General features: G+C 29.4%; 7 protein-coding genes and 2 long non-coding RNA genes across 13 annotated transcripts; 4 read left to right on the top strand and 5 right to left on the bottom strand.

Moving 5' to 3' along the window:
* Window positions 1-2,411: 2,411 nt before the first annotated feature.
* LOC135141105 (X-ray repair cross-complementing protein 5-like) lies at window positions 2,412-6,522 on the bottom strand. 5 transcript variants are annotated; one of them, XM_064071959.1, is made up of 25 exons: window positions 6,384-6,522; window positions 6,213-6,326; window positions 6,083-6,137; window positions 5,883-6,014; window positions 5,666-5,755; window positions 5,528-5,609; window positions 5,291-5,351; window positions 5,165-5,231; window positions 4,952-5,100; window positions 4,854-4,899; window positions 4,731-4,796; window positions 4,571-4,674; window positions 4,429-4,521; window positions 4,317-4,372; window positions 4,172-4,265; window positions 3,995-4,113; window positions 3,860-3,939; window positions 3,670-3,807; window positions 3,491-3,615; window positions 3,336-3,435; window positions 3,173-3,285; window positions 3,050-3,119; window positions 2,899-2,996; window positions 2,781-2,843; window positions 2,412-2,718 (listed from the first exon to the last, which is right to left on the bottom strand). In XM_064071959.1, exons 1-25 carry the CDS (start codon window positions 6,390-6,392, stop codon window positions 2,701-2,703), a joined length of 2,142 nt encoding a protein of 713 aa, XP_063928029.1. In that variant the 5' UTR covers window positions 6,393-6,522; the 3' UTR covers window positions 2,412-2,700. The 5 variants fall into 5 exon arrangements, 4 of the variants coding, with proteins under 4 accessions (XP_063928029.1, XP_063928030.1, XP_063928032.1 ...); XM_064071960.1 differs by having other exon boundaries at window positions 3,050-3,113; XR_010282313.1 differs by lacking the exons at window positions 2,412-2,718; window positions 2,781-2,843; window positions 2,899-2,996 and having other exon boundaries at window positions 3,173-3,274.
* A 3,407-nt stretch (window positions 6,523-9,929) lies between these two features.
* LOC135141114 (membrane-associated tyrosine- and threonine-specific cdc2-inhibitory kinase-like) lies at window positions 9,930-13,279 on the bottom strand. Its single transcript, XM_064071968.1, has 13 exons — window positions 12,700-13,279; window positions 12,531-12,604; window positions 12,245-12,480; window positions 11,944-12,181; window positions 11,795-11,886; window positions 11,670-11,749; window positions 11,343-11,614; window positions 11,231-11,288; window positions 11,048-11,180; window positions 10,905-10,938; window positions 10,765-10,848; window positions 10,146-10,199; window positions 9,930-10,001 (listed from the first exon to the last, which is right to left on the bottom strand). The coding sequence occupies exons 1-12, from the start codon at window positions 12,878-12,880 to the stop codon at window positions 10,179-10,181; spliced, it is 1,503 nt and encodes a 500-aa protein (XP_063928038.1). The 5' UTR covers window positions 12,881-13,279; the 3' UTR covers window positions 9,930-10,001; window positions 10,146-10,178.
* Window positions 13,280-16,440: 3,161 nt separating this feature from the next.
* On the bottom strand, window positions 16,441-17,754 carry LOC135141069 (uncharacterized). Its single transcript, XR_010282305.1, has 3 exons — window positions 17,600-17,754; window positions 16,726-16,798; window positions 16,441-16,659 (listed from the first exon to the last, which is right to left on the bottom strand). It is a non-coding gene; the product is annotated as an uncharacterized LOC135141069 (long non-coding RNA).
* A 4,505-nt stretch (window positions 17,755-22,259) lies between these two features.
* Window positions 22,260-31,861, top strand: LOC135141099 (signal recognition particle subunit SRP54-like). Its single transcript, XM_064071953.1, has 15 exons — window positions 22,260-22,278; window positions 22,458-22,632; window positions 22,717-22,811; window positions 22,870-22,991; window positions 23,116-23,243; window positions 24,705-24,765; window positions 25,623-25,757; window positions 25,994-26,187; window positions 26,709-26,796; window positions 28,186-28,258; window positions 28,417-28,475; window positions 29,096-29,191; window positions 31,340-31,544; window positions 31,665-31,715; window positions 31,770-31,861. Exons 2-15 carry the CDS (start codon window positions 22,493-22,495, stop codon window positions 31,859-31,861), a joined length of 1,539 nt encoding a protein of 512 aa, XP_063928023.1. The 5' UTR covers window positions 22,260-22,278; window positions 22,458-22,492.
* Window positions 31,862-35,312: 3,451 nt separating this feature from the next.
* On the top strand, window positions 35,313-36,922 carry LOC135141140 (uncharacterized). Its single transcript, XM_064071998.1, has 8 exons — window positions 35,313-35,393; window positions 35,458-35,620; window positions 35,685-35,863; window positions 35,929-36,006; window positions 36,071-36,119; window positions 36,181-36,383; window positions 36,495-36,648; window positions 36,707-36,922. Exons 1-8 carry the CDS (start codon window positions 35,345-35,347, stop codon window positions 36,846-36,848), a joined length of 1,017 nt encoding a protein of 338 aa, XP_063928068.1. The 5' UTR covers window positions 35,313-35,344; the 3' UTR covers window positions 36,849-36,922.
* A 99-nt stretch (window positions 36,923-37,021) lies between these two features.
* On the bottom strand, window positions 37,022-38,521 carry LOC135141104 (uncharacterized). Its single transcript, XM_064071958.1, has 9 exons — window positions 38,378-38,521; window positions 38,192-38,328; window positions 38,029-38,140; window positions 37,883-37,966; window positions 37,643-37,831; window positions 37,484-37,589; window positions 37,354-37,432; window positions 37,201-37,299; window positions 37,022-37,144 (listed from the first exon to the last, which is right to left on the bottom strand). Exons 2-9 carry the CDS (start codon window positions 38,303-38,305, stop codon window positions 37,022-37,024), a joined length of 906 nt encoding a protein of 301 aa, XP_063928028.1. The 5' UTR covers window positions 38,306-38,328; window positions 38,378-38,521.
* LOC135141098 (FK506-binding protein 1-like) lies at window positions 38,519-39,002 on the bottom strand. The gene is made up of 2 exons (XM_064071952.1): window positions 38,799-39,002; window positions 38,519-38,728 (listed from the first exon to the last, which is right to left on the bottom strand). The coding sequence occupies exons 1-2, from the start codon at window positions 39,000-39,002 to the stop codon at window positions 38,519-38,521; spliced, it is 414 nt and encodes a 137-aa protein (XP_063928022.1).
* A 5,136-nt stretch (window positions 39,003-44,138) lies between these two features.
* Window positions 44,139-47,931, top strand: LOC135141119 (ATP-binding cassette sub-family B member 10, mitochondrial-like). The gene is made up of 20 exons (XM_064071976.1): window positions 44,139-44,238; window positions 44,336-44,369; window positions 44,424-44,505; window positions 44,571-44,659; window positions 44,710-44,796; window positions 44,853-44,917; window positions 44,992-45,133; window positions 45,183-45,352; window positions 45,405-45,475; window positions 45,529-45,651; window positions 45,854-45,967; window positions 46,029-46,071; window positions 46,147-46,232; window positions 46,647-46,796; window positions 46,850-46,971; window positions 47,025-47,123; window positions 47,341-47,403; window positions 47,462-47,584; window positions 47,638-47,751; window positions 47,822-47,931. Exons 4-20 carry the CDS (start codon window positions 44,657-44,659, stop codon window positions 47,906-47,908), a joined length of 1,662 nt encoding a protein of 553 aa, XP_063928046.1. The 5' UTR covers window positions 44,139-44,238; window positions 44,336-44,369; window positions 44,424-44,505; window positions 44,571-44,656; the 3' UTR covers window positions 47,909-47,931.
* A 4,088-nt stretch (window positions 47,932-52,019) lies between these two features.
* LOC135141101 (uncharacterized) lies at window positions 52,020-52,284 on the top strand. The gene is made up of 3 exons (XR_010282312.1): window positions 52,020-52,091; window positions 52,142-52,196; window positions 52,249-52,284. It is a non-coding gene; the product is annotated as an uncharacterized LOC135141101 (long non-coding RNA).
* The last annotated feature ends 10,685 nt before the right edge of the window (window positions 52,285-62,969 follow it).

Raw genomic sequence — 62,969 nt, 5'->3', positions numbered from 1 at the left:
CAAATTTTACAAGTATATTACTTAAAAGTTAGTAAAATTTAAGCAAATTGCTTGGCTTAGTACAAAACAATTACAAAAAATTGTTAGATCTCTATCGAGTAGTTTCTTAAATAGACTGTAGTGCTTGTAACTAAAAGTGTGATATAGGTCTTAAAAAAAGGTTTATGGAATTGCTTTACGCCTTCAACCAGAATAAGAAACAACACACTTTTCAGTACTAACAACTTACTCTTTACACTTAAGCGGATGCCACGTCTGCATCTTTTACTATTAACGTAAAAATTTTAGTTTTGTGAAACGGCCCACTTTTACAACTTTCTTTCATATCTAGTTATCTTCCCGTAATAACTTGTATCCCTTACGGCCGCGCCTCGAAAAAACTAAGTGATTGCAACTATATATTTATAATAATCGGAGAGCACCTTAGCTACAATATAACAAGTTTTAAAAAAAAGGTTAATATTAATAATTAAAAGTTAAATACAGAAACGCTTTTTTTTAATCAACTAATACTTAAAGTTTTATGGGTAACAGGAAAAAAATTATATATTTTCTTTACTCTCCTACATTTTTTATAAAATAAAAATTATTTTTAAATTTAAAGTACGTACTTCTAACACTTATTAAGATAATTTCATACTTAAAGGAAGGTAGAATATTAAACACCCTAAGTATTAAATAAAACCAAGTTTAAATTGCTTAAGATAACATTCTATTCCAAAGAATTTTTGTTATAGTATTGGTTTATGATTGATCAACTTGTACCTTTTTATTCATTTGCTGGCCAAAAATAGCCATGATTATTTGACGAGTTTGTCAAGTAGCTTGGCTGCAGCCGCGAAGTTTTGAAGTAAAGCGGAGAAAAACAACTTTTCGAGTGTGTTTAGATTGGTATTAAGAGCTTTGGCCAACTTAAATATTTATCAATTTTTTCTTTTGTTTCTATAATAAAATATACATCCTCTATATGCAGTAAGATTTTCTTCACAATTAGCTTAAAAAAGGCTTTTGAAGTCAACGTGCAACAGCATCTTTCGTACTTGAGTGCCACAGAAAAGCAGAGTTCCTAAAAGTTATAGCAATATAACCCATAAATCTTTCGAGCAAAAACGTGGTGACTATTCTAAAGTTTTAAAAAAAAATAAAATATTTATTTATTTATTTATAGCACTGGTTTACTACTAGCGTAATTTATAATCAATTGCTGCCTAATCTATATAAACTCTCTTTTTACTGAGGGTGCGGAAAAAAAAAGAAGTGATAACTTCTCTTACGATTCATTACGCCATCCACGATAAAAATGGTTGACTTTATTATCGCAGCCGAATAGTATATACATTATTAAAAACGTAATAGCAAAGTAATAACAATTTTACATGCAACAAAATAGTTAAGTTTTAATACCATTATATTACTAATGTATATATATATTAATATTAAAATAAACTATCTTAGCAGTACTCCCTTTCTAGTAAATTTGAGTAATGTTTTGGCCACGAGAACTTGGTATACCAACGAAAGTCATATTCGAGATCCTACCCTACTCAGAAGGCGATTTTGTTGTATTTGTAGACGATGAATATGTTTGCTTGAGGAATCATCCCAGACAATAGAGGCATAAACTATCAGCGGGCGCATAACCAATTGGTATAACAGAAGCTTGTTTTCTAAATACAGCTTGCTTTACTTGCATAGTAAGGGATATAAAACGACTATAGCTTGTTTGGTTTTAGAAACTACATAAGGACGGTACGAGGTCCGGATTACTGTCATTAAGCATAACTCCGAAATATTTGGATCTTCCTCCTTCGAGGAATGACAGTTTGGTTTTAGTGAGGGACTAGTGGTTGTTGGTAGTAACTTCCTTGTTATAATCATTAAGCTACTTTTCAACGCATTATTAACCTTCATGTTGAAAACCATGCCTCAAGTATGTTCTTGAACAGAAGCAAGGCATATTTTAAACTATAGTATAAGGCTGCGTTATAAGCGTATTGAGTTAATAATATTTTTGATAATTGTGGCATATCGGACATGTAGATAGAAGAAAGTAAAGTGGTTAATAAGGAGCCTTGTCGGCCCTATTTTTACTTGTCTAATAGTGGACTTCAACGAACTTTCTCTAGCAGAAAAGGTTCTATCTGTTAGGCATGAGTGTACTACCGCAGTTAAGTAAAAAGGGAAGCTAGCGGGCTAGACAATTTTACCATATTTTATCACTATCCTTCTCAATATCTAAAAAGACAAACACCTGTTACTTCACTGTCGTTAAAAGCGGCAGATACTGAGAACAGTAAAACACTTAAAAAATAGAATTTTGGTCGAGAGGCCAGTTCTTGTAAACAAATAATCTTTTTTTAAAGGTTAAATTTTTAATAAATATGAGCAAACTGACTTATTAAAACGCCTCTCGTTGTGCTGCGAACTCGCCGCTCCCGAAACCTACTTCACGCCTTATCAATGCGACTTTTCCCTTTTACGTAAAACAGGCACTTAATTTACAGACTAAAGTGCTCCTTTTAAGTTCATGGTTTACGCTGGACTTCATAGATCGTATTACCAATATTTATTAACAAGTAGAAGTGGCCGTATGTTAACTCAATTTTAAAAGCTTTGCGGGGCTAGGTGAAAAACTTAAATAATAGTCTTTGAGAAGATGCAGGCTGCAATGTTCAGTAATAAGATATGAATCGGAACGCCTCAGTCCATGAGGCCCATCTACAATAACATCGCCATCGTGAACTACTCGGGGGTAAATACCCCCTAAAAGTAGCAAATACCAACTCCTCTTCTGCCAGCCCGCCGGAGTCCAACTGCTCATGCGGCTCTGTGCCCATCAAAAACTAGAACCAATAGCATGCGTAGGCTGATCGCATCAAAAAAAAAATAGTCGGTAACCTCTTCAGCTTCTTCCTTTGAAACGTTCGAATCGCTCGCTTCATCGTTCGTGATAAGAGTCACTCCATCGGCGACAATCTGCTGCCACACGTCGTTATCTGCGCAGGAAGAATAAGAAGAATGTCCTCTGCAAGAGTAACTAATCTATTACATAGCCTATTGGTTAAGAGCTTTTCTTTAAACTTTTTCATCCACGAGTTGAACGATTCGGCTTTCTGTTGCTGGAAAGACAGATGAAAACAGGCAGCATAATGCCATAAAAAAGTTTCAATACCGCAACACATTCTTTTCGAAGAACTGCCAAACAGTCGAACGCTCTTAAGGTAAAGTCTTTATTATACGAATTTTCCACGAACTGCTCGATTAGTTGGCACATCTGCGTAATGGCTAGTTGAAGAAAATTTAATTATTTTGGGTGCGTAAAAAAAATAGAGAACCCTCGGAGACCAGGCCTTCCTCAGGCCAGGAGCACATAGTTCGAAAATCAGCCACTGGGTTAACTGAGCCGACCTTGTAGAAGTAAGCTGAGGAGACCTCCTGTGACGGTCACAGTGACTATGAGGGCATGAAAACGCGTGGCTGTGCGGCATACGGCAATGCTTCGCGGCAGGTCTTCCGTAGTCGGCCTCTTCTTCGAGGGGGGAGGCCCCTCGGTCGCCTCCTTTGAAGTACTCTGGAAGTAAGAGGAAGCGCCCAGTTTATCAGTTTTGCGCTTTTCTAAGGCAAAATAACTTTCGAAATAACTTTAAGATGCCATGCAGTTAAGGTAACCGATTTTTCTTAATCTAAAAAGTTCTTGAATATTTAAAAGTTGGGCCTTTGAAGTTTCCTTTACTAAGTCAAAAGGAGCCATGAAGTCTTTTATAATCGAGCCTACTGCTGGCAGGTTTCTGCTCTTAACGCCTTTCACTAGAAAAAGAGTTGGAATTAACAGGAAAAAACACTGATATTCTAATCAAACAGTCATCCAGCGCCCTCTGGTGTATACATTGCCAGAAATATCGAATAGCTGGATTGAAAACGTGCTCCGGGCTATGACCACTAAGCGGACATCATTCGCCTTTACATTAAAACATTATTCAGCCACAAATCATGCCTGCTATCTTCGCTGCAAGGCTTTGACAAATCCTTGGACGCCATGAGGGCAGCAACAGCCTGCTCTTGTTCAGCACTTGGCTGGAGTTTTTTACTGAAGCTTAGAGAAGGGAATTGGTACTGATAAACGAGAGTGCCGTCATGTGACCAGAGAAAAGTACAACCAATAATATTAAACCTGCCGAATGTCATCAGCATACGGAAGTTCCGTATATAATAAGCTCGAATGGTTCTTTTTTATATGAGGAGAGAGAAAGCCTACTTTAGGGGTGCTGTGGAAGGCTCAGAGGGTCTCAGAAAATTAAAAAAACAAACAAACGCACGCCTTGTCTGCCCGAACAAAACGGACGAGCGCTACTGTGCCTGTCACGTGCAACCCCTGAGAAGAGCCAATCAGCATATCACTCGATACACGGGGCTTAGAAGCCACCCAACCGCAGCTAACGAGGAAAGGGCGGTCTGCGCAGGAACGTCTGATGGGTCAGCCACAAATGCAATCACATGGTTCATCCAGAGACGCCTTGGTACCTTCAGGGTAGATAAGGATCGTTAAAATTTTTGTAAAAACTCAACAAACATTTTCTGATTTTGTAAAAGAGAGGATCTGAAGACTTTTCTCTGTTTCTAACTTCATGCTCTCCTCGTCGATCTTGGCCCACGGAATTCTGGTCGGCCCATACTGTTGTACTAAGTAATAGGAAAACTGCAGTGTCAAGAGGTAGAATGAATGGTTTCCTTATAGCCTTTAGCGCAATCCTCCTTCGGAACTTCAGTGCGGTCTTCATCAAGTAAATGGTATGTCCCTTAAAAGTATTACAAGTAATTAAAAGTAAAAAGTGAACTCAACTTCAAAATTATACGTTGAAGGTAAACTCTAGAGACATCGCTGTTGCCGTCTGTGGAAATCTTTCAACAACACTATGAATATTATTCACAGCCTTCACAAATCACTACCGACCATCTTTAACGAGGGGGGCTTGGCTTCTTTGGTGAGTGCATATGCAAAAACAGGAAAGGAAAAAGCCGGGCCAAGCATTAATGTGCCTCTGAAAACGGGGGACTGCCGGATGTTCTGCTTTCTTTCCTTTGAGAGTAGTTGCAAGGCAGCTACACAAAATCAAAGAGAGCCGTAGAAAAGATCAGACGATTCCGTATAGCAGAAAGGTAGTACTGGAAAAAGAAAACATTTCGCCATTGGTCCCTTCAGCGAGTTGCTTCAGCACACGTGAAAAGGGAGACTAAGAAACTCAAGTAAAAAAATAACCATTGAAGTTTTAAAATAAATTTTTTTAATAACTTTTGATTTTTGGTTAGTTTTTAGCTCGTTTCCTTCTTCCATTTCGTCAAAATCGACGCCTCTTATAGAAAATCATAATATAAGTTTAAATCAATTTTAATTTAGCTAAAGCTACTTAATTTGTACCCGTTGTGTACATATTTATATATAAATTTACAGTAATTTTCAAAAAATTAATTAGTGCACGGTACTATTTAGCTCCTCTAGTGATATATATAGTATTGTATAAGAAAGTACAAGATTTGGACTTCAATGTCGTTCCTATTTAACTCCTCAATAATAAATCCTAGTTGCTCAAGATCTGAAGTTGGGGCATATCCTCATGATGACTACATTAAAAAAAAAAGGGGGCTAATAAGTTTTAAAGATCCTCACCATTAGTCACAAGTAAAATTTTTTTTTCAAACTTTAACTTTTTAATTCTGGCTTTCAGCATCTCAAGAGCTACCACCACAACATCGAGAACTAAAATTTAAAATTAATTATTGCAAAAGAGCATTTTAAAGTAAAGAGATGAACTTTCAAATTTTATAACTTATAATTCTCAACACAAATTTCCATTATAATATATAAAATTATATTAATTTATGACTGTCTGCTTTCAAGGAATTAAGGTGAAGTTCATGTTCGACTGTAAGCAGGAGCTCCAGATCCAAAGTTGTTAAGTTTCTTAAAACCTTAATGTTTTGGTATTGGTCGTCTTCAGCAAGTGGATTGCTTGTTTCTTAGAAAAGTAAAAGATTTGGTAAACACAAAATGATAACCTTCGATAATCCCTAATAAAGAACATACCTCTGGTGCCGCAAATTACAAAACCTGTGAGATCGTTCTTCTTTAAGCTTCTTAACTGTGTTATAAAAAAGCTTTAAAGGAGCTACAACAGGATAAAGTTCCAAATCTAAAAAGAAATCTATACTGATACTTTTTGCTCGAGAAGTAAAACAAGAGCTTTAATAGATAATTCAAAGTGGTTAGTCCCATCCTTTTCCCTAATATCCATAGTGGAACCCACATCAAGACATATTACCTCTGCTCTCTTTATGAAGAGAATAACTTTTTCATAAATTTTGAGGTAAATGAAAAAGGTTACAACCTTTGACATGCTTTTAACGTTTTGTAATGAGTAACAGTTCTATCACTCGTTAATTTCTTGAAAAAGGAGGAACTGTTTAGGATGAACAGTCTCTAATAATGCGCCGACGGGATGGAGTAATATCCTGGAAACACCTAAGCGTCTATGGCGGACGACGGCGAACATGAGCCCTGTGTCTGCGCTCAGTAACGGCTGGCCGTACACCTTCTTGGCAGTGATCGTAAAATCGGTAGAGATTACTGGTCCGCTTAAAAGATGTTGATTCACGCTCTACCTAACCAAAGTTTTAGCAAAGACGCACAACGACAGGGGCACTACCCTTGAGTCGCCCCTACAACTAATTGCGGGGATGCCAGAAGCTTCCCCTTCTCATTAACTATTTGCATTTTATTAGTAAGACTAACTTCATCAGCAAACCCCTCCAGGTGATTTATGCCGCCAATACGATTGATTGTCAGAAACATTGCTTAACACTTTCTTCAACACAATTACTTTAATGTTGTTGTTAGTTCGGACCTTAACCTCACCGGAAGAGCGAAGCGTTATTTATTACGAAAAAAATATTCTATTGGCCCCGGTTGACTTATTGTGGCGAGTATAATCCTTGTTATTTAAAATCATATATCTAAGGAGTACCCTTGAGTATAAACTGTGGCGGTGGACGCACCAAAATGACTAGCTAAGAACACTAACCATCTTCTAACAGGGGGAACTTAGCTACAATATATATAAAACGGAGTACTACACCGTTGTTTACGTGACGCCCTGTAAGGGATGGTTGTTGACCCACTACTTAGTTGAATGGTTAAAAAAGAGGTTAGAAAGTTGACTATTGTATAAATATTTAAAAATACATTAACTAAAAAGCTTAAAACAAAAAATAAGAAAAACATACGAGCAAGGTGAAGAAGCAAAACAACATGGATTGTTTTTATTAAGCATCACCAGATAAATATATAAATATTGCACCCAACTCAGGGTCCATGGTAGTTATTATCTAACAAATTTCGTGTTAGTCACCCTTCGAATGAAAAGTTATGTTCAAAGTAGCCAGCGGGCTGCGATGTGGAAATTTTTTTTTCCCTTACCCGGTGTTATGGTCGTGGCTTGAGTTCTTTCTCGGGATGCCTCCTAGGACTAGTCAACTTAACAAACAAATATTCCGTAAATACTTAGTATTTATATTACGCTTTTTAGTCGTTAACTTAAATCATTTATAATAATGAACTTATTAAACTTAGTGATTACCTTTAGCTTCTCTTGTCGTTATTCCCTTCTCCCATACCCGATTTTTTTCTGCTTACACCTTTTAGTTTGGAGTTTTTAGGATCTCATTAGACTGGCTGACGTTTTAAGGTAGTTAAAGCGTTAATGCTAAACCCACCAATGAAATATAGCAATTTTATTTTCGGACCTATATTTTTGCAGTAACTAGTATTGCAAACTGAAGAAAGTGAATGAAGAAATGAGATCTTTCATAACGCTCGTTAAAGCTGTTTTTAATATATATTTAAGATTTACTGTCGCTATACACAAAATTTGTGACATGTCATATCCTTAATCGCGGCTAGGGATGGATAGTACTCAATTCTTAATAAATGTTAAGTCTGCAAAAGGTTTTGTGTATATGGTTCTAATGTCTTTTCTTAACCTCAGTGGAAGTTTCTTTTAGCGATAAAGGTTTCTTTCGCATAAAAAACTGAGTTCAATAAAAATTTTTTAAATAACTTTTATATAGTTTTTACTGTACCTTTTTTATTTTTTTTTCATCCTTATTTTTGACACCCAAAAGTTATTTAGTCGTTAACCAAATAGGTTTTCCTTTTCAAGCTGTTAAAGTCTTTCATTATGACGTTATCAGACAAGATATTAAGTCCTAACAAACACAAGTAGATTTTTATATGCTACCATAAGTCTTGACTTATAATTTCCTTCTCTTTTTTTGCACAAAGGATATAGAGTAGAATTCTCTAGCTTAAATATGTTAAATTTCTACTATAACAATATTAATTATCAATTAAAAAATCCTCAAGCAGTTTATTTTCTAGTTAAAACAGTTAATATTATTAAAGTTTATTTGAATTAAATAATATCAAGCTACTTATTAACTATTATAAACTGTAATATTTAGTGCTTTAAGTGAATTGGTTTTTCAAATTAGATGCACTCATATAAAATAAAGAAACTCAAAAATTTTACCAATTATTATAAACTTTAAAGCTGAAACGTAATGTTAAATGTCTTTTAGTTCGTTCAAAAGTATTCTATAATTATCGTGACGCTTATCAATTATTTTAATTCGTGTTAATCAATATGGCAAAACTATTGAGGTCTTCTGGTTACTCAATATTTCCTTTGTAATGAATATATCAGTACGCTTATTGGCTGCTTTAAACTGTGATAATCATTATTGTTACTAGCTATCCAACATTTTTTACGTGATAATATAATGGTCATGACGCTAATCGGTTAATTTAATATCTGATAATCAATTGACATTGTGAAAAAGCCTACTGGTTAATTTTTGGTATAAATATCATATCTATTATGGAATGAAAAAATTATCTAGAAGCTTATTGGTTAATTTAGACATTATTAAGCGGTGTACCATCATTAATAACAAAAGGGCCGCTGAATTTATAATAAATTTATTAAACAGCTTGTTCGTTATTTAATAACCGTTAGTATTTTCATGAAACTATCTATTTATTAACTTGTATGTATATTAAAGTAGCTTACTGGCTATATTAAACTACAGTAATAAATTGCTATATGTTGTAATAATAATTATAGTAGGTGTTGTTTATTAATAATAATAACAGAATTTCTTCAGTTATTATTTAAAAAGTAGCAGAAGTCGTCTAAACTAAAACAATAATAAAATTCCTTGTTCCCTTTATAATGAAATTCGTTATATTTAATTTTTTTTAAAAATCAAAATGTATCTGTTATTTTATGACTTTCTAAATGCCTTAATGATACAATTACAAAGCAGGTATTAATGATATAACTATCTTTTTAGTATCAAAACGTTAAATATTAATATTTTAACAAAATTAATAAGAAGCTTATTAAAGATAATAAAATGGGACATTTAAAGAATTTATTGTTTTCATAATTTTTATTAAGCAGCTTATTGGTTACTGTAAAAATGTAGTAACCAACAATTCAATCATATTAAGTAAATTTTATTATTTTTTTAATTAAATTTTTAAGTACCTCATTGGTTTGGCTTTTAATCGCAAAAGTCTTATTGGTTCTTTAACACTATAATAATCAAGTATACATATTAATTCGTTCACAGGTTTAAATTTATCACTTTAAGGGTCATTTTCAGATTGTCGAAAAAAAAAAATAATTAACTTTTTTATAATAGTTTTATATATTCAATTATAATGTATAATTTTCCAATTCAAAATTTATATTTCAAGAGTTTGCTATTTATTATAATAATTTTAATAAAAATAATGTTAAACAAAATAAGTGCATCGTTTATTTTCCAATATTTAAAATTTCAAACATCCTATTGGCTATTTTTAACTTAACAGAGAACTAGCCATATCCTTATTAGGTTATTTTAAAAAATTTATCTTAAAGCTTATTGGTTATTTATCCCTCCTAGAGATTATTATATTAGTTTTATAAAACTATTGCCCGTTTTTAATAAAATTTTAGGATAATTTTATTAAGTCGCTAGCAAAATAAATATACAAAACGTACTATTCATAAAAATATTATTACTATTTTTTTATATAATAAAACCTTCTGTTCAACTCAACAGTATAATAAGTTTAACTACTGGACATTATTAAATTCCTATGACATTATTTATATAAATGTACATTATAAGAATATAAAATATTAAATTAGCAACAAAAAAAGGTTATTAAGAACTACAGTATATACGATTGAACAAATAAAGCAAGTGAAGATATAATGATGAACAATCAGAAGTGTGTATTACTCACAACGAGCCTATCGCAATATTTAAATTTTTTTTATCATCAATAATTTAATCTGTTAACGGCAACAAAAAATACAGGACAGTACAAAAACAGTTATAACCAGACGCCAATAAAGATAGTCATTTACCCTACAGTAGTCGCATAGGTCTCTCAGACCCCTTGAGTTTTAAGATTTACTTTTTAATTAAATAAAAAATACCGTAAGTTTTTACACGCCTGTTGTTTTTTGAGGTATTTGGATTAGGATACAGGTCACACTAAACTTTAACTCCTATCTAATTTGAAAATATAAAAAACAAGATCTGCAAGGCCCCTTGCAACTACTGTAGGAAGAAATAAGAGTATGTTAAACTGGCAACTGGAAGAAAAGGCTTATTTATTGGAGCAAAAATATTATGTTGCGATATTATAGGTACCTTTAGTAAATTTTTAGGGTTAATACAAGTAGACCCGCCAAATGTCGAAGTTGAGCTATCCGTTGACTTCGCTGAACAGGAAGACTAAAATAATAATAATACACAATATTAATTATAAATTATTTTTGAATTAGTTATACTCCATTCAGATTTGAAAAGTCCGCAAAGCAATTTCTATAATATTAACATATATTAAAGGAAAAAAAGACAACAATAATAAAATATATAGAAACTTTTATAAAAAAAAACATATAGACGTTAAATAGTAAAAAATAATAAAGACTTGCAGAGGGGGGTCAAACAGTGTGAACCAGCACACGTGGGGGTTGAAACTTCGAAGGATTGTTGGGGTGTTTGTGGAGAGCTCTCAGGCTGAAAATTTAATGAAACGAAAGGGCGCGAAACACGCAAGTTGTCTATAAATATAGTTAGCATTTGGCGCGCAACCTTAATAAAGCGTAGTTACCTCTATTTAAAAGTTTGCAGCGCTCAAATACACCTGGTCTTTTGAAATTAACAACTTTCTTTAGATAAAAAAATTACAACTTAATCTATATATTACAAAAAAAGTCAAGTACGCTCAGACGGAACAAACTTTTCGCTAGGAACAAGGAAGAACAGTAAAAGGCTACAGGAAGTTTCCTAACGATCTCGGCCAAGCACATATATGCACTGGAAATCGCTTGGAAGGTAGATGACCGCCGGCAGCGGCAGCGTAGTGCTCGACGAACACATGGATGGCGGAGAATCGCTTCGACAGTGGGCCGCTTTAAAGGATCTCTTCGCATCATTTCAGCAATCAAATTTTTCAGGGAATCCGAATACTGCGAGGGTAATTCAGGTTGCCATTCTAGTGACGATAAATCCAATTAAAAGTAGATTACTTTAATAATAATAAATAAAACCGTTCCGAAGTTTGCTCCAATTAAGACCTGCACTCGGAAGTTCATAATCACCAACTATCTCCAAAATGGTAATCCCCAAACTTATAAAATTAAAATTTAAAACTAGAAAAGGGCAGAGTATAAACCTGAATATATCGGCTGGCGTTCCGAACTGACCAGCAAGTAGCTCGGGAGCCATATATTTATTATCTCCTTCCTGATAATCGAAGCGACTTTTCTAAAAATTAATAAAGTTTAAAGATTTTATATAAAAATTTATAATAAAATCAATAACTTGCGTGATATCGAAGGCAATTCCATAATCGCCGATTTTTAAATTAAAAAACTCAGAAGAATTAGAAGAGTTTAATTTTTTATCATGTTCGAAAGAAAGAAATATATTAGCGGGTTTAATATCAAGATGAACAATATTATTGTCGTGAATGTGCTTCAGTCCCAAGGTCAGATCGGTAATAAAGTGCCATATTTGATCTTCTGAAATATTTATATTCTCTTCCAAAAATTTTTGTAAGCTTTACAAAAATATGTGAGTTAGCATAAAGTTTAAAAGTTTCTATAAATAATAGTCTTAATACGTTCCTCCCTGACAAAGTTCTGTTTGGATGTAAAGTACACCGTTTTCCTCCCAAGCGCGGTCATACCGAACGCAATGCGGATGGTTCCCCAAAGTCCTTAAAAAATTTACTTCATTCATTTGTAACTGACGATCTCCAGGGCCGCCAAAAGGTTTATTCGAACGTTTTATGGCAAACCATTGTTGGTTTTCTTTATAACGTGCTTTAAAAACATGACCAAACGAGCCTTTCCCAATCTATATGGTAAGGATTAGGTATACAGATCAAAAGGTAAAAATTAAATAACCAAGGCAATATCGTAAAAAGCCTGCTCGAAAAAAGTTCCTGGTTTTGATTTATCATAGAAAGGACTTGTCAACTCTTAATTAATTAAATATAGGTTTTATAGTTATGATTCACCTTAAAAAAAAACGAGTATAACTTTATTAAGTAAGTAAAAGGATTTATAGCAAAACCTTGATCCGATTCAATTTGATCCAATTCAATTCTATGCGGACCGGAAGCATCGCTTTCTAAAGCTCTGAATACCCGACTTACTGGTGTGCTTAATTTGTGAGGCGATTTCGGAATAGTAGATAAATGCAGACTACAACTTCTTACTTCAGAATTATATCGTCGACGTTTTGGTGAGACCATATTTTTTGGAAAAGGAGTTTTCAAACTAAAAGGTAAAAAGGTTGACTGGAACACTGAACTTAAAAAAGCCGAGTTTTCACTAATTGCTTTTCTCGGACAAGTAGTCCGTACGTCTTTCAGAATAACATCTTGGTTATTAAGCGTTATAACTTTCTCACTTGTAAGCTGTGAGGAGCATTCTATAATGTTTCGAGGATATTGAGGAGCTAATTTTTCATTTTTGTTACCTCCAACAGTAGAAAGATCAGTAGTTTGCACGAATTGTGTATTTTTATGATTGTAAAGAGAAAACTTTTCAGTAGTGTTTAACGAAGTTTCGTTGGAAGCTTTCTTGCTAAACTTCTCAACGCCAAATATAGGCTTTGGTAAGTTTTTTAAGCCGCTCAACTGTTTACAACGCTTGGGCACCCGAAACTCGTCAAGCTTTGCATCTGACATTCCAAGCAAGAATTTTGTATAAACCTTTAAAGGCTTAAATTAATCTACAAGTAACCGATATCTCCGGCCTTTGGGCAGCACGCGTTCAATCGCTTGTATCCTATTGACTAATCGTTCCCTTTTCTCACGCTTTTATTTAATCTTTCTTTTGCTGAGAGTTTTATGTAGTCCAAGCATTTTTCCTAAAAAGATGGTATGCGTTTTCTTAAATTTAAACTCAGTTTTTTATAATTTTTTATTAGTCTAAACAAACTGCGTTAACCCTTTTGCACTTAATGAGACGATAAACTTAATTCAACTTCCAGCTATTCATTAGCTTTTATTTTAAAGATAAATTTGTTTTTAAAGTTACACCGAAGATAACAAATCATTTCAGTTTTTTCTCTACTTGACTACTTAACAGTTATAAAGGCTACGTGTCGTAAGTCAATTTAAATTGGGCGTAAGATATTAAACAAAAAACAACACCTTTAAAAAAGTTCCAGTTGTGTTAGGTAATTCAACTAGGTTTTCCAGGGCATAAAAGTCAGCTATTTTTTTCGTGCCTATAATAATTGATTAGAATAAAATTTCCAACTTGAGATTATATAAAAAGAGAGGCAGTACTGTGCAAACTTTAATATGCATTACAAAAATATTTTCTCAAAAAGGGGAGGTGGGGGGTTCAGTTGTTATGTACTTATCAATCGTTTTTATATTTTCTATAAACCCCTTCATGCATAACTTTTTAAATTTTAAGGTTTTAAAACGCAAAGTACCTAAATCCTTTGAAGGCGGGACGATATTCATCTTTATATTAAATTTTTAAATTTATTTAGTTCTTTCCGGTTGGGGGCCTAAACTTAAATCATTTAGGTGGTCTAAAATCTAACCACTAACAATTTATGTAATATATATGATTTTGTAAAAAGTTGTTCAGATTTTTATTAAAAAATTATTAGAAAATGATTGGAAACTTGTAACATAAAAACAGAAGATAGAAGAAAGAGCTGTAATGAATTGCACATCTGTTTTGGATTAAATAAATTTTTGTTAATTCTTAAATAATTTTTTCTTTGCTTCGATTTATGACTTCATGTCTGTTTACCTTCGCATTATATATACGGTACAGAGAAAAGTATGTATTAAGGCACAAAATTAGGACTTGTTCATGTGCGATAAAGTTAAAAAGAAGACACGTATAATAATTGCTTTAGGTCGGCACAGTAATGTTATTATGTGTAGGATTTACCGAGAAATTTTAAAACATGTATATTACATTAAAATGGCTCTTTTATTTTATAAAATTTATAACAATTCCTGAGAACTTCTTCCAATTTCAATATTAGCGCCTATCCTTCGATACTTTATTGTACTTTTCCTCTGATACATAAAATGGTATGGAGAAGCAATATAATAGAGACATAAGTTTAGGATTAAACGAGAACCCTATTAACTATAATGCAGCTTTAATAGGAGCTTCAAAGGTTAAGTTACGTGATAACTATGATTTTTTTTTTGTATACTATAATTACCCAATAAAATCTAATTAACTTAACAAATGAGATTAAAGATGTATTAACTTGAATCACCGATTATCATAAATAAATTGTATTATTTACAAATACTAGTGTGCTGCAAAAATAAGATATTTTAAGAATAATATTATTTTGCTGTAATAGCTATCTGAATCACAAATAAATATATGTCATAAACGAAAAGTTTATAATCCCCTCCCTATTCTTATTAACGTTTCAAAATTAATTCACAGGTTACTAAACAAGTGTGCTTTTTAATATCGCAAAATTTTGATATTTTAGTTGAAGTGAACAATATTTAAGGACCATATTTTTGGTGATCTTTTTTTAGATAAAATTTGACTTGTTAAGCGGTACCTTGACTTAAAGACTGAAACTATTTAGAAGCATTATATCATATTTTATTATAAGCATGGCGTACTACACTCGGTATTAAAAATGCTTAGCCTTATTTACCTCTTTTACAAAAATGGTGAGCGTTTCTTCCTTCTTAAACAATTTAGCACAATTGATAATAAAATAAAAACCCCATTATAATCTTTTTTTGTTAGTGACTATGATCATCCATTAAAATAGTACTGTTATATAGTACATTTTAAACATTCCTTATAATGTTAAATAGCGCACTAAAAAGCAAAATAAAAATAAAAGAGCTAAAATTTTATCCTGTTTACAAGTATAAAGGTTAGTATTACTACGTAGTAGAGATACGAAAAGAGTTTTTAATAACAAAAATTTAATGGCATCAGTAGTTTCAAATAATTCTTAAAATCAGTATAAATACCATATATATTTTTATACTTCAATTTTAAGTTAGTTTTTAATACATTAAATAACTAGGCAAAACGAGTGAAAAAAAAGTTATAAAAAGTTTTTTTATTAGCGTTACTTCTCTAAATACCTATAACTCGAATTCCACTCTCCCGAGAGATCGGTGTATTGAAATTACATTAACTTGTTAGTACAATTTTTTGGTATAGTATAGTTAATTGAAAACAGGTCTCTTTGCTGTTTTGTTTTATATCGAATTTTTTTTTGTCTTTTTTTGTGTGTTTTTTGATATATATGAGGCGATGTAACTATATTATGGTAATAATCATTTAACTTTTTATGATTTATCATTGCGTGGCGTGTGCGTTAGTGTCTCACATTGTTAAAACGCGCGTGCGCATAAAATTTAATGTCTGTAATGTTATTTTTATTAATGTATTTCGGTTATGCTTTATATAATTTTTATTTATGTTATTTTTTAATAGAAGAAAAGGATTAAAAAGAACTGAACTTTACTGAAAACTATCCTATACACCACATGAAGAACTTTTACCGAAAGAAGAGGAGGTTATAGTATTTAGAGCGATCTTAGCATTTTTAACAATACTATTTGCTTCCTTGCCTAAATTACTAAAACACACATATAATTATGCTAATTATTATGTATGTATAAGTGTGTGCTTCTTTGAATTCTAAAAGAAAGCACCATAATGTACATTACTTATTTGTGAAGATAGCACATCTAAATGATCGAGTAGTATGAATTGATGTACCAGTATAGTAATTAATTGGTCGGACTTAAATAAGTAAGAAATTTTTATGAGTTCCGAGCAGTTTTTGAATTAATTTTCTATAACCCAAAAGATATGATGCTGATTATCAATTTGACCCAATTAAAAATCCCCCTCGCATTCGGTGGTTTATCGGGACGCGGTGGGCATTCGATCTCTCTTCATATGTTTCAAGGCAAAGTAAAACTTCTGAACCATTTCTGCGCCAAGTCAGGTGCGTATCGGTTTATGTGCTTTTGGTTTTTGGCGGAGGTATGAAAAACTGCAGCAATTATGGTGAATAATAATAAAAATATTATAATATATAATAGAATCTTTAAGATAGTACCACGGTCCAAACATCGATGAACGGAAATCTTCTCACGCGACTCAGAGTCATAAACTTTTTAAACTTTATTATACTGTAAAAAGTAATACCGAAATGAATAATATAGTAATTGTTTATTATAATAATAGTATATTGAGTGGGTGGGCAATTATTTTATCATTTAAGTTGTTATCATATTCAAAGTACTGATAACTTTACTATTTTTTTAAATATTTTTTATATTTTTATTTTTTAATTTTTTTTAATTTTTGTTTAATAATTATAATGCTTACATATACAAATATATTATACCAGTTTGTAATTTATTTTAAATATATTATAATGAGAAATTTTATTTCATAATTTTCTTTGTTAATATGAACTTTTTCTTTTTAACTTTATCAGTTAAAAAATTATAAAACCTGTTTATTTGTAAAGGTTAAGATTTTTTTGATATTCTAAATGCTGAAATTTTCAGATGGGATCTATTTGACTTTTAAAAAATCGCTTTTTAAAATCTTTATAAACTTCGCCAGGTTTTTTAAATATAATTATAATTAAATTTAGTAGTGAGGGTTATTTTTGGTGTAAAATATGAATTTTATTATGCATTTTGGATGCTTATTTAAAACTCCGGCATCTCATTTGGACTGGAGAAAAGTCTGATAGTCTTCTTTATATTTGACTTAATTTTTTGTCCTTGCTATACTTTTAGGTGGAAACCGAAAGTTACTCCAAACATTTGAAATTTAAGTATATAAAGAATTAACAATTGGAATATGTTTATAAATTTTTTTAATAAATTTATTTATAAATTAATAAATAAAAAGATTTCAAAGTCCTAATTGTAGCATGAAAAAATAACAAAATTTAGTGATAATTTAATAATACTTACGCCAATCATTTATTATCTTTTGAGGCCGTCTTTCTCGCTTTGCTTTAGTGTTTTGTCTTAAATAAGATAGCTAGGGTAAATTATAAGTTAAAACAAGTAGTAAAAAAACAATTTCTAAAATAGTTTGTAGAGAGGTTTGAAAGTTTTTTTGAAGAATTGACGGCGAATAACAAAAAATTATTATATTCTCCCACAATTTATAAAATTGAAGATTTATAAATTCGCTTTTTACTTCGTTCAAAATAATATATTTATCACTCAAAATTTATTTTCTTCGTGTTTTACTATCAGCAAAAAAATATAAATTTCGCTTTAATTTTCGTTTTATTTTAAAGTAAGTGAACTACATTTCATAAACTTTCCTCAAAATTGCGAGATTAAGAAAAAGTACGAAGTAGTATAAAGTTTACCATCTATGATAAAGAGGTAATAGAAGTATATTATAATAAGAAAAAATAAAGGATTTTACTTCCTAAAACCTTAAGTAGTTAAAAAGGTCGTAAATTTTTTAATTTCTAAGTTTACGGTCACTTAAATTTAATGAACTAAAATCCTAATTCATTAATATATTTTCCATAATAAAGTCTTTTTGAATAAAAAGTTAATAAAATAGGTAAAAGACAATATAAAGTAAAAAAGAAGACAGCGGAGTATGATTTTTACAAAAAAAAATAAATTAGTTTAAGTTATTAATGAATTAAATTATTTAGAATAAAACATCATAGCTATGTAAGTTTGCTACAGTCTTTTGGACCTACTTTTCTTAAGTTCAAAAGAAATAACCAAACTCAAGTCAATATCGTGTGCCTAATACCGCATAAACTACGACTAGCGCCTACGCGGTGATACGAGCACAGCTGAAACATAGCATCGTAGACGAAGCTCTCAACGAAGGACTCTTTTTATCCCATCGGCATGTGCTTCGAATTTTATAAGAGGGCTAAAAGGAAATACTCACAATATTATATTAATAATAATAAATTAATATTACATGAATGTAAATAATAATTATAAGTTATAAAGTATTATTATAACAAAAAAATTTAATAATATATATAAAAAACTTATAAGAATATGGTTATATTATAACCATAAGATTAATAATAAATAAATATTAGGAAGAATGTTATTAATAATAGCAATTGCAAAGTGGTGGTTTTTTGTTTGCGGACTTTAATATAAAAAATGACTGCCTTTAAAAATTAGTATAAACAGGCGTGATTTGAACTGCGACGTCCTTATAAAACTGTCATTACTTAATTGTCCCACTTTTACCTTCATTTATATGAGGAGGCTTAGAGACTACAAGAAGTAAAGCTAAAAGCAACAGCTTTAAGTGTGGACTTTTGTGGTGACATGAAATTAATTTCACAAAAAACATGTTCCCTAATCGAGGACAATCTTCTATATTATATTTAGTAGTATTTTTCAGTTTTTTGTCCAGCTTTTATAGGGTGGCTTTAAGATTATTAACGGCCGACACACATTCCTCTGTCCAGATTTGCGAATGCAACAAACACTAAATTTTTTAGGAAACCTCTTAAGTTTTGCTTCAGACAAATTTTTAGCACAGTGCTACGGTATTAACGTAGTGGGTACCCGCCGCTTCATGCCAGTCCAGGCAGTTAATGTATGTCACTTACATTGATAAAGTGTAACTACTACTTAGTATAAGGTAAATTAAATAATATAGGGGTTCGCAGAGCTATAAAGACTTGCGAAGTTTACATAAACATTTTACTTTTAAATTCAGCTTTTTAAAAAACCGTTAACTTTTTAAAAAGTTGCTTATATTAAAACAGTCCGAATTTCCCATATAGACTATTGCGCTTAATTTATTTAAGCGACTTGTTTGTACGTCCGCTTTTTATTGTATTTTTTAATTAACTTTTCTTTCCGTAAAAGTTTGTGTATACATTTTATTGTTTAATAATTTTTGTTCAAGATGCCTAATCATCACTTGAACTTTTAAATAAGTAAACAGAGTTTACATTAGCCCTCAAGAGTAACTTATCTTTTAAGGTTTTAGCAGTTGGGTTGCATACTAATAGATAAAATTTCTTCGTAACCCTTCATCCTTATTCGCTCTATTTATACTTTCGATCCCACTTTACCAGCAAGTTATTAATAAAAAATTTAATTTGGAAGGCCATAAAAAGTATATTAAAAGGAGGCGTTTTGCAATATACCATAGTTTAAAAAAGAAAACCAAGCGTAACTTAAATTCTACTTATGGCAATTAACTGTGCAACTATATTGATTATGTAAAATGAGTAAGAATCCTCTTAAGTCCGCGTCTGTGTGTAAATAGGTAGTAATCTCATTCTAGGAGCCTTTTTTTAAAGCGTTTCACTTGATTAAAGAAAATATTTTTTTAATACCCTTTTAAATTACTAACAGCCTTGAAAATCTCTTAGTACCCTGAGTAATATTATACTCGCGAATCACTTACAACCTGTTTAAGCGTTCTTGTATTCTATGTCGTTAACTCGAACGAGCACCAGGAAACGCCACCGATAAATAATTTTAGAGACGCTTAAAATTAGTAAAAAGGGTAGTATGAGGACACGTAAGTGTGTGGTATTCCTAATATAACAGCTTCACAGAGTTTCCTTAATAACAGAGAAGAATGATGGAACGGTATATTTTACTAAAGCTTATAAAATTTTTCAAATTTGAACAGAAATATATCTTAATTTTGCGCGAGTTAAAATTAATAAAAGATAGAACCATGACCTTTTTAAAGGACTGCCGTTAATCCCATACGCTTTTCCAAAATTAGTATTTTAGTTATACGCCCATCTCTTGTGAGAGAGTTAATCTGAGCGTGAACTCAATTTTCCTCATTTATCTTGTCTTTTTTTTTGTTAGTCGCGATCTCCATTCTTTAAAGTTCACGCTGAAACTTATAATTCCCTTAAAAGTCCAATCGCAACAAAGTTTAAGTTCTACCTTCATAGTAAAACACAAAAAGTTGTGTTATTGCTTTGTGCTTTGTTATTTAAATGATTGGAGATTATTTGTTATAATATTTGTTAATCTACATAATTATAGCTCTTACCAAGGTGAGTGTGGAACATTTCTTGCGGATGTAGTATAAGTAGTGTAGAGCCAAAAGAAATAAGAGCTTATGTAACGTCAACACTATACCGACATATATTCTTCTCCACTATGTCAAAGATTCCTCACTATGCTATAAGATGTGTATGATTTTTATATTTTTGCGAAAGATATCGAGTATAAGCTAAGGGCTTATCTAAGTAATTTGTATTTGAACTTCTCACTTAAAAGTTTTCAGACAGAGAAAAAAAATCAGGGAGGAAGACATAATACACCTCACCTCTATATTCCTCAATTTCTGGAATTCGTTAATGGAATCTAAGATATATAATATTATTAGGGCCGTACCTTTATTTACATTACGAATTACTTCATTTTCAATTAATTTTTGATATTTAACTCTTGCTAATTTTTTTGTGGATACCATTAGCTTCTAAGAGAAGTAGTAAATATCCGGACGAAAAAAAACTTTAGAAAAATCTTTACTCATTTTATTGTGTTGCTCTTGTAAACTTAAAAATTGTGCTAAAAGCTTACGTGATATAAACGATACGTTTTTATCTGATGGTGCTCCTGATTCCTTTTACATCCTGGATATCAAAGGTAATAAGAACAAACTTCTTTTGCAAGAAAGCCCACAATATTTAGTTGAAAAAGCTTTTTTATATATCCAAAAGTAATGTTATTAGAAGGGTACCACTCTTTACTTAATCACCTTAATTATAAAACTGCAGAACATCTTTACAAAAAAAAAAGCTTTTAGTATAAGGTAAAGTTACAAAGACAGAAACAGTCCAAAACCGAAAGTTTATTAATTTTTTTATATTTATTGAAAAAAAAACTTTTAGAGCAACTTTTTTTTTCCTATTTAAAACCCTTATTACATTTAAAACAGAATTAAAGACGAACTTTTTTTATAATAATAATTTTCTGTTATGGTATATAGATAAAAATGTTTCTTACACTTATATACGTTCACCAGTTGTATTCATACATTACCCATCGTAATTATATTAACATTAATTAAAAGAGATTAATAAAGTTGCAATGAGCTCGACTACTTTAAGAGTTGCGGTTAGCTTATCCATTTATAACTAAAAGCATTATTATTAGAATTTCTTAAAAGTTGAATTTATACAATAATATTTTGAAATTAAGTTTATTTAAGAGAGCCCAACTATAGTATGAGCCGTGAGACTTTTCAGGTTATAAGACAAACTAATAATTGCAAAGTAGATTTAAGAATATTTTTATAAATATAATAAAAGTAACTATTATTAGTTCTAAGTTGTTAAGCTTACAAACTTTGTTGGCTATGTTTTGGAATTATTATTTTTTATTTATATTATTTTATTCTGTCCATTAACAACTTTATATTTTTATGTTTTTTTTTAACCCTACATCTTCCCGTACTTATAAATATTCAGCTCACTGCACTGTTTCAGTGGAGTTAATTTTGAGTAAACACTGGCTCGTATAGTTTTTAGCTCGTAATTACTAATTTGCACAAATAATATTTATTTAGTATATACAACGCACGCTTTAAAAATGTTATAACCCCGTTTGCCCCTCTAACCCGGTATTTTTACTAATTGCCGGTTTGCTGCACTTTTTTATAGGTAAGCTTATTTGTAAAAATTTTCTCGAACTCTAAGTAAATTGCTATTGTTTTTAAAGCTCTAATTAATACTTTTTTTACTTTAGAAAATTAATAATATAATATTTTGTTTAATTAACTATTGAGAAGAAAATTTGTTTAGTTAATAATATATAGTTTTTATTAATTCTTGTTTTGTAGGAAAACACACAGTGTAGAAAGAAAACCTAAGAAAAATGGTGTTGGTTGATCTTGGTCGCCGCCTTGCAGGAGCTCTTCAACGAATGAATAAAACACTTGTGGTTGATGAATCAGCGCTTGACGATTGTCTTAAAGAAATCTGCAACGCTTTGATTGAATCGGACGTCAATGTGAAGTATATTAATATATTAGTAACTATATTAAAGTTTTAATAAAAATATATTTACCTACCTGTAACTGAACTATATTTTACCTCTAGGCTTGTTTCTAAACTTCGGGCTAACGTCAAAAACGTTGTAAATATGCAGCATATCCCACCTGGTGTCAATCGGCGTAACTTATTAAAAGGCGCTGGTTAGTTTTATATAAAGTTTATTAAAATTTTAAATGCTTTTTATAATTTATTTTATAGTTTTGGATGAACTGTGTAAATTAGTGGATGGAGGGACTCCTTACCAAATTCAACGAGGAAAAACTAATGTTATTATGTTAGTGGGCTTGCAAGGTGCTGGAAAAACGACGACTTGCACTAAAGTTAATAGTTTAATTAATATTTTATTTTGTAAAAAAATTAAAAAGTATATAACAAAAATTTTTTCAACTATTTATATTTTTATTTAGTAAATTTTAATTTTAAGTTTTTTAAATTTTGGTTAAGCTTGCCTACTATTATATGAAGTCGAAGCGTCTGAAAACGGCTCTTGTGTGCACTGATACTTACAGAGCAGGTGCTTTTGATCAACTAAAGCAAAATGCTACTAAAGCAAACATCCCTTTTTTCGGAAGGTATTAATTAATTAATTAATCTGCTTTATTTCATTCACAATTTTAAAATTTCGTATATATATATTTTTTTAAATTCAAAGTTTATTATTTTATTTTATATTTAGCTTTATTATTTATAACTTTTCAATTTATTTTTGCTTTTTATATTTACTTGTTTTAATGTTTTTATTTTCTTTTAAATTAATTCTATATTTAAATAATTTAATTTAAACGTGAAAATATTTAATTGGCTTTAAAGTAATTCATTATTCTTATTTACTGAATCTATCGAGGCTCACCTGTATTGTTTCAGTTCAGTTATAAATATTTTTCTTTATAATTATTTCAATTATTATTTTTATTATAAATAAAGTTTTTTTTAATATTTATACATATTTTTATATATATTTATTTTTTTTTTTCAAATTATATTAAATCGTTTGCGCTTGACTTTATATTTAAAATTTCGATCTCCTTTACGCGTGCCAATATTACTATTTTGTTAGTATTATAAATAATTTATCGCAAAAAAATAATAATTTGCAAGTCGTGATTCTTATTTTTTTGTTAGATTCTATATATAAATTTTACTTACTATTATAGAAAAAGACTTATGTGGTTGACGAAAGCACTACTTTTATTTAATTAATTTTTAAATTAAAAATTCATTTTGCTGAAGATCTTTTTTGTCAAATTTTTTTTTGTTAGAACGACTTTTCTTTTGTTACTCAAAAGTTTTTTAGTTTTATAAATTATGTTTAAAATGTTTGTTTTAATTTAATTATAATCTTTACTAATTAACAAGTTTTTATGTATTTGTAGAAAATAGTATACTGTAAGTTTTTTAATTAAATTTCTTTCTGATCTTTATTAAAATCGGTTTTTCTATTGCACAGGAACTACTTTTTTACTATTACTCAAAAGTATTGTTTATAATTTATTTTTAAATTTTTGTTTTAATTTGATTATAATTTTTACTTTTTATGAGATCTCATTTAAATGTAGAAGATAGTACTTCAGTAAATTTAATATATAATTCATTTTGCTGGAGATCTTTTTTAATTAAATTTTCTATACGCGCTAAAACGATTTTTCTACTATAATTTGGAATATTTTTTGTTCTTTGTTTTAAATTTACTGAAAATCAATTGCTTCTATATATTCGATTTGGCTTCAAATATTGACCAATAAAACTTGTAAAATTCTATATTACTCCAATCAATCTTTTTCTTAGGTATGGGCTACTTATCGTTTTGTTACATATAAGTCCCCCATTAGTTAGTACTTGGCCCCATTAACGATTATTTTGCACCGGAAAGTTTACAATATTTTACTTGTATATTTATTATATGAATTTTTATACATCGTTATAGTTATGTTTACTTTTTCTCAAAAATTTTATTATTTCCATTTGTAATTAACATGCTCCCTTTACTTTTTGTTTTTTTTTATTTACTATCATAATAAATTTCCTTCTTTCAGCTACACCGAAACTGATCCTGTTATTATTGCTCAAAAAGGAGTTCAAAAGTTTAAACAAGAAGTTTTTATATTATTAAATTTAGCATTATTATTTTGTATAAAAAATAAATGATTGGGTTTACCCAACAAACTATTATAGTTTAAAAGTTGGCGGATCATACGAAATAACTGATAATGTTCTAAAGAAACAATAAATTAGCCAATTAAAAGATTAAAAATTTAAAATAAAAAACTATTACGAATAACTGTTGAAGTATTTTTGGTGATAAATAATAATATAAATTAACCAATCAAAAGGTAAAAAAATGTTGAGTAGCCAATAATAAATAAATATATTTTCCGAGTGAATTTTTAGGTATAAAATATTAAAAACGTTAACGAAAATTTAATTGTTAAAGTATTAATGCTGTAAAAATTATAAAAAAAAAAATTAACCGATCAAAGGTAAAATTAATATAAAGTAGCCAATGAAAATTAAATACTCGAGTATATATTTTTTGAGATATTAATAAAATTATAAAAAACTAACGAATACTTAATTAAAGTAGTAACTATTAAAATTATTAAATTAGCCATTCAAAAACTAAATATAAAGTAGCCAATTAAAAACTAAATATATCTTTTAATGAAATTTTTTTTGGTATATCGATAAATATATATAAAATTTTAACGAATAAATAATTATAAAAATATTTATGGCATAAAAAATAACCATTAGATCAACCAATAAAAGAATTTAAAGTTTATAAAAATATTTTATTAGCTATCGTAAGTATAACGTTTGGGTGTTAAAGCCAAAAGAAAAATTTAAATACATTTTATAGTAAAGCAACTAATATTTTTATTTATAACAAATAATGTTGGATGTTAAAAATTAGTGATTGTAAAAAGCTAGTAAAAAATTAATATACTTCATAGAAATTTGAAGTCGTTATCATTGATACGAGCGGAAGACACAAGCAGGAAGATTCATTATTTGAAGAAATGTTGCAGATAAGCCAATCCGTAACTCCCGATAATATTATTTTTGTTATGGATGCCAGCATTGGCCAAGTAATGTATTTAGTGTACTTATTTTTCTACACGTGAGAAGCCCTTTTTTTAATGTTTACTTTGATTTAATATTAAACAAGCTTTTTTTATGTATACAAGTAAACACTAGAGTTAAAGTTAATATAATTCTGCGTAATAATAAAAATAATAATATTAAAATTTTATATCTACGTGATTTGCTAATTATAAGCTTTTTAATTGGTCTAAAAAAATACATTAATATTATATCCAATCAGGCTGCTGAGTCGCAAGCCAGGGCTTTTAAAGAGCAAGTCCCAGTGGCGGGCGTGATTATAACGAAGCTAGACGGCCACGCTAAAGGCGGCGGCGCCTTGTCTGCCGTGGCCGCCACCGAGTCGCCAATCCTGTTTATCGGCACTGGAGAACGCGTGACTGATTTGGAAGACTTTGTGCCCCGCTCTTTTATTCGGTTCTCTCCTTGATTATTATTATTATTGTTATGAAAGTTTAAATTTTTTTGTTAAAGTTATTATTATTGCTTATATATTAAAGAGTTTCTTATTGCCTAATAAAAGTTTTCTTTTGTTACAGACTATAATTTCTACAAATTTTATGCTGAGCAATTAAAGAAGTTTATAATAAAAAATATTTTTTAAATTTAAAATGATTTCTGGAAAACTTTATATATTAGTAAAGAATTACAGGAGCAACAATATTCCGGATATGCCGATCCGTGCTTTTACCAATAAAAATAAGCTTGAAAACAGTTGCGTTGCTTATATTGGCTGGAGCTGAATTTAATTTAATAATAGTTTTCAGTAGTTCCCCTATGGCGGTTTTTTTAAGGAAATTTTTTAATTAAATAAAATTTTTTTATAGCCTGTAATTTTATATCGTGCCTTATTTATTTTGTTAAAAAACCTTTATGGAGAAATTTTTATATTTCTTTAATAAAACTGATTAGATTTAAAATTTTCTGATTACTTACAGCAAACTTCTTGGGGAAGGCGATTTGGGTAAGCTTTTTGAAATTGTGAAGGGAGCGAAGATCAAAGATAATCCCGAGCTTATTGCGAAGGTAAATTATAATAAAGTTTATAAATTAAAGTCACGTGTTTGTTTTTATTGGTTATTATTATTTTTCGTAATTTCCTCTTAAAATTGATCATCTACAAATTTGGCTCTGACGTTGCCTTTTATATCTTCAAAGTTTGAATTATTTTCGAAATGGTGCAAATTTATTGGTTACTTGTAAAATGAATCTGTATTAATTCCCATCTCATTTTGGGTACTATTTTAATTTTTCATTTGGCGTAATTGAGAAGGTTAGGATTCTTAATTTTATTAAAATTTTGTTTTTAATTTTTAAAAATATAATAAGTGAAGAACTAGTGATTAAAGATGTGTAAAAGTAATTTCTTATAATTCCATGCGATTGGCAATGTTCTGCTGAAAACATTGCTATACCTCCCGCTCACTGGGCTTCGTGCTTTATTTAAAAAAATTAAATTTTTAAAGGATTAATTAACGATATATGATTAAATATAAACTTTTTAGAAAAATAATAATTAACGACAATAATAGTATAATAGTTAACAAAACCTTTACTATAAAATAGTATAACCATAAACCTTTTACAAGTAGAAGTGAAAATAAAAATTTGTTAAAGTTTTACTATAAAATAATAATTATAAATCTTGTTTTTAAAAAATTATTAAAAAAAAAAAGTAAACTTTAATAGTAGTGTCTGCACATAACTAATAGCTGCAGATATGCTCTTCTTCAACATTTATTGTCCATTCCAAATTTTTTCAGTTTAGTATTACTTCTAATTAAAAGGAAAGAAAGGAAATATTAAAATATTATATAAATTATATAAGTGGGAAGAACTTGTTTACTAGTAACATCAGTCATACTAATAACTACAAAGGTGTCTTTCTTTAACAAATATCAAATTCTTTTTTTTATTATTATTTTGGAATTACTAACAATTTATAATGGGGAAGAAAGGATCTGTATTATTGTCTATATAAACCGTGAAAAACTTTATGTTACCACATAACTAATAGTCACAAAGATGCCTTTCTCCTACTATAATTGTAGTCCTTTTCACTTTTTTTATATTGTTGTATTAATTATTAAAAATAATTTGAGATGGAAAGAAAGGAAATACGTTAACTTGTGTATAAGCGGTAAATACTTCAACAGTGATGTTAGTACATAACTAATAGCTACAAAGTTTTCCCAAATTCTACTTTTATTAATTTTGTATTACTTATATCAATAATAATGAGATGGAGAGAAAGAAAAAGTATTATTATTTATATAAGCCACGAAAATCTTTACTAATAAAGTTAAGACATAACTAACTACAAAAATGCTTTTGTTCAACAATAATTGTAGTCCATTTCTTATTTTTAGTAATTCCATATGGCTCCAGCGGATTACATTTATATTATTATTTTAGCTTAAAAACAAACGTTTCGATTTACGCGATTTTTACGAACAACTTCAAAATCTTACTAAACTTGGTCCTTTGGGTAATTTCTTTAACCTGTTATTTTCTTCTTTATAAATTGTATTTTTATTAGTATTTTGTTCTTATTTGCATTTACACTTAATTTTTTGTTTTTATTTTTACTTTCTTATCTTTTTATGCATAATATTATATATTTATGATATAAATTAACTTTTTTAGATAAAATAATCAGCTTACTTCCGGGATTTCAGGAGTATATGCCTGATAATTCTGCCGAAGTTCGTTTGTAAAAGTTTATAATTCCTTGCAGATTTTAAGATTTAAAATTTCTTCATTTTTTTTCGCATTAGTTGGCTTTACCGCTTTATAAAATATTTATATTAATTTTTTTATTTTTAATAAAAAAATAAATTTACATTCTTTGAGATTATCTTGATCCATTAAAAAAATTATCTTGGGTTTTGCATATTTTAATTACTTTTGTACTTCTGTATAAGTATCATTCTGTAGCATTTTGCTTAATAATTACTTTTAAAGTTATAATAACTTTTATTTATAATAAAATTAGATTCTTTTTTAAAAAATTGTTTTCATAGTAAATATTATTAATTATATTCTTAGAAACGTTAAAATTATATAAATTCTTTTTTAATTTTTTCATATTTACGTTAATTTTAGAAATCTAGTAGTTTTTACGTATTTTTGATGTCTCTTTAAAATTACGTACACTTTCTAATTTATACGACTTTCTATTAATAATTTATACAAATAATTTATTTTGAATTATTTATCTATTTTTAATGTAAAGTTTTTTTTTAAAAAAAAAGTTTATCAATTTTATTAATTAAATTTACTTCTTTAACAAGCTTATAAAAAGTTTGCTAATTTTATTAATTAGAGCTTTCCGTTTAAACGTTATATGACAATTATGGACAGCATGACCGACAAGGAGCTCGACAGCGACGGAAACTTTTTTTTCGATAAAAATTTACACGTAAAAAAAATACTCTCAAAAAAAATTAAATATTCTAATTTTATAAATTAAATTTTAATTTTAATTCTTCTTTGGATTTATAAATTAAAAATTAAAAAACAATAAATTATAAATTATGAATATTAAAATTAATTAAAAAACAAATAATTGTAATAATAATTTTTTAACTTAAAGTAAAATCTATACCATTTAATAAAAATAAAGATTTTTACGTCGTAAGATTTAGAAAAGTTTAATACTAAAATTAAACTAATTTTAGTTATTATTTCATTGAAGTTAAGAAACTTAAATATATATGATAAATGGTAAAAGATAATCTAAAAAAAAATAACTTTATATTACTTTTTAATAATTATATAAGTCGAGTCTGAAAAATACTATTAAAGTTATGTAATAGTCCAAAAATTAAATATTAATAAGGTATTATGATATTTTTGGTGTTTATATAAATTTAAATTTTAAAAATTTATAATAAAAAAAATTATTAATAAAAAATAAATTTAGAAGAAAATTTAAATTTATAATTATATTTAAGTTAATTTAAAATTAACCATCTGGAAAATCATATAAAATAAAAAAATAAAATATAAATTTAGAAGAATATTAATATTCAGTTCAAATATTTTTGCACTAATTTAAAATAACAATCTGGAAAATATATATTAAAATTTTTATTAAAAAAAATTAGATTTTATTATTTAAAAATAATTCAAACGTAATAGTAAATATCACCAAGAACTGTTACCATTTCTAATTTATTTACTTATTGTTATAGTTTACATTATTTTTTTACTAAAGTAACACGAAATTATTATATGCTTATAAATATTTATAAATTAAATTTTTTTATTTTTGTAAAGAGTTTACTTCGTAATTTTTTCTGAATTTTATTATTTATCGTTGATAGCAATTAATTTACTTTTAATAATTATAATTATTCTTAAGTAAATTATTTTTTTATACAAATATGCAAGAATTTATTTAGGGTTTTTTTCAAGCAAATTGGGAAAAATTATTTTTTTAATTAATAATATTTTTAAGTAAATTTTTTTATACTAATGCAAAGTTTAAAGGAAAACAAAAGTTTTTGATTTTGAAGAGTTTTTAAGTTAATTAAAATTTTAAAATTAAATTTTATTTTGAAATTTAAATTTAAAATATTGCACATGAGCATCCCCTCTTTTGAGCACGTGTCCGTTTGGTTTCTTTTTCTTAACGCTCGATCGATACTAATTTCGAGTCACTAAATCTTTTCCGATTATTTTTTTTAATTTTATTTTTCTTAAAAAAATAAATTTTGTAGGAAAAAAAAGTTATATTTTTTGTCTATTGCTTTATTTATTTTTTTGTGCCTTTAGGTTAAAATTTATTCAGAATATAAAAATATTATAAAATGTAAAAAAATTGGAAAAATAACGTATCTGTTTAAAATCGCTGTAAATTTTAATATAGTTTTGTTTATATATATATAAATTTAATAGTTGAATTGCTGCAAGATTTTTCAAGTTCGGAACTTTTTAATAGTTTGTGTTGAGGGTAACAAAATTTACAATTGGCATACACTACGTGACTTTCAGATTGTTTGAAACTTAACAAAATTTTATTAAAGTTTATTTAAAATTATTAGAATTGAAATTTTTATTATTACTAGTTGTTAATTTGTCTTTTTTCTAACTATTAGTAAATTTTAATTTTTTTTTTTTAGATTAATTTATTTTGTTTTGTTTTATAATAAAAAAAAGTTTTGTTTTTTATTTGATTTATTATTTTTAATTTTCATCAAATTTTATAAAAGCTTTAAATTTATAGTATTTATAATTATCCTAGTTTATATTTTTTTTATTCATTTTTGATCATTTTAATATTTTTTTTTTAGTTATTGATTTAATATTTCGTTAAATGATTATAATATTTAGTTTTATAAAATACTATTAACTATTTGTTTGTATTTTATTAATTATCTTTTATAATTTTTTATTTAATTTATTGTATTATTTATTATAACTAAAGATATTTATGCCGTTTGATTGATAATTATATTTTGATAAAAATCTTAATCATTATTTAATCTACATCATCAAATTTAAAACTTTTTTTAATATATTTTTTGCATAATAATTAATTTTTTAAGATTATTTTCTCAATAAGACTTCCCGCATTCGAAGGGTTTCCCGCGGCTCCGGCTGCAACGAACTTTTTGTAAAAGAATTACTTTTGCAGTACAAGAAAATTGGAAAACTTTTTTCCTCAGTGGATCTAAATAGCAGCTATTCACGTGCTTCTCCTAAAGATAAGCAGAAATTTACATCTCAGTTAGCTGGCATGGTGCATCCGGGCGTCATCCAGCAATTGGGTTTTTTTTTTTTAATTTTTCTTTTTATAAATTTAAGGTTATCATTATTTTTTTTATTAAAAATCATTTTGTTAAACGCGAATTTGTGAATTTTACAAAGAAATTACTTATTTTTTTTAGGTGGGCAGAACAACTTTCAAGGTTGGCTGAATAATTTAATGCTCAATTTTGGTGAAATATAGTATAATTTTAATTTTTTATTTTAGCTTTACTTGTTTTTTTTAGAGGCTAACGAAGAAGAATCGCCTTTAAAAAACTCGAACAATCTAAAAGAGGTGGTCGCAAGGTTCTACGAAGCCGCGGAAGATCATAATTGATTAAAATTTTAAATAAAAATAATAAATCGAAGTTTTATGTTTTATTTTTTGTGACGTTTATAATGCAGTGGAAACTTGTTTTATTTTTATACATCTTTATTATAAAATAAAATTTACTTAAAAGTAATTTTCTATTTAAAAAAAAAGATTATAACTATTTAACATTTAATGAAATATAGACAATAAATAAAAGTGATTTATAATATTTTTTTCTTGCTCTAGTTTTGCTATGGAAAAGATTTAGGTTGAAATATTATTACTACGCGTTCTAAATAATTACAATAATAGTTATTTGAGAGAAAAAAAGTTAAAGTTAATAATGGTGAGATGCTTCTGGTTTTAGATCTTTTAGAAAATTTTTTATAACTTATTAAAGTATCCTTCTTACTTTGTATTTGTAAAACTTCCACGACTTTTTTTTAATTATATGTCTTGCTAATTCTATTTCGATAAACACTAAAGAAACACTTTAAAATTAAATAGAACATTCGCTATTTTACAGGTTGTCGTTACGATAATTTAGTTTAAATTTTTAGTTAGTAATAACACTAAATTTTATTAAGTGTAGTAAAACTTGAAAATCTTTAATAAAAGTTATATTCTTTAATATTTTAAGTTGAAAAATTATAAATATATTAAAATTATAATATATTCTCTAAACTTTATATATATTTTACGTGTAATTCTGGTAATATTACGACTACCTTTAAATAAACAATAAATCCGCACTGGTTTGTTAAATTCGGTGTAACAATTTGCTACTATAAATACTGGATAGAAACTTTCACAGAGGCAGTTTAGTTTTCGTGAGTAGCGTGTTTAGTAAAATCTGTAAACCTTTACATTGAAGTTATAAAAAGCATTAGGGTAAAGCATGATACAAGACTGGTTTGTTTTCTTTACAATACAAATGATTAGTCTTAGTAGATTTTAAATTAAAAAACTAATTTTATTTAAATTATAGGCTTCTAGAGCTACTATAGCGAAAGTTCACTCGCTCAACCACAACGGTTGGTTGCTACAATTAAAATTTCAGCGGCCTCGTTGTATACTTTTAGTAAATATTTGAGTTATCTTAAAAACAATTTTTTTCTGCGACGCCCTTTATTTACACTTTAATTTCTATTACTGCATACTCCTTAGAATAAATTTGTATTACTTTCCGTATTAATTGTTTAAGCTACGTGCCATATAAATATTACGCAGCTTTAAGAAACTGCCTACCCGAACTCTCAGTTTACTTCCAAAAAATATTTTTGTAATTTTACCGAACTTTACTTAAAGGTTAAGCTGCGAACACTGAGAGTGCCAGGTAGCGTGCAATAAAAAATCTAAGACGAAACTTTAAAAGTTTATAACTAAGGTTTTGGATTATACGAACTCAGGTCTGTAATAATAACAAGAAATTAGAGTTTATTCAGACGAAGCGAAGTACAAGCATTTGACTTCAATATGGAAGGGATTTTGTGAGAATTCCTTAGAGCAACTAACATTAATAATTTAAAAACGTGTTATAATAATTTTTAGTGAACTACTTTTTGCTTCGTTGCCTCACTATGCGTGTGCTACTTTCAACAATTAGAGTTTGACTTCTCTCCAAAGAATATTGTTTACCATTAAAAGTTATATCAATTCTTTATGAGCCTTATTTATAAACTCTTGACTCAGGCAGGCTATAAAATTAAAAACTTTTAAACTTTACAGAATAGAAAAAATATATAATATTTTTCTTTTTATAAGAAAAATTACTTATTCGCATAGAATACGTAGACAGTTTATTAAGCTTTAACAAGTCAGTAAATGGAGTTTGGCAGCGTTGAGGTTATCGAATATCAAACGAACTTCGCAATAGAATTAATTATTTTTCGTGTTGAAGAACTCCTATTAAAAATTTTAAAAATCTGCCTCTTTGTGCAATCCTGTCTCGCAGTTATTATCTTTTACTTACTCTCTATAGGGTGCACTTCGTTTCAATAACGTATTTAACTTTGATATGCAGTGTATAAATGCTAATTTATTTGTAAATTTTCAAATACGTTTACAGGTGAATAGTTGGATCGCTTACCGAAGTTAACTTTTTAAATAATTTATTTTACTGCGTAAAAGGTTAAAAATGGAATGGTCGCCCCACCGAGAGTTAACTGTTTCGCAGTTACTAATAACACACTTAATAAGGACATACCTACTATTCTATAAATTAATAAAAACAGAAACATTACGTTTTAACCTTTAATAACATTTACTAAACTAGAACTATTTTTTATCTATAAATTAAAGTAAAATACGCTATTTCTAAAATAAAAATGACTTAACCTCAAAAGAAGGAAGAGAGCTAATTTGAAACTAACATAGGTGTACGCGCTCAGGACCTGTAACAGTTACTCTAGATCAAGTAATTTTTTAAATTAAAACAATTATTGTTATTGAGAGAACAACATAAAACCCAACAGTAGTAGCCCTTTTTTTAAATCTAAAAAACTATACTTGATCTAGGACTAAAGCTTCCTAACATTGATACTCTTAATATCTTAAGATTTTGAAAGAGTAGTAAAAGAAAAGTTGGAAGATAGTTTTTTTCCCATTTTTAATATATAACACTTAACTATTTATAAAAGCTTTATAAAGCTCTATCTTGAACTTTTTTTTTTAACTTTATATGAATTATTATAACGCTTTTTTACAAATGTAGTGAATGAAGTAAAAACACATATAATAATGTAAATTATATTAATCAAACATTTATGAAAGCTATAGCACTTCTAAATTTTAAATAAAACTAAGTAGAAACCGTAAAATTTTTCTTAAAAAACTATTTTTATTTTCATTATAGATTGATAAAAAATTTCACTTTTTTTCTAAAATTTACAGTTTCTGTCAAATATTATAGATTATTTCTCTTCCTGTTCAACTTGGGACATAAGTTGGGTTATATTGGCCTCTAAAGCGTCGACTCGGTTTCCTAAATTATTTATATTCAAGTTAGTAAATTTGGGGTAGGAAAAGAAATAATCCCTTATAATTTTTTTACCCATTTCCTCAATTCTTTGTATAATTTGATCGCTCATAGTTTGAAATCTAATTAAGTTTAACTAGATCAACTTGTTTAAAAAAGACTTACTACGACCTAGTAGTCAACCGAGATAAAGTATTTTTAATAAAAATAGAAAAATCTTCCTCAACGTCAATATCTTCCTCCGGGCCTTTAGGAGATATTAAATTGTCTTGAAAGTTTTTATCTAACTCCATACTACTTTAAAGCTGATATCAAACTGGCACAAGGAAGGGGGGAAGAACACATATACGCCCCGCTGACGACAATCCATTTTCACTAACCGCTAGTCGGCAATTAAATACTGATTGTACCCCCCGGTGTTAGGACATTCACTTACTGAAACAAATTTTGAAATAGTTTAGGCAAACCACTTAACATTTTAAGAGTACGACAGTAAGCCACTTTATGTACGCTTTTTAATATACCGTAGAATGCTTGGCTCCCTTATTTCCTACCTTTTAAGTAATTCGCTCTTAATAGGTCTTAAACTCTACACTTCACTAAACTTTTATCTTTACTTAAGCATTTTTATTTACAATTAAAGGTTTAGGCTGTTTTAGTTTGACTTGGCTTCTATCCTTTGTAAATCGCAGAGCCGCTTGCGTTATACTCAAAGTTCAGTTGTACTTAGAAAGTTTCGCGGTAATGTTTATAAGTAGGGACGCCGTTTGGCCGACACAACCCGATCCAGACCTGATAAATAAACGGTTTAAAGCCTCTTATATTCTTTTCTATGTTTTTTTTGCAATGAAGAATTCTTTACGCATTTAGGGAAGTACAAAATAAGCGACTAATTTTTATTCGACATGGAGAAAGTGAATGGAATGAGGTGTTCAACCGAGGTTTTCATCTGACAGCAATCTACCGCTTTTGTAGAGCTTTCTTTAAAGAAATCTGTTTGTTTGCCACAGAAGATTCTATTTTCATAGATTCACCTTTAAGCCCGCTAGGTAATTCCTTAATTTGTTATATCGCTTATATCCTTTTTTGAAAGAGTTTAACCCACTAATATTAGGTTTTAAGCAGGCTAAAGATTTACAAGCATTTATTAAAGAAGCGCCACCACTCAGCCCAGACCGAGAAATTTTAAAAGGTATGCAGTAGTTTCGCTTTACTCCGTAAACTTAGGAGTTATAATAGTCTTTTGTATATCTCAGGAGAATTTGGCGCTAGCGAATCAGTACTTGTATGCTCGAATCTAAGAAGGTGACCACTAGCATACAACCGCATAACTTTTTAAGTTAAATATTATTATAATAATTTTTAGGGCATTAGCAACTCTTGTTGTTGGATTTCAGGAACGACTAAAGAAAACGAGTGAGAAGATCCTAGTGTTGACCTTTCTTCAAGAAATAAGCCGAAACGTAGATGCCACTTCTTTAACGCCTCATTCCGCTATCCCACATTTTTTTGTACCCGAAAATGAGTTACCGGCTAACTATAATCCCGAAAAGATGTTTGATACTGAACGTATAACCTCTCTATATTTAGGCATATTCTTATAACCCACCTGTGGTCTTTATGTCAAAATACTTTTGCCTTTAATTCATTTTTTTTACTAAATATGCAAAATTGCGCCAGTAAACATTGGAAACAAATCCATATTCTGCAACGGGCTCACGCGAATGAGGGCCTTCTGCGGATGGGCTTTCAGTAGACACGAGCCTGTTATCGTCGTTGGAAGTGGCCATTCACTCTGGTTCCGTTCCTTTTTTCGAACTTTTCTCCCCCATAGGTAAGAGAAGTTTCCCTTTCTACCTCGCTGCCCCAAATTATTTTTCCCGCCAAAAAAGTTCCCGCCACATTTCCAAAAGTAGGAAGTTGCAAAACTGCTCTGTTGTAGCGTTTAACATAGCGCAAGGGACCCACGACGACCAGAATCTGTACAGAATCGAGCCTAATTCCATCGTTGAGATCTACAAAGGCTTTCAATAACACCCGGAAGGCAACAAGCAAAATCATATCGTCTTAAAAGCTAAATAACGCAGATTATTACAAAAAACCGGCGTCGAGGCAAATTCAAGAAACGATTACTTTAGTTGAACACAATACGTTTAACACTTTTACATAATAAAAATTAACTTTATTTATAAACTTTTTTACACTAATTAACTCCTAAACAAATTCGAAAAGATCTCTTTTTCTCTCTCATCCTGAATTTTAATTTTCTTTAAGACTTTACGAAGTTCCATGGCCACCGCTCTATTATCCGGCTCAAGTTCTTTCGCTCTCTAATTATAAATTGAATTTTTGAATCGTAGAAGGATTTATTATTTTACACAAAAACCTCCAAATCTTGTTTAGCCTCCAACTCTTCGGAGAGTTCGGAAAGCGCCTGTGCGCGTCGGAAAAGTGCTTTTACGTTATTACTATCCTTTTCAAGAACCTAAAAACAATCAGATTACTCTAAAAAAATAATCAAAAAAACACAAATCTGTACTTTTGTACAGTTCTCAATAGCCTTCTTATAAAGTTTCAGTTTCAGTTGGCAGAGAGAAAGATTCGAAGTGCATAATAACCTGCGCGAAAGAATCTCAATAATAATAAACAAGCTACCATTAATCTTTTACTTTAATTGTTTCATCTCTCCTTCCTGCGCGTCGTTGTCCATGGAAGACCCGCCATCTGCCAAACTAACACACTTTTCATAGCAACGAGCAGCCAGCCGGATTTTCCCTAAAAAATAAAAAAATATATTTTTTTTAATAAGTAGAGTCTAAGTAAAATACCGGTATTGAAAAGATCGCCCGCTTTGGCCTTAAGCTCTTGAGCCCTTGATAACTTCTCTTCGCGAGAAAGCTCCCATGAATCTTTTTCTTTCTCAAAATCATTCAAACACACGAGCACGCGCAGCTCCCCCAACGCGGGATCAGAAGCATCTCTTTGGGGGGGTTGTACTATAATAGTAGCTTTCTCGCCTGCAAAAAAAAGTTAATAAAATTATTTAATAGATCATGTTACTGAAAAACCTTTTTTCATGCCCTCAAGGGCCTCTGTAACGCCGTACTCCACAGTTCCGCTTATTAGCGTGAACTCCAATTCTTCATGTGGGCCTGTAAAAATTAAAAAAAGAGACTTCAAAGTATATATATAAAACTCATTAAAAAATTGTCACCTTCTGGAAGAAGTTGATAAGTAATCTTAACAAGTGAGGTCAAGCCGGGGGTGCTGTAACCCTCGCCAGGTGCATGAATAAGTTTGCGAATCCCCTCGCTTACTTCAACTTCCTTTAATAATAATTAATACTTCATTAAAAAAAAGTTAAAAGCATTTCTTACTTCAGTCCACGAGAGAAGCTTAACTCGGAAAGTAATTCTTTCATCTTCCACAGCAAAATGAGACCCGGCCAATTCCTTTGCGCACGTTATTAAGGAAATTTCTCCTAATTTCATCTTTTTAACGCATTGAACAACGCCTATTAAAAAATATTAAAAATAAATTTAATTTATAAAAAATTAATAAACCATTAGGAAGTTTATCATCTTCTTTAAGTGCAGCTTCAAATTCCTTTTTTTCTATAACAACTTCGTTGTTTCGAATAACTTCCAAATCCAGAACTACCGTTTCACCCTCTTTCGGAGATTTGTAACCCTTCCCTTCCTTAACTATTTTTTAAAAAGGCGTCCATCGCCTAAAACGTCGTCCCCATCAATCCAATTTAGAAGTTCAACTTCAAAGTTAAGTATTGAGTCGGGAGGAATTTTGCCCGAGCCTTCCTTCCCGTACGCGTAATCGGGATGACAAGTGAGCAAAGCAAGCTCTCCCTTTTTCATAGTAGCAACACCTATGTCCCAACCCTTTATCACGGAACCTTTCTGTTATTATAGTAATTTATAAAATCACCAAAGTTTTAACAAAAAAGTTAAGTTTAGTAAAAAATATTACGCCAAGCTTGAAGCGAAAAGGCTCATTACGAGAACGACTACTGTCAAACTCGGAGCCATCCGAGGCGAGTGTCCCAACATAGTGCACAATTACAGTACTGCCTGCTGGTGGACAGCCTGAACTAATTTCTCCAGGCCTCAAAATCTTTTTCGTTACACCACTATCATCAGTTAGCGGGACGGGATCCTCGACATTGGGTATCATTTTAGCAGAAAACTATGAGTAGAAAAATTTAATATAAAAGTTATTAGAAAAAAAAAACAACGACTCTGAGAGCGGATAAGGCTTGCAGAAGGAGTAAGATACTAAGAACTCACACAGAAAAAAAATAAGGCAGAAGTCTACCCGCCCCACTTTTTCAATATAAATACTTTAAGTGAGCAACAAAATTTGGAATTTTCCCGAATAGTTCTATACCACGCGCGCAAGGTTTATAATAAGCTAAGCAAGTTGAGATCAGATCAGGCGAAAACTAAATTATGTCGTGTCTCTTTTTTTCTTAATGATTTAAAACTTAATATTTTAATTTGAAATAGAGTTAAAAAAAGTCGACCTTTATTAAGTTGTATATAAATGAACAGGCAGATATATAAAAAATAATATAACCCCACTTTTTATCTTTTTTTTCAAACGACAAATGCTTTTTCTATGGGTTCACTAAAAATTTTTGAGGCAAATAAATTATATTATAACTCTTAAATATTACTATATATAGAGGGGCTACTGGTATGCAAGCGTATATATTTTTGGCATCATTTTATAAACTAAACTTTTTGTTATCTCTCATGGTCTCGTTCTGCTTGAGAGAATTAGTGGGGTAGGAAGGTAAGCCCGCTAGGAGTATGTACGTGCGAAATCTGATGCCCGTACGAATAAGTTTAGTTTCTTTTTTACTAAAAGGTTAAAAAGTCTGAGTGGTACTTATTATTGACTTTATTATATATATGTAAATAAATTTTTGTAAGTTACATAATCGTATTGTGTTGCTTATGATAACTGACTATAAAAGAAATATCGGGCTTCCTATTTGCTAGTGTTCTCATTAATTTCTTTATATGTAGCGCTTAAATGCACCATTTTTTTAGAAAAAGAAAGATCGCACCTCCTGGGAATAACATTCTATGTCGTTAGATAAAAAAGTTAATGTTATAAATATCCAGAGTTTTTTATATTTTTCCTAAGTTAAGTGAGTGAAATTGCTACTTTGAAATCAAGAGTTTTAAACAAGCTGTTAGCGTTTGTCTTAAATTTTATAAGCTATGCGCCAACACTGTCGTGGGGCGACATCGGCAGTCTTTTTTAATGTAGACTTCTTTCTCGTTTGCACTTGGATAAACAATTTGTTACTTGAGAAACTCGCTTCTTTTTTTGTTTTACAATATTAACCAGCCAAGGATCACGAAGATAGCTTAAACTTAAAACCCCTCAAACCGTGGCCTTAAAAAAAAAGTGATAATATTACGAGAATAAAGCTATTAACAAGGCCTAGACTGTATAATGCAACACAGTTTACTGACTATGCTCAACTTCTGACGCTTGAATTGCGTTTAACATATACTAACTTAAGAGGAAAAACAAGTTAGCCTATTTTCAGAATATCGCGAAAGTTTAAACAGGTAACATAAATATTTCTGGAGTCAGAATATGTCGGTTTGAAGGATGCAGAGGTGTAGTTCTGCCGGCAAAATAAAATAAAGTATTCAGAAATTTAATTAAAGATCTTAGCTTAAACTAAGGTAAAACGACATCGAGTTCTAAGGTACATTACTTCATAAGACATAATAAAAAAGGTAAAGTGAAATAGCACCACCAAATATTTTTTAAAGATAAAATTAAAGTACTTCAGCTATGTGTATGCAAATAAAATGATATATACTTCTTCAGAATACTAAGAGCGTTGTGAAAATATTATATAGCATATTGTATTATGCAGATATTTAAATTAGGGACAGGAGTTTAAAAAAAAAGTATTAAACTTGTTTTAAACTTATTTCCAACGTTTAAATAATCTATTATCTTTATCTTTAAGTCAGAGTACACATTAAAAAAAAAAGGCGGTAGATATTTGACGAGCGCCACTTTTAAACTGGTCTTGGTTTGGCACGGTAGCGGCCTTCCTTGTTGGGGCTAATAATATTAAAATTTTCACAAATTCTACTGTAGTTTATTTTAAAATAAATAAAACGATTTTCCTGAAAAAACTTCCTTGCTCATCCTGCAATTGCTTCTCTAAGCAATTTTTCGCTTACAAAATCTTTACTTTACTAATCAACTATTTTCGACACTAAAACTTCGTGTATAACTTAAATGACAAAAAGTCCTCTAGGTCTTACAATTTATAATCTAACTTAGTTACATATTTTTATTTATACGCAAGCACAGTCGAAAGCCTTAACAATCAGGCTACTGAAAATTCGGTCACTCAGAATAACAAAAAAAAAGTTTTTTTTTGCATAAGCATGTATTCTAACTCAAAATACTTAATAACTTAAATATTATATAAAGAGGCAGGCCAAAGATAAAGATCAATTAAAAGAAGGGGAATTACTCACTAATAAAAGGTTTCCTTTAAAAAAATATTTCTCCTTTAGAATAAATAGATTAAGGAAGAAATAAACATAGAAGAAGCGAAACAGGCACAGAAAAAAAAACTGCAAAAGAGAAAAAAGAAAGAAAGCCTAGAAATCCTGGTCCTGAGCTTATCGTCTCGGACGTACTCCGAGACGTCATCTCCGTGGCAGAAGTAAACAGTTTTCATCAAAACTTCTTGCAGCTCACATTCCAGCGTGCTTGATTTTTAGTGTTCACGAACAGAAATTATTAAACGTATTTGGGATTATATTAAGGCAAATGGCTGCCAAGACCCCGATAACAAGAAATTTATAATTTGTGACGAAGTAATTCTCTGCATCGGTGCTGTTAACGCAAAGAATAAGTTATTGATTTTTTAGAAGCTAAAACCAGTATTTGGAGGCCAAAGCAGAGTAAACATGCTACAAATTACGAAGTATGTAAGCGAAAACGTTACCAAAAAGGAAAAAGTGCACTAAATTTGAAGTTCATTACTGGATAATAAAAATAAAGCATTTCTTAAAGCTTTTTCTCTACTAAATAAATAAGTACGAGAATTTAGTTTCACCTGAGTCTTCTAATTTTAAGTCTTATAGCACAATATTTTCCTAACAAAATTAGGTTATATAGTTAATATACAATTATGTGACCTTTCTACAGTTAGTAAATTAGTTTACTAGATTCCATTAATTTTATATTAACCATGAGTTTTCTAAAAATTTTAAATGGCAGCAACAAATCATTAGCGCACATGGTGTGGACCATTTTGTTCTTTGATTTACTATTTTGTTAGTTTTATCATTATATTTTACTCAGTTCTATAATAATTTTAATTTTTCTTAGCTTAATTAACTTGCATGAAACTTTCAAAAGATTTTATATTTTTTTTAATAATATTATAGTAAAATTTCGTAATAATGTATTTTATTAAATTTCTGCATTAACTAGTTTTTAATTGTGACTGATATCGACCAACCTTTACTAAAATTTTCCCCTTAAAATTTAGTACCACTTCATACCCGTTTCATATCATTTTAGCTTTTATTCATACATTTTATCCGCAGATATCATGTTTTAACGGTTCATAACCCTTCTCCTTCAATACTTGTGCGCTGCTACGTTTGTTACGCACAACAAAAGACTATTAGAACGCCCATTTTTTGTCTTAAAGAGTACTCGCATAGCGTCGCAAATCTGTTTTAAAAATAAGCTGAAGAACTCGACATAAAGCATTGTTTTACACTAATAACTGCGTGCCCTTCATCAAGCCAACAGTTTGTTCGATCGTATTTTAAGTTCAAAAAAACTATTCCTAACGGACACAAATTCCCCCAGTATAGATCGAATACAAAGAACATTGAAATGCAAGAGATTTGCGCACTTGGAACAAAAGAAAGAGGCTCCTCGATATCCGCTACTACGTAATTTGTATACAGCCGCCACGAAGGTTGAACGTAGACGATGAGTTGCAAAGATTTAAGTCATGCTGTATGTTCCTAGAATGACACCACACAGGTGCTGGCTGTAACAAGAGTTGCTATACGTACATATCCCAGTTAAAATAATTTTAAGTAAATATATTGAACACACTGTAATTAGCTGGATCTTTACACTAAAACATGGCCTGTTCAAGAAACAACAAATAAGCTATCTGTTCGCGGGGGGGGGGTTGCTCCCTATTAACATTTTTTTAATTATTTTTGGGGTGCCTCGATAGGTCGAGCGCTATCTTGATTAGGGGGCCAATGGGCGCCTCTCATCACCGTAAGGAGTACTACGAATGTTTAGGAGAATTGAGGGGCACCACCAGGAGAGGCGGCTACGTGTACCCGAGGTCACCTAGAGATACCGACCAACATTGCTGCTGGCCTGGCCCCCCGGTCATTAGCTCTTCGTTACTCAGGACAGGAAGCCTTTTTTTAAACTGCTTGACTAACATGCTTAGTAAAATATTTGTAGCTAAAGTGCGATTATAAGGTCAGAGCTAATAGAGGTGTACTACGTCACACAATGAGGAAAAAAACTACTGGCATTACTGAACTGCACTTCTAGTTTTTTCACTCTCTGCACTCATACTAAAATTAAATAATAATTTGTAATAAACTTAATGATAAGTTAATATATTAATATTAATAAATCATATAACACAATAATAAAAAGAATGTAAGTTTAATTTAAAAATTCTTAAAAATATTTTGTCACTAGTACGGGATTACGTTTTGTACACACAGTAAATAATATTGAAAGGAGGTGAGAGAGCTTAAGTTACCGATCAATCTATTAATAATTATGTATGCTTCCTGCATTGTTACTAGTTTTTTTTATTTACAATCATGTTCGCCAAAAAAAATCGTGTTTTTGGCTACCGCAGTATGACATTTGCTGCTGTTTAACAGTTACCTGCATATCCATTTCTTTTTTTAATTTTATAAAAATGGTTGTGTACACAAATAGAAAAAGGTTATTTCTAAATTGACTACTAAAACAAGGTGGCGTATGTCTGTTTCTAATATAGAGTAAAGTTTGCTTATATCCGAAATATTGAAATTTTAGTTTTCCTAAGAGCTTGCCTGGAAAAAGGGCGCTTGGAGTTTATGGCGTTAACCTCTTTAGTAGAGTGAGTGGAGTTGACAGTAATTTGTTGTAAGCATTTTGTATATTTAGTCACGAATCCTTTATGTTATTGTCGATACCAGTTATTTTGGCAGCTTTAGCTCTTAATAAATGAAAGTTTCATGCGACTATATTACTCTTTAAGTTATAAGCTATTAATAAGTGATAAAGTAATAACAAGCAAGCTTCGGCCTTCGAGTTCATCCTTATGTCCCTTTCAAATTACTCGAGGACTTACTTCGGAAACAAAAACTGCGTATCTTATAATTATTTAAAGTTGCACTTACCCTCTTTTGTAAATACTATATAATATAATTATTTGCGCTGGGACTCCTACCTCCTTAATATTTTAGTTGGGACCGTGCGCGAACAAGTCTTCTTGAGAAGGTAATTTAAGGAAACTTTTAAAGATGTGTTACAAGTATGAAATTAGTTCTATAGTTAGTATGGTTGAAGAGATTTCATATAATTCCTTATCTTGGCTCGAAGTTATATGAAGGAAATAAGAACGCGGGACCTCTTAGTAGTTACTTTTTAAAGTTTATAACTATCTTCAAGGAAAACTTTTTGACAATTACTGCTTTATAGAAAGAGACCCCCCTGTCACTTTTGAGCGCTTACTTAATATAATTAAACCCGAAAGAAAGCGTCTGGCTATAGGTCTACTAGCAACAATGGTAGACAATTTTGCTTTTTTCTTATTAAAATTTATGGTTATCTCATTAAGATGTCTTCAGTGTCTTCTCTCGCTTTTCCTTCTGCTGTAGGACACATAATTGATATCGTTAATCAAGCTGACTATGATCTTCTTAAAGTAGGGAAACTAATTTTAACTATAATATTAGTTTATAAATATGTTAACTTTATAAGGTTAAACTTTATCTTTCAGGGATGGGCCTAGTGGTGCTGATCGGCTCACTTTCTACGTTTATTAGGTTTACAAAGAAAAAAAATTTTTTTCTTTAATTAACATCATATTATGCTGGATTTACCTTTCTTCTTCTAATAGAACTTCACAACTTTCTCTCGTAAACGAAATCGTGTCTAGAAACTTAAGAAAAGAAGTGTTTACATCTATATTACTGCACCGTACGGACTTTTTTGTTCGAAATAGTGCTGGCCTTCTGGTTGCGAGATTAGCTAATGATACGGTCTCTACCTTTAATAATTTGTTAGATTCGGGGTTAATACATTTTACAGGTAATCGTAGCGACAACTTTAACCGAAAACATTTCGCGTTTCTTGAAATCAACCTTTTCCGGAATCTTTTGTTCTTACTTGCTTTTTCGCATTTCTCCAAAGTTAATGAGTTTTGCAACTACTATATTACCGATCCTTGCACTTTTCACCGTAGTATATGGGAGATATAGGTTTTATTACTATTTCAATAACTTAAAACAAGTAATTAATTGTTTAATGCAGAAAAAAAGCTACTCAGGATCTTTTAACAGCTCTTTCTAAAGAAACACAAGTGAGTACCGAAAGTTTTACCGGTATTCTATATATTTTATTGTTAACTTAATAAAAAGAAATACTTTTTTTCCAGGCATTAGAGCCATCCAATCATTTGTTCAGGAAAAGTTTGCTTATAAACGCTATTGTACTGCCGTAAATCAGTCTTTTCAAATAGCACGAAAGATGGCTTTAGTAGAAGGACTATTTCTTGGAGGTTTTAACTGTTCTTGGGATATGATTAATTCTTTTAAGCTCCTTGATTTTTAATACTTAGTTTTTTCTCAATAAAGATTCCTTATCATTTAAGTAATTCCTTTTTTAAGTTATATTTGACAAATTTATGGTTTAACACTACTTATTTCCTTGTTTATTTTTGCATAAGTTTTTTATATATTAAAATATAAACACCAATGAAGGTGGAACCCTAACCTCTCAAGCGACGATGATTTATGTACTCTTCAAAGGAAGTATGCTGCTTAGCGAGAATATAATAACCATTGGATCTTTAACTTCCTTTTGCATGTATACCGGTCCTTTTACTTGCATTTTAAGTATTTTACACATGAAATTTGTTAATGTTATTTCCTTAAGGCTACTTATTTATAAATGTAAGTCAACTCGGAGTTTCTATAAGGTATTATTCTGTTGAGAATTATTAAACTTCCTTAATTTTTTTAATACGTTTTCTGCTACAAATTTAAACTTTCAGTGAATTTATGAAGGCTCAAGGAGCCAGCAAACGCGTTTTTTCCTTGATAGACAGTGGTAATGCCTTAAAAGATTTACCCAAAAAAGGTTAGTGTATCGCCGTGGAACTCGCTATATATATCCCCTTTTTGGCGCGCGCCCCTGTTGGCGAACTTTAATTCTCTAAAAATATACAAATTCTAGTAAAAGGCTCAATCCGCTCTTCTTGCCTTTTTTATGCGCTCTTTCGCTTATTAAGCTAAAAAGACCTGGTGCAATTTCTTTTTCTGTATAAGAGATGGTTTTAGATCATTTTAATTTTTATAACTTGTTATTATTAATTTTATTAAAAATAAGAAATATAAAAAAACCGAGTTAGTAGAAATATAGTATTTCACCCGTTAACACACTATATATATACGGGTAATAAAAGTCTCGGTTAACTATTTTACTATTAAAAATGTCTTTTAAAGATTTAGTGCATTGTAAATTTATTATAATAAACAATTCGGCGTCGGCAAGACGTTTTGCCTGATGATCACACACCTGAACTTAAATTTGAGAACGTTCATTTTTCATTCCCTCAAAGTTTGGAGAGTGAAATACTCGATGGTGTCACTTTTTCTATCCGTCCAGGCGAAAAAGTTGCTATTACTGGGCAGAGCGGCTGTGGTTATCCAACTTACTTTGAATTTATTAACTTTGCCTAAAAAAATGCTTAAAAGGCAAAAGTACAATTGCTTCTCTTCTATTACGTTATTACGATCCCACCAAAGGAAAAATATTTTACGGCGGTAAAAACATAGAAGAACTTGACATAAGCTGGCTTCGAAAGCAAATCGCAGAAGTATAAATTTATAAAAATTCTAAAATTAATAGTAAAAATTATAACCTTAATAGGTAAGCCAAGTTTCGTATCTTTTTAGCGGGACTATTGCAGAAAATATTTCTCTAAGTAGAAGCGACGATAACTTTTATAGTCTTGAAGATCTTGTTAAAGTAATAATACGTGTAAAAAAAAGTAATAGTTATAATCAAAATAGCTCATTGATATAGTAGTAATAATTCTGTTCTAAAACAAAATTATAATAGTAATAGTAGTAGCAACAAAAATTATAAGATAGTAATGGTATTAATAGTTGTAATAGTAATAAAATTCTTTAATAAATTATAATATTTTATAATTAATAATTAGTAATAATAATAAAATTTACAGGCAGCACAAAGTGCAAAAGCAGACGAATTTATAAGAAAACTTGAGAAGAATTACTTTTTCCAGGTTTTCACTTGATCAGAAAACACGACAAGAGGTCAACCAATCTTCATTCCTCACGCAGGTAGGCGAATCTGGAGGCAATTTGAGTGGCGGGCAGCGCCAAAAGATCAGTATTGCTCGCTGTCTCTATTCCACTGCAGGATTGGTTGTTTGCGATGAACCAACCAGCGCCTTAGATGCCCGAGTTTGCACCCAAATACTAAGTTTTTTATGAAGCTAATAGATTATTATCAACAGGAAAAGAGAACTGTAACAAATTCTCTCTTAAAACATTTAACGCACCGTACGGCTTTTATAATAACTCATGATCTCAATATTCTTAAAGCTGTAGATCGAGTTATATTGTTGGAGGTTTTATTTATTATCTTTTGGTAGTACTTTTATTATTATTGCTATAATTTATATCCCTTTTTTTATAAAGAAGGGAAAAGTTATTGGAAATGCCCCGTTTTCTGAGTTGGTAAAAACGAACGAAGCTTTTAGTAAACTTTCCGCCTACTTTTTTTAAAAAAAAAATTCCTCAGTTCAGATTGAAAAGAAAGATTTTTATTTTTTATTCATCCTTGTAGCAACTTTTAAAAACTAGTAAATATTATAAAATAAAAGATTAAAATTATATTTACATTTTTTCTAGAGTGCGTAGAAACCAGTTTAGGCTTTTATTGTTGTCCTTATTAAATTCTAACGTTATTTGCGTGTATTGTCTTAGTGCGTCTCAAGAGCGGCGCAATATATACATATATTAGTAAATAATTAACACTACATAATAACTCAAGTCAGAGAGTAGCTGACTCCCTAGCTAGAGGTACTATTTAACACTAATGCAGCAGAGTATCTAACTATTAAGTGAGCAATGATTAGCTTAAGTTGACACGGTCATTGGCTTAAGTTTGTACAAACATTAGCTATCGAGAATGTCACCGAAGCTCAAGGTAATATTCAAAATGGAACAACCTATTTCCAAAATAGAACCGAATAGATAGAAACTAGTGACCTCTAACTAGGAAGTAATCTTCGTTTTATAAATTTTTACCCAAGTAAAATCTAGACTCTTAATTAGTAGCTAGTGCTTAGCGTAGCGAACCACTTGTGGTAATAAAGTGGTTAGTTTCTTTAGCACCTCTAGTCTTGCAGTAATGGAGCGGTTGCTCTAGGTCAGTAAACTCTTGGTCCAAGACCTGGCAAGCGAGAGCTCGATCTCAGGTACTACTCGATAATAATGTAGGATAGACCAGTGTACAACTAGCTTAATTCTCAACCACTTAGTGGTTTAGGAGTATGATTTGTTATTATTTAGCATCACTCATTAATTCAACAGCCCTACATCTGCTTTGCCTCTACTTACAAAAGAGTAGCTTATTGCGTTGACTTAGCTAGTCTCCCAGAGGTAGTTACTCCAAGGGGTTGCAAGGCTCTGCTTAATCAAGTATTAGAATTAATGGTAATAGGCAATACTAACATACTAAACGCAAGCTTTTGAAAACCTAAGGTCAAAGTAGGTCTTTTTTCACTTAGTTGCAAAGGAAGCTAAAGAAGTCAGCACCTAAAAAACCGGTGTCAGCCCGCTTCCATAAAGGCACAAAACCAAAGTATTTTATGACGATTGCCAGTGTCTTTGGAAGATGTACTATAGAACCTACGACAGGATTAAAGCCATCCCATATATTTTCTCAAGTTCCTTTGCTCTTTCCGGAGCTCCTGGTGCAATAAGCCAAGTTTAAGTCTTGGCTAATTAACGTGAATTTAAATCCTTGTCTGGTTGCAACAGTATTGCTAGCGCACTAAATTAGGATGGTCTCCGGCTGTTCGGAATAGTGTGGTTAGCATATGGTTCTAGGTAACAATACTCTAAACTTCGATAATTAATCTGTTTCCTAGGTAATTACACCATTTAATAACTAAGCTCCTGTATAAGAGCACTAATTATGAAAAATTTTTTAATGGCATTTTTGCTAAAAAAAACCTTTGTAGTTATTTGCGAAACAAATAGCAAAGGCTGAATGCGAGAACGGTCTCTGGGTTAGGTCTTCAAGAAGCACATCTTTTTTTGTCTCGTGCTTCAGACAGCTTCAAAACACCCCTCATTGCATGTCCGCCCTGATTCCAACGCTAGACAAAGAAAGGCATCATAATCAAGGTTTTCTAGTGCAAATTCCATAAATAAGCCCGAGTACTGAATGTGATACGAGCTATATCTCGCCTAAAAATAGTTAGACATCATTAAAGTCTGGCTGCATCCTGCATTGTAGATATTTTCCATCTAAATATGGAACTCAATTGCAAACTCCAGGTCGCAGTCCGCGGAAACCGCTAGGAGTATCATGTGCACTGGACGCCCAATTTCCTATAGGCACAATTTTTATGTGCTCTTTACTATAACAGCCTAGAGAAGCAGATTACACTCTGCTAAATAATGTACATCATTTAAACCAAAGCACCGGGAATAGCCAGTGGTCAAATATCCCAAAATCAGAGAGAGACCTCCCAGTACGAGGTCAACTTGCACAGTTGAAGCCTTAGAGATTAACTCCAAACTCACGAACAAAAACCAGCCAAGATCGCTGTTACCAAAGCCTAAAGAAGAATGCGGATACACGCCCCTACTAAAGTGATATAAAGTAAGATTTGCAGATACAGTCGTTGAAACACGTATCTCTTATACTGATTATTGAGGGTCTTAGACTGCAAGATGACTTATTGGAGGCCATAAGTACTATTTGCCAAAATTGTTCATCATTGAGTGAATAGGGTCGAACTAACTTCTCCAATAAAGAGATTTTAGCAGTTAAACTACTACACCGAATAAAAGAATATATACTTACTATGAAATTACCCTCTTGAATTAGTATTGTTACAAAGTACTATGTTAGAGTGGTTATGTTAAAAAAAGTAAGCATAAGTTTAATTAACCAGAAATACTAACTAACCTCAGCAACATCATAATACAAAACCCTAAGCTAGCACTAATTCTAATGTACTCACTTCATTTAAAGTCAAGCAAGGAAAGGAGGGCCATAGGCAATTAATACTAATACTAGAATACCATTAATATGGGAACTGAAGCCTGAGAGCGGAACTTTTAAAGCCGAGATGTAGATGGTATTTCAGATAGGCGACACGAATAGCGTTAGCCCTGGATCCCTCACGAGCCTTTAAACTATACTTGAGACCTTAAAAAATTCGAGTTAGTAGAGCACAAACCTAGCTTTGGTCGTCAACTATTTACTGGTCCTGTAGTATTTGTATAACTTAGTCTCTGACTCCACAAAGCCAAAAGAATCTGCTAATCAGAGAAACCACAAAGAACTAAAAGCAGGCAATACTTCTGGTAAGTCAACAATAGACTCAGGAGGTGATACTGCATCTGCGTGAGGCTTGAAAAAGCCCTTCTTCTAGAGCCATGTATGACCAGGTCTCAGTTTAACTAAAACCCATAACTGTACACGCGCATTATAAAGTTAAGATAGAACCTTACGAAGACACTACTGTATGCTACGGGTTTATTATTATAAAAGCTTATCTTTCAACCTATCATTAAGCAACTTTTGCGAAGGGATGTAATCGAAATTAGTGTCAATCTAGTGGGGAAGTCTGTACAACCACGGCCAATACTAGGTATTACACAGTATTCCTGATTGTCAGTGAATAGCAGTCAGAGCGAAATTGCTAAGCAGGATGCTACTACTGCGCCACATCAGTCGGTTTCTGTTCTATTCAACTTCCCCCTAAGGGTCTTTTTTACATTTTCCTTCCCAGTACTTTAACTTGTTAGTTCTGCACAACGCTAAAAATTAGAGCAGCCCTTATTAACTTGCATACTAAATTTTAAAAAGTTATGGGTTACCAGCTATTTCCTACACGTTTTTTAATAGGTGCACTTACTCCACTGATTATCTAAAACCACTCTTTGGCTGTTTACGTTTATCTCACCTTTTTCACCCCCATGAACTACAAGGAGTTACTCTTAAGGTTGCTTATTAAAACCAGTCAATTTTTTACGGGATTAATACATTATATATATAAATATATCTTACGTGAAGCTTCTCAATTTCACTTTTTTTTTTACATGCAAACCAAGGTTTCCATCCATCTTGAATATTATATACGTGTTTCTGTTGTAACCTTTTAAGTAGCTACAAATTCTCTTATTAATTCTTTTTTTTTTTGTATTATATGTATTATTTCATTTGAGTTTTGAGGGTTAGCATTTTACTTTCAATTTAAAATTTTTTAACAACTAAACTTTTTTTAAGTGCAGTTTTAAGCTTTACAAAAGATAGATCTTTATGCTCTTACGTTAATTTATAGTTTTGTTGCTAACGTTCAATTTTTTTTAATGAAGTCTGTCTCCTTCTGAATTTGCCTGCGCAGCTAAAACTTTTTTGGAACTGTGATTAATTTTTTCCAGTACACATTCAAACTACTTTTTTAAAAATCAAAAACTTCTATGTTAGAAGACATATTTCTTATACTATATTTTCCTCTCATCTAGCAAAGAATTGAGTTATTTATGTCCTTCTGGAATTTATGTGTTGCCTTCTAAAAACGGTGCCATCTTGATTACCTACTTTTTAAAACGTCAAACGGTATTCATATGCTGGTCTTCAACTAGAATGGCGTGGAGTTATATTTGTTGATGAAGGTTTATATAAAGGTTCCGCCTTCAAATTCGTTCTTAATCTTTCCGAAAGGTATTATTTTTTTATAAATTTTTAATAACTTTGTATATTTTTGTAACTAGACATCCACTGGAATTTCCCGAGATTCTCTTCCTTACACATATTCATCACCCGCTGGTTTTCTAACTATTACAAAAATTAAAATAAAAAACATTTAAACTCTTTATAGATCCAGAAGAACGGAAAACTTTTTCCTCAAGCTCACTTATTTATAAAAAATTCTGTTGGAAGTATTTATAAACTTTACAGAATTCTCACAGAATTAAAGAATATATTTACTGTAAGAGAAGAATTATTTATAGAACTGTGTCGGATGAATAATGAATTTTTGGAAGAGTTAAGTATCTTTGTGTATATTGCGTTTAATAAATCATTCGTTAATCCTTAACTTAGATTTATTAATAAAAAAATTCTGTTTTATGAGAAAGTAAAACGCTGCGTTCAAGAAAGTTTGGATAAATTGGTATCCTATTTAAATTTTAAAGAGCGTTCAGTGTCGAAATTTAGCGTGATTTTTCAGTAATCTTACTAGTAAAAAATAGTTTTTAACTTTTTCCTTTTTTTTTCATAATAATTACTTGTGAAATGCTTACCTCTGATAACGAAATTATAGTTAACTTATATAATATAATAAATTTACAAAAATTGCTTCAAACTTATATTTAATGCTTTGGAAAATTATATTTTATTTTAAATAGTATGACTACGATGAACAAAATTCCATCAATATCAAACCGTTTAATCCATACATTCACGGATCCTCAGAACTACAGTTACGCTTTACTTCTGAATAATCTTATTACTTTCTTTTAAATGGAAGTAAAAATAAAACAGTTTTGTTAACAGGAAAAGTTTCCTTATTTAATAAAAAAAATCAAACTCTTCGTATGTACAAGCCACCATAGTTTTTATATTTAAATTTTAATAACTCTCAAAAAAGTTTTTAACGTTTCTAAATGATACTCAATATACTGTTGTAATACTATAAACTCTTATTTGCTATTTAAAGAAGACTATTCTAAGACGCTTTCGCTAAATCTGGAGCTAAATTCCCCTCCTGCGATAGTTTTTATATTAACATCTCTCGTTTTAGAAGTGAATACAATTGAACTAATAATTTTAATATTACGTACATCCCCGCACTTGTACTCACTTGGTTAGTTGAGCAATAAAACTATAATAATTTGACTAATAATTTTCTATAGCTTTATACTTCTATAAACAAAAACTCGTATAAGTGAAATAAAATAGTAGCAACAGTCATAAGCACAAGCCAGCCAGGTGAAATGGTACCTTCGAACCGTTAACTCCCAACTTTCTTATACCCTCTCTTTTGGCGGAAAAGTTTAAAAATGAAAATATAAAATATGCATAGGGAATTGGACTAATAAGTTGAGATGCTTTTATTATAAATAGGAGAAAAAGGACCCCCTTAAATATTGTGCTTTAAAAAAATAAATTAACCATTAAATTCTAACTTAAAACAGTTAAAAATATTGTTGATATATTTAATAAGATTTTTATGAAGATATGGACTAATATCAAGATAAATTAGAACTTTCTCTTTTTTCCGTAGGGATATAATTTCGAGTTTTCTAGATTTTCAGTATCTGCTTTGGATAGTAAAGGCCATTACTTCTATGGTAAATGACGATGCTTGAAAAAGCCAATTAAATGATTGAAGAGCAGCACTAAGAATGAACGACGGAATGACAGCAGGGTATGTAGAGTACAAAATTTCAGGACTTTTTTTTAGGTACAATAGGGCATGGGCTCTAACATGGGACCTAACTTTTGTTATATTTTTAACTACTCCAAAATAATTAGTTCCCCCACCACACCAAAGAAGTGGGCGCACAGGAAATCATTTTCTAAGATATTTAGTTCTGACAAAAAGTGGACACTCTTAAGATCACTTATTGCTAAGGTATCAAATCCATGAATGCAATAAAGATCTCTAGGCTAATATCAGGGGGATGACGACTAAAGGCGCTTCTTCATGTCCGATCTGAGTAAGTTCGGAAGGATGTCGAGCCAGGTGTGGCTTTTCACGTATACTGTTCTCTACCCTTTTTAAATCGCGTTATGAATATGTGAGTATTCTTGGTAGAAAGTTTGAAGCATTCAAACTTTTTGGCTAGAACGAGCACCAGGAATAGCCTTTCACTAAGAATAAGCACACCGCAACTCCAAAGATAGGGGCCCCCCACCAAGTTGGGAGTGATTAATCCAGAAGCTCGAAACTCTCTTGTATTCTTAGGGCCTATAAGCAGTTCAGGACACTTTGATCAGTAGAATACGCTACTTCAAAGGTTCAAGCTTGGACCCTTCTCTTCCTCGGATACCTTCTTTTACTTCCAAAATCCTCCTTGCTAGGGCCCTCTTTATTCTGAAAATCTTATGAATTTGTCCACAGAAAAATGTCACAATATATATAAATGAAGCCATTATACTGGGTGAGTGGTCAAATACGCAACATCAAAAACTCGAAAAGAGAGTTGCGTCGGTGGGGACGAAACGACCTTGAGTATGCGCGTCAAGACTCTGAGCTACGACGACAACACTCCCTGCTTTATGTAATTAACCTGTTACAATAGCCCCATAACCTTTTATTAAGGTTGAGATTTACAAAAGAGGATGCTCTGAATTGGGTGTGATTATGCAATTTAAGGATACACAAGCCATCATCGTAAACTTTACCCAAGCAAAAAGCGTTCTGACCTTGATAGCGTCATTAACCCATTGCAAAAGCATATGCTATTAGCAACTATTAAAATCTTTGTTGTCTTGTAAATTCGGTCTCGACCCTTGGCACCTTTTTTAATGCGTGAAAGAGTACGATCATCGTGATGCTACCGAAGTAATCGCGACCAGCGTTCCTGCCGAAAAATATCTGCCCATTGGATTCTTACAAGTAGTTGACATTATAGCTGAGTTTGCTCCATTGCGACTCTTAGTAACGGTCATAACTACTTGAGCTGCCTTGCTTTAGTTCCACTATAAACTTCGGCTTAACCATACAACGACTCAATTCTTTTTGTGTTTGTCAAAGTAAATGTCGCGCCTTTAAGTCCAAGAAGATCATTAAAACCATAACCACGGAGGCTACCATGTACTAAGCTCTCCCTTTAGAGAATCCGGAGATGCAAAATGCGCTTGACGGAAATATTTGCGATTACACCCAGATAGGGCTCGAGTATTCGATGTTAACTCGTTCGAACACCAGGAAAAGTCATTTCTATATAAATAAATAAATAAATTTAAGACATATACAAACCTGAAAAATGCGGTGAAGAGCAATACACTTTTAATTACTAAGAAACGCATCCCTTTTTTGGCGTGAGTATTCCGTAGTGTACTCAAGCGAAAAACTTAGGAGAGTCATCATAGACAACTGGTAGCACACCTGGATTACTTAGGGCGAAAGTCCAGGCAGCAATTAAGGCGCTTTTACCCTTTACTATGTGGCAAGAGAAAGCTTTCTCTGTAAAACAAACGGCAATTGCATGTCCTACAGTCCAGCCCATAATAACATGCGCGTCAGATGCTTGAAGCTACGCTTCACTGCAATAGCATCGGCGCCTCAAGTGCTACAGAACAAATTGCTGCGCTTAATGACAAACGTTCCTTAGTTTGTGCGAAAATGAGACTCTTCACCGGGACCGTCAGCTGGATCCTTAGACGTCGTCTTCCAGCGTAAATGTTAATGTCCTCTACGACAGGCTAGCAGGGCACACTAATCACCTGTTAGTGAGTGAACTAATTTACGCGCCAAGGAACGGGGCACGTTATCGCCAGCGCCAGTTTTTGTTTGTTAACCCCAAGAAATTAATGACACCTCGATTGAAACTACTTCGTAATAAGGCTACGATCACTCCTGATTGGAAGCTCGAGTATTCGAAGTTTTTTGACTCGATCGAGCAAAAGAAAAGTCATTTATAAATAAATAAATATACCCAGCCCTACTAAAGCGGTATTGATCTGTCTATTTTTTAAATCTTTATATTATCACATTCTGTCTAAATAATATTTAGAAATTTAAATATTTTTTTATTAAAAAGTTTATTTAAAATAAGTTCAATTTCAAAGTAAGTAGTACTTAAACTTTTAAGTTAATTTTCTGTTTCTGGACAGGGCTAGAAGCAATCTGTCATTTAAAGTCTTAAAGTTATAGTTCATTGCTGCTTTTTAGACTTTGATTTATTTTTATTATAGAAGTAAAAAGAAAGATTTCATTATTTGTATATTGATCGATATTAGTTATAGGAATAATATTTTACTTTAACATAATGCTTAAGCCACTGAGACGGTTGAAACCAACCAGAATGTCTGTACAAGTGTAACAGAACAGCAAGACTATAAACCGATAGTTATTGCACGGTATAATATAATAATTAAAGGTGTGAGCGTCATCAACTTCATAATACTTAAAAATAATATTGATTTACAAAGAATATATAGAGTTTTACTGCAGTGTTTGTAATTTTTTAAAAAACGATAGATTAAAAGTTTAACCTGCTTCTAAAACAATGGCTGTGGTGACCATTAACGATGTGATAGTTTTAAACAACCCTGCTCTCTTTACTTCTCCTTATAAATTTGAAATATTTTTTGAGGCTTCTAGTGAACTTTCTGAAGGTTTATTGTCTCTCGAATTTTACAACTCAACTACATCTTATTTTTAAATTATATCCTTTTAATTATAAGATCTTGAATGGAAAATAATATACGTGGGATCCCCATACAGCGAAAAATACGATCAAGTTTTAGATTGCATTTTAGTGGGTCCTGTTCCTGTTGGTCTAAATACTTTTATATTTGAGGTTACTATTACAACTTATTTATTTACTTATTTATAATATATTTAACATAAAAGGATATTCTGTAGATATATACTTTTTTTTATAACAAAGGCTAAAGCACCTGATCCTAAGTTGATTCCTAATGAATATATTGTTGGAGTGACAGTTGTATTATTGATCTGCTCGTATAAAGGTTTTACTATTTCTCCTTTAAATTTTACTTATAGATCAAGAGTTCTTACGGAAAGCATATTTAATTATCCTTTATTCGAGAATAAACAACTCAAATATTATAAAAAAAAATATGTTTACCAATTATATAAGATTTTCTATAAATATCAATAGTTTCACCTTTCCTAACCCTAAATTTGTAAAAAGTAGAAATTAAGTTAAGTAACTTTAACTTTTAAGTTAATTATTTAGTATAATAATTTTTAATTAAAATGGTTCCGCGTTCAAAAAAGTTAAGACGTTATTAAATTACTAATTAATTTTACATTTAATATTTTAAATACTTTTTTTAAATTTTTTTTTAAATTAACATTAAATATTCTTGCGATTAATAATATAAATAATTTAAAAACTCGAACAAAAGTTTATAAAATGTTTTTACTGCAAAGTTAATTTGAATACAGCAGAACGACGACTTAAATTTATTTATCATACAAATAATTACAATAACAAAGTTTATAGAAAAGTTTTTAATTTTATACAAAATGGATTCAAATTCAGTGTAAAAAAACTTTAATTTTTTTTTATTTAAAAGAATTCAAGCTTTTGTTTTGTAGTTTGAATTATTTTTAATTTCTATTTTACAATTTGCTTTCTAGCTTTTCTTTTTTTAGTATAAAGATATGCTACAATATATTTATTATTAAAGAATCAATATTTACAAAAATTTATTAATTTTAATTTTACACGCAAAGCTTGCGAATTTTAATTATTTTTTAAAGACTACTGAAAAAAATTGGTATTTTGAAAAAAAAGATTTTAAAGTTTTTTAAAGTTTTGTGGTTTCAGCAAGATCTCTTGTATAATAAAATTTCCAGTACAAATATAGTCTACGTTAATTAGAATTATTTTTAAAAAAATAAATGATGAGAATAAGTAATTTACTTAAAGACTCAATTTAGATATTAGTAAAAAAGCTTAGAAATCTCAATACAGTTAATATTGATAAAAAGTAGTAAAGTTAAGAATTTTTTTAAATGTATTTTATTCGTAATTTTGTAATCATTTTAAAATAAAGTTAATCGCAAATTGTAAAAAGATTTAAAGGATTCTAAAATCTCTTATAAAAAGTGTCATAAAATGAACATTTTTATATAAAGATGGCATCCACGTTGCGCTGATAATAGATTTGTATACACCTTTATTGCTCGCTCTCTTACGAAATAGTGGAAGTTCAAAGCAAGCTGGGCTATTTTTTTGCCTCTAATTTTTATAAAGTTTTAATTGTTAGAAATTTTAAGATTTTGTAAGGAATCCAGCTTTAATTAATTATAACACCTCATATTAACAGTTGTAGTTTTACTAGAAAATAATTTAGCTTCGCTGGCCTTAAATTTTAATCTATTTGCAAAAGATTAGAAATTAAAAAGATTTATAAGACTTCCATCATATATATAGAAAATAAATTTCCGCATAACAAAAGTTTTAACTTTAATAGAAATTTTCCTGGCCTAAAAATATAATCTATTTACGGTTGACCATCGTAAATATCTCTTTTCAAGTGTAGCAAGGTTTTAAAAAGATTTCTAAGGCACCTATCATTTGGTCTACAATAAACGAACTTTTTTTTAAATTTAATTCTGCTTCGCTGGTCTTGAGTTTAAATTTATTTACGAATGGCCATCTTAAAAATTTCCTTTTAAAGTATTAAGTGATCAGAATTTAAAAAGATTTCTCAGGCACTTAGCCTTTGTTCTATGAAGTAATTTTTTTGAAATTTGATTTAATTTCGCTGGCCTTCAGATTAAAATCTAAGTAGAAATGGTTTGAAAATTTCTGTAAGTATAATATGTTCAAAAATAGATAAGATTTACAAGGCATCCAGCTTTTGTTTGTGAACTTAGCTATGCTGGCCTTAATTTTAGGTCAACTTACGGTTAATCGTCTTAAAGGTTTTATAGAGAATTATGGGATTAGCGATTAAAGGGATTTAAAAGGCATCCGGCTTTTATTCAGATTTAATATCTACCTAAGTTTTAACCTTTTTATAACTCTTACAAAATATTAATTTATTAGAAATTAAAGGGATTTATAAGGCATCCAGCCCTTATTTAACTTCAACATAGGCTTTGTAAAAGTTTTAATTTTTTATAAAATATTCTAGTTTTGTTGGCCTTAAATTTTAGTATACAGTAAAAAGTAATGTTTCCGATTAAAAAATACTTCATTTCATACTTTATTTATAAACAGCGGAAAGAAAATCTATAAATAAAAGTCGATATAGAATGTATAATTTCTTAATTTCTAAATGATACTTGTTTAAAATTATTTAATTAATTCCTTTGACGTTAAACTATTTATATTTATTATATTAAAAAATAATTTATATAAATTTAAATTTTTTTTAAATTTTTATTAATTTACAGTATTACTTATTACTATTATTGTTTGTAAATTTACAGTTTAACTTTCATTTATAAATATTATATATCCTTTTATGCATACTCTGAGCTTAGAAATTTTTTTACCTTTTTTTTAAAAAAAATAATTAAATTATTTAATGTCAGGTCAAACTTTCGTTCGAGTTGGTTATTATGTGAATCACTCGTACAGCGAAAATCCAGAATTTGCAGAAAATCCTCCATCCGTTCCCGATTACGAAAAAGTGTTTACTTTAAATTAAGCTTATTTTAATATTTAAAGATGGTGTACTTTTACTCATTATTAATATTTTTTTCGAGATTTACAAAATATTTTTAATTTAATTTAAATTTGTATACAAATTATTAATTATTTTAATTTTTTTTTTTTACAAAAATTAACTAATAAAATTTGCTTATATAATTTTGCTTTTTTGGCGTAGAAGAATTAAAGGGAATATATTTTGGTTGTGAACAAAATTTAAATTAGCTTTTAGAAATAAGTTTGATTTTTATTTTAATAAAAATTCTTTTTAAAAAAATAAATTTTTACTCACTAAATTCGAGCTATCGTAGATTTTAAATAAAATTTAGATTTATAAAATCTTTCATTATAATTGTTTTTATATTTTATTGAATCATTACAAATTTAACTAAAATAGTTGCATACTAAATTAGTAGTTTTACCATCAATAATCAACAAAAATTATTCTTAATTCAATATTGTATAGTATTAACTTCTAAAAGCTTTTTAATGCCATAAAAAAGTTTATAATTTTTAAGTATAAACTTTTTTTGTAATTTAATTTTTGTTAAATTGTAGTTTTTTTTATGTCAAAAGATTTTATTGCATCTTTTTGATTCCGTTAATGGAATAATTATTTTAATTCAATTTTTTTGATTTTTTTAAAATTTTTTTTTTGCAAAAGTAAAAATAAATATAAAAGTCCATTCTACTAAATTTTGAGTGTAAATTTAATTAAAATTTACGTTTACTAAATTTATACTTCGTCAACTTTTAAATTGTTCTATTTTGAAGGTAGTGTTAATATTATATTTCGGTATTATTCTAATAAGAAATTTCTAAATTTTTTTATAAGCTATTTTATCTTTTTATAAAATATTTATATAAATTATATTAATTACATAACTTTTTTTAATTTCAATTAAAATTATAATTAATCTCTAAGTTCTGTATGTATTTTTACTTAATTATTTAATTATAACCCTCAATATGATTATAATTTTCAAATTTATCTATAAATCTACAACTTCATCCCAGTTTTTCTTTCATTGAAAGTAACTAAATCTAATTTCTCTACATAATTCTAATTGACTATTCCATTATAAATCTATTGATTAGATTTTAATACTTTATTTTAAATTTCTTTATGTTATATATCTTTATATAATATTATAATTTTCAAAACTTATTTTTAGATTTTATTAATTTTTTTTAAATTATTGAATTCTCTTTTTATAAATTTAAATTAGATTCACCGAAACATACAAGCTGATATTCCGTTTGTTACTAAATTTCCTATTGAATGGGACGATTGATTATCTATAACTAAAAATTAATACAATTTTACTAAATTTCCAAACTTTTAAGAAACATAATTATTAAATAAAATAAAGATTAGAAAATCTTTCAGTTTTTTTTATTTTGAAATTTATTTATATTACTGAAGTTTACTTTAAATTTTTTTTAATTAATAGATAATTATTAATTAGTATTAAAAAATAAATTTATTCTACAAAAATAAAAAATCAAATTTTTAATAATGTAAATTAACTTAGAGATTTTAGATTGTAATTACGATTATATTTTTAAAAAAAGTTAAATTCGTCTAGATTAATAAAATTAAAAAATCTCAAGGATTTGTCGAACTGAAAAATTTATTTTTTAATTTTTTTATAAAACTTTTAACTTTTAAAAAGAAGTTTTAAAAGTTTAAAAGTTTATTTTATAAAAGTTATCAGTTTTTTTAATTTATACAATAATTTTTTTTAAATTTTTTTTAAAAATTTATGAAGCTTTATTAAATTGTTTAGTAAAATTATTGTAATAAAGCCTTAATTAATAAAGCTTTATAAAAAGTGCTAAACATTGAATTAATGGAAAGTCTAAACTAATTTATATGTATTTCATGGAATCTATAATAGAAAATTTTTATTAAGTTTAAGAAAAAAATTATAAAAATTAATTTTGATTAGAGAAATAACGAGATTTTTTTTATACAAATAATCTTCGATATATATACATATATAATTTATTAATAGAAACTGAATAAAGTTTTTTATAAAAAAAGGATTGATTTTTGAGATTGAAGCATTATTGTTGCAAAAAATTTAGACAAAAAAAGAAATTATAATAAAGTTTGGAAAAGTTGAAAATTTTTTAGTTTAATTTTGATATTAAACGAGATTACTATTGCAATAAAAAGAAAATTTTACAAGGTTAACTAAAAATATAAGATTTTATTTATAAAATAAACGAGATCTCAATTGCAAATATTATATAAAAATTTTGATCTTTTTATTTTATTTAAAATTTACATAAAAAAATTCAGCTTAATATCAATATACTTCATTTTAAACAGTTAATTTAAATCTAGATGAAAAAGGAAATCTTACCTTTTCAGAGAAGTTAATTTTTAAAATAAAAACATTGATAACATTTTAGATTAGGTAATTTTTAATAGCAAAAGTTTAAAATTTAAATAAAACTAAATTAAATTTTCATATCGCCTTAAAGAATTTTCTATTGCAAATTTTTATATTTAGAGTTTTTTTAAATAATTAAAAAAAAAATTACTTCGCCTCTTTTCTGTTTTGTTTTTACTAAAATTGTTTTTAAAAACAATTTTAGTAAATTAATAATTTATGTTAATTAATACATTTAAAAGTCGCTACTCAACTAAAAAGTTCGTAAATTTAAGTAATAGTTTATTTGAAAATGATTAGATGTGCTGAAATTTCTGATCCAATTCTCGTCATCATAGGTGCTTTATAAAAAGTTTTTAATCACTTTTATAAATAAAATATAACTTTTAGTATTTTAGAATTTAAAATTTATTAAATTTATAGTTAATTATAAAAATCATAGAATCAAAATGAAACAGAAATTGTAATATAAAATTATAAATCATTTGTCAATATTAAGAAATGTAATAAAAGAATTGTAAACAAATTATATAAAAATAATAAAACTAAATTGGATCAGAAATTATTAATATAAAATTATAAATTTTTTTTATAATTAATAACTTTTATAAGTAAATATAAATTTTATTAGTTTTAGTATTTTTAAAATCTATTAACAAAACAAACATAATTTTATCATTTTTAGTATAAAGAAAGTTATTAAAAAATTATAATATACAAAATGATAACTAAAATGATTTAAAAACTTTTAGTTTAACAATACAATAATTTTTTTATGAAATTTATATTTACTGAAGAGCTACTCAGTTTTTAGTATTTACGAATGATGA

The sequence above is a fragment of the Zophobas morio genome, unplaced genomic scaffold (genome assembly GCF_036711695.1).
Source record: "Zophobas morio isolate AGI-343-1 ecotype UQ-CSIRO unplaced genomic scaffold, CSIRO_AGI_Zmor_V1 ptg000042l, whole genome shotgun sequence".
NCBI lineage: Eukaryota > Metazoa > Arthropoda > Insecta > Coleoptera > Tenebrionidae > Zophobas > Zophobas morio.
The sequence above is the reverse complement of the archived record's forward strand: the minus strand, read 5'-3'. Positions and strand labels throughout refer to the sequence as shown.

Bases quoted from the DNA above. Each gene is read 5' to 3' on its own strand.
- LOC135141105 (XM_064071959.1), bottom strand. The intron at 4,797-4,853 runs GTATAATTTTGA...AATACTTTTAAG, and splicing joins CTCTAGAGTTTACCTTCAAC to GGACATACCATTTACTTGAT. The intron at 4,266-4,316 runs GTGCGTTTGTTT...AGCCTTCCACAG, and splicing joins TTTGTTCGGGCAGACAAGGC to CACCCCTAAAGTAGGCTTTC.
- LOC135141114 (XM_064071968.1), bottom strand. From the start codon at position 12,880: ATGGTCTCACCAAAACGTCGACGATATAATTCTGAAGTAAGAAGTTGT. The intron at 12,481-12,530 runs GTTATTTAATTT...CTTACCATATAG, and splicing joins CTTTTTACGATATTGCCTTG to ATTGGGAAAGGCTCGTTTGG. The intron at 11,181-11,230 runs GTAACTACGCTT...CTATATTTATAG, and splicing joins CTGCAAACTTTTAAATAGAG to ACAACTTGCGTGTTTCGCGC.
- LOC135141099 (XM_064071953.1), top strand. From the start codon at position 22,493: ATGGTGTTGGTTGATCTTGGTCGCCGCCTTGCAGGAGCTCTTCAACGA. The intron at 26,797-28,185 runs GTAAATTATAAT...TTATTATTTTAG, and splicing joins ATCCCGAGCTTATTGCGAAG to CTTAAAAACAAACGTTTCGA. The intron at 31,716-31,769 runs GTGAAATATAGT...TGTTTTTTTTAG, and splicing joins TAATTTAATGCTCAATTTTG to AGGCTAACGAAGAAGAATCG.
- LOC135141140 (XM_064071998.1), top strand. From the start codon at position 35,345: ATGCTTGGCTCCCTTATTTCCTACCTTTTAAGTAATTCGCTCTTAATA. The intron at 36,007-36,070 runs GTATGCAGTAGT...TGTATATCTCAG, and splicing joins AGACCGAGAAATTTTAAAAG to GAGAATTTGGCGCTAGCGAA. The intron at 36,649-36,706 runs GTAAGAGAAGTT...CCGCCAAAAAAG, and splicing joins CGAACTTTTCTCCCCCATAG to TTCCCGCCACATTTCCAAAA.
- LOC135141104 (XM_064071958.1), bottom strand. From the start codon at position 38,305: ATGAAATTAGGAGAAATTTCCTTAATAACGTGCGCAAAGGAATTGGCC. The intron at 38,141-38,191 runs GTAAGAAATGCT...TTATTATTAAAG, and splicing joins AGCTTCTCTCGTGGACTGAA to GAAGTTGAAGTAAGCGAGGG. The intron at 37,967-38,028 runs GTGACAATTTTT...TAATTTTTACAG, and splicing joins TTATCAACTTCTTCCAGAAG to GCCCACATGAAGAATTGGAG.
- LOC135141098 (XM_064071952.1), bottom strand. From the start codon at position 39,002: ATGATACCCAATGTCGAGGATCCCGTCCCGCTAACTGATGATAGTGGT. The intron at 38,729-38,798 runs GTAATATTTTTT...CTATAATAACAG, and splicing joins CTTTTCGCTTCAAGCTTGGC to AAAGGTTCCGTGATAAAGGG.
- LOC135141119 (XM_064071976.1), top strand. The intron at 47,404-47,461 runs GTTTTCACTTGA...TTCCTCACGCAG, and splicing joins AGAAGAATTACTTTTTCCAG to GTAGGCGAATCTGGAGGCAA. The intron at 47,585-47,637 runs GTTTGCACCCAA...TATTATCAACAG, and splicing joins CCAGCGCCTTAGATGCCCGA to GAAAAGAGAACTGTAACAAA.